The 54,538-nt window shown below is 47.2% G+C and overlaps 3 protein-coding genes across 3 annotated transcripts in view; 1 reads left to right on the forward strand and 2 right to left on the reverse strand.

Moving 5' to 3' along the window:
- Positions 1-4,158: 4,158 nt before the first annotated feature.
- Positions 4,159-29,512, reverse strand: PNPLA2 (patatin like domain 2, triacylglycerol lipase). The gene is made up of 9 exons (XM_082284221.1): positions 29,168-29,512; positions 12,599-12,831; positions 12,347-12,412; positions 8,242-8,451; positions 7,268-7,328; positions 6,364-6,531; positions 5,811-5,943; positions 5,298-5,420; positions 4,159-4,440 (listed from the first exon to the last, which is right to left on the reverse strand). The coding sequence occupies exons 1-9, from the start codon at positions 29,352-29,354 to the stop codon at positions 4,176-4,178; spliced, it is 1,446 nt and encodes a 481-aa protein (XP_082140347.1). The 5' UTR covers positions 29,355-29,512; the 3' UTR covers positions 4,159-4,175.
- A 6,070-nt stretch (positions 29,513-35,582) lies between these two features.
- Positions 35,583-40,218, reverse strand: RPLP2 (ribosomal protein lateral stalk subunit P2). The gene is made up of 5 exons (XM_082283431.1): positions 40,116-40,218; positions 39,557-39,680; positions 37,832-37,880; positions 36,115-36,213; positions 35,583-35,704 (listed from the first exon to the last, which is right to left on the reverse strand). Exons 2-5 carry the CDS (start codon positions 39,677-39,679, stop codon positions 35,628-35,630), a joined length of 348 nt encoding a protein of 115 aa, XP_082139557.1. The 5' UTR covers position 39,680; positions 40,116-40,218; the 3' UTR covers positions 35,583-35,627.
- A 4,012-nt stretch (positions 40,219-44,230) lies between these two features.
- The window catches only part of PIDD1 (p53-induced death domain protein 1), a gene marked incomplete at both ends in the record, with an annotated part of 13,217 nt that continues 2,909 nt past the window's right edge, over positions 44,231-54,538 (forward strand). The window contains 11 exons of the mRNA XM_082283626.1: positions 44,231-44,504; positions 46,233-46,646; positions 47,336-47,539; positions 48,398-48,452; positions 48,654-48,855; positions 49,515-49,643; positions 49,953-50,132; positions 50,726-50,870; positions 51,847-51,982; positions 52,214-52,364; positions 53,412-53,535. Coding sequence (XP_082139752.1) covers positions 44,231-44,504; positions 46,233-46,646; positions 47,336-47,539; positions 48,398-48,452; positions 48,654-48,855; positions 49,515-49,643; positions 49,953-50,132; positions 50,726-50,870; positions 51,847-51,982; positions 52,214-52,364; positions 53,412-53,535 — 2,014 coding nt within the window. The remainder of the gene's footprint in view (positions 44,505-46,232; positions 46,647-47,335; positions 47,540-48,397; positions 48,453-48,653; positions 48,856-49,514; positions 49,644-49,952; positions 50,133-50,725; positions 50,871-51,846; positions 51,983-52,213; positions 52,365-53,411; positions 53,536-54,538) is intronic.

Below are 54,538 nucleotides of genomic sequence, written 5' to 3' on the forward strand. Positions count from 1 at the left end.
GTGAATTACTAGATAATTTAAAAAAATTAATAAAACCACTGGGGAATATAAAAGTACTAGGGATACCCCAGCAGATTCTCTTTTATTCTCTGGTCTGAGTGTTGCAGGTACACAGTCTTCCAAGAAGCCATGAGAAAACAATTCCTAGGTCCTATACATAGTGGTCAGTATTTTCTCCCATCCCTTGAAAACCAGCCTGCAACAGTACTAGCAGTGGGGCAGGCAGCAAACCAAACCAATTACACTACACACTAATTGTGGATTACAGAACATGCCATAGGCACAGACTGTTGCACACAAAACAACTCTACAGTGTTGTACAGGTTAGGGGCTGGTTAGATGCACACCACCAAGGTCACCATTAGCCTTGTTAAAAGCAGCAATAATAATACAGGAAGGACAGAAAAAAAAAAGGGGGATTCCTGAATGCACAGACCCTTTATGTGGAACAGTGGAAATGGCAAGGGTTGGGACTCCTGCAGGAATCCAGTGAATGCTATGAGGACCATTGGACATGGATTGCAAGATGAATTTTTGTCCAGGAGCCTGAGCTCTCACTCACCATACACTGGAGAGCAGACAGGCCCTGGCAACTGCCTGCTGAGCTGCCCAGCCACACATTTTGGAGAAGGGACTGACTGCCACAGATGACCTTGTTCCTATGGGCTTGGCAAATGTAGGTTAATCAGCAGTGGCTGCCCAGAAGATAACTTTGCACACCATGAGGTACACACAGAACAAGGGGCCGAACAGTTCCACTGAGCACTTTCACAATAAACCCCTCTATATCCAATCCAGAGCCTATCACAAGGTTTCCAGAGATTTCAAAAAGAGTGGGGTCTCATCTAGACAAGGCAGCACTGCATAACAAAAAGCTGTTCACCAGCTGACACAGCCCTTTTTCTACATCAGTGGGAAAGGTGATCTTTCCTAATTCCTCCATCCTTTGCAATCTGTGATCAATGAGCAGCAAGAATTTCAAGCAAATAGGTGAAACTTTTCAAAAGGAAAATGAGGGTAGTTTGAGGTGCTTTTGGCAGATCTACAGTTCCTTTATCAGAGCTCAAATCTATAAAGCCAACAAGCTATCACTCAATAGCCACTGTAACACTTGAGGAATAAAAGCAGGCAAAGAAAGGGTTAGTACAGAGTGGTACTTTCCCACTATCCATTCACACCCTGCAAATTAGCATAGGAAAAACAGGAATTTCCTCCTTGAAGAGTTAGACCTTTATTTTTAAAGCCCGGCTTTGATTTGTGGTTATAGTTTGAAGTGTACGAAAGTTTCTCTTTGAGAAGTTAATATATTAAGTTAAACTACAGATGAGGTGAAACACAGAACAAAACTCAGGCCTTTTACCAGGCACAGCTGTAGGTCTCTTGAAATGCATGAACATTCCAGAATGCCCAAGCCTTCTGGATCAGAGCACTGGAAGACAGTGGCATCAGCCCAGTCAGCACCAGACCAGCCAGTTCTGATGCAAAAGGCAAGGGATAAGGGTGCCAAGCTGCAACTTCTTAGCACACTCTGTTGCCAAGAGTATTTTGTTTCATAGTTTAGTGGCTTACATAATCATTCAGTGGTTTTACCAGTCCAGGAAGAAGGGATAAAAAAAAAAAAACTTGCATCATTTTCTCCACCCATATATTAACTCAAAAAAAAAAAAAAGGCAGAGTAAAAAGGGCAGCAGCTTCTAAATGCAGTATTTTCCTTATACAGTTTTGCCCCTCTCAGATGTTTTGCTTCTGGATAAAATAAATATCTCTACATTCTTGCCAGTTGCTCTGTGTGCACTAGGAACAAGAGATATGCATTTAGCAATGTAAGTAGCTGTGCATGTGCCATTCCCCACAAGAAGGTAGTCCAAAACAGTGCCAAACCACAAAATGAACACCTTTTCTCAGTTCCAATTTTCATCAAATTCATCCTGCTCCCACTAAGTGGCAGTATCTTGTTTCTGGTTCACTTCCATTAGCATCTAGTATGTTTTTCTGCAGGCTTTAGACAATCATAAGATTGACTTGTTTTGTAATCCAGTGTTTTATTCTGATTTCAGAATCCTCCAATTTTTTTCCTCTTCCTGTAGTGACTTCCTTGTTCCCTAACTGACTTAACTATGCAAAGCTTAAGACTAAAACTGACTGCATAAGTGCAGGCCTGCTTTGTAAGCTACACAGGCCCTTGTGTTACATAAGTAGGTTACATCCAGCAAGGGCAGTGGGGTGATAATCTAACTTACAAGTTCATTCTTGCACTGGCATCTCCTGGGCAGTGGGTTAGCACCACAGCTGCCCACTCCACTGCCTCCCAGCTTGGCACAGCCACTGCAGGAAAGTCCTGATGCTTGTCAAGAGTCTCCACACAAACACCAAACCCGTGCCCAGTGCACAACTGTGCTCATAGGAAACAGCATCCACCCCATTACCCACACTGCTCATGCAGATGTACTACTTTCTCCAGTTATCAGCACAACTTCTGGGCTTATTTTCCCTTTCTAAATCTAAGGTGCAAAACAGAGTCTATTAAAAATCACTATTCCACGTATAGGCTACGTAATCAGCCTCAGATACCCTGTCCTGCTCCCCAGCAAAGACAGCACATGTCTGCTTTGGCCATTGCACACTGTGTGCTAGGAGAGGTAGAAGACGCCTCACGTAGTTAGACAAGCAGCAGAAAAAGATACCAGGAGCTGGGTTTGCCAGAGTGTGAAGACCTAAGCTTAAGTCCATGCAATCCCCACAGGAAGCCATGCCTCACCCTGTGAAGAACAGGGAGTTCATACTTCTCACACAAGCCACGACCAGACCACCACTGAGAAAGCAGTGCCTCACAACGCAGAGTCCTGCTCTGCTACAGACCCACTAGCTCTGGTCTTTTAAGAGGCAAGACAAAGAGGAGCCAGTTCCAAGCGGCTGCATGTGCATCAACAGCCTTAACTTCCCTTCTCATGCTCCTGCTACTGCCAGTTGCAGAGCAGGACCTGTGAGCCACAACATGAGACAGACAAGCTGTGTTGCTGGTGTAGCTACAAGCCTAAATCCTTCTCACTCCAAAGCCTCAACAACCAAACTTTCTGAGCAAAAGAGAGCTAGAAGCCCCAGTTTGGCAGGAGATCCTTCTGTATCACCCACTTGGAATTTGCCTCAGTTGTACAGCCCCTTAAGGAGCAAAGCCCGACTAACCTCTGTCATAGGCAGCCACTTCCCCAGCACTTGCTGTGACACTCCACCACGAGCATCTCAAAAATAACATGCCCTGCACAATTTCTCATCTTTCTACAAGCACTTCATATTGCTTCAGCTGCTAAGCTGATCCTGAGATAGCCAGGCTGAGCTTTTTTCAGGACTACCCCACACCAATTCCATTCACAGAGTCAGGAATACGGCCTCAAATTCAACATGTTTCCCTGGAAAAAAAAAGATCTGTCAAAATTAATTCTTTAAATAAGCTCAATCATTTAACACTCAGAGTTCAAGTCACAGCAGTTTCATGAGGACCCCAATCAAAAAGGGAGAGACCAGGACAACATGCATCAGGGAAAATACATAACTTTTTTACACTTCTGCAGTTCCAGTGCAGTCTGCTGCAGGACCAGCTCTGGCTTCCAGTGTGGATGCAATTAAAGGAGAGAGGAAAGGACATGGTTTCAGCAAAGAAGAAAGTTAAGAGGAGATTTAAAAGCCATGAGAAAAACTGGTTTGGCAAGAGGCTACTTCATCTTTTAGTAGCACAAAGAGCTAAGGGCTGTCAGATGATTAAAGGAAAGGAATCAAGACACATGCTCTGAAAAACCAAGGGAGGTAAAAGCTGTATGAACTTGAGAGCATCATCTACATCCCAGTTATTTGGCGGTAAAAAGCCAGTGGCAATTCAAAGTGCACTATTTGGGAGAGTCCAGCTGGGTCAGCCTCAGCCTGGCCACAGGCAATGGCCAGGCCTCACCACAAGGCCAGAGCAAGGAATCAGCCTGTGTGTGTCTGTGAACACAAAGGTCCCTTGCCTGGCCCAGGGGGCAACAAATGGCTACAGTCAATTCCACCAGTCTCCATCCCGGGGAAATCCCCTTTGCAGCATATCCAGGAGCACTGGGCAGCCTGCTGCTGAGGGATGAGACTGGTCCCACCCTGTACCCATTCCCCTTCCCACCCACCCTCACCCCCTCACAGCAGCAGGCTCAGAAGAGTGGCAGGCACTCTTTTGCACAGTCTAGAGGTGGAAGCTTTAACTGAAACCCTTCCCGAGGGAAGAGGGAGGCTTGCATGTCCACGTTGATGCAGAGCAAGCCCAGCATGAGCTGGCGCTGGTACTCCTCCCACTTCATCATGACATCAGACACAGAGCGGTTGCTTCTCATCCACATGGGCAGTGCTTCACCACAAGGTGGGGTGGGAGAAATTGGCAGGTTCTGGGGCCCTCCAAGCTCGAGGTGATAGTAAAGCCTGAAAGGCAAATACACGCAAAGACTGAGTACATGGCAAGACTTGAGCAGGTCACCAGACCAGAGCTCCAGAACCACAGAACTGTTTTGTACTATATTGACTACACGATTTTAGTGAGAAGTCTGGGTGTGCCCATTTTCCTCCCCTCACATCTCTCAGTTATTCAGACCATGAACTCTTTTGAGTAAGAATCACACCTCTGTACTAGGATCAAATCACAGCTGGGATCCCCTGACTACTACTGTGAGAGTTTGCTATCTTTGCTATCCTCATCTACACAACAGTCTTGCCACAGCCTCTTGCCAAGCCAGGGTCTATTGCAGGAGTTCAGTGCAGAAGCACAGGCACACACCCAGGCCCAAAGAACTCAGTCTCATTTGGAAACTCTCTTGTGTTCCCTGGCCACCATATTCCCTCCCCTCCAACCAGGCTGAGATCTGGAGGTAGAAGAGGTCATTTGAACACAAGAACTTCTTGGAAAGGACCTTCAGGGGATCCCGGGCCAGCAAATGCCACAAAGACAAGCACCTCTGTCTTCTAGAAGGAGCACGCAATAAGCTGGCATACTGCTTTAATCAGACTTACATCTTCTGCCCTACTGCTATACTGACAGCTTCATTACAGGGGCTGCCCTGTAATGGGATAAAGGAAGGGGACCATGGGCTGAGTCTATCCAACAGTTAAGGAAGCCAAGAGACCATGGACCAGATTTGCATTTCAGCTTAAGTGGTAAATTGTTCTGGTCAATTTGTGCCTTATTTGCTCTGCTCCAATGGAGTAGAGTTTCTAGAATTCAAAGGTGTAAAGGAAAATGGAGGGCTCCTCCAGAACAGTGCTGTGAAGAAAAGCAGCCATACCTGGCTGAAAGATGGCTGCCCAGTTTCTTCTTGGCTTTCTTCACAAGATAGTTACAGATTTCTGTCATCTGCTCCCTCATCCATCTTATATCCTCAGGGATATCTGGGAGCCATTCCAACAACCTGTAAAGAGACAGGAGACAACCATTAGCTGGGCCACGCAAGGGAATATGATGAAAAGAACACCAATTCCAAAAGCTTAAAAATTTATTGCCATTTTCTGGGGCAAGTTCTAGCACACAGCAGTCTTCCTTCAAGCTGGAAGTATTGGCTGCAACTAAATGACAGAGGAAGATAGGAAAAGTTTAGGGTTCTTGGTTTTTCTGCTCTAGTGGGGGTTTTTTGTTTAGGTTTGGGGGTTTTTTTATTTGTGTCTGGTAATTGTCAGGAGCTCCTTCCCCGGAAACACTGGCAGTGCAGAATTAGAGAGAATCCCTCTCTCTGTCCATTCAAACACTACAGCCACATCAAATACTGCTCTGCACTGGGAAAAGGGACCAGCCCAAGGCTTACCTGACAGTGAAGGAAACTGCAGACTCCAGAGGCAGCATGTAGGGGACCATCATTGCTGTGGCCACACGGACAGGCAGCATGTTGCTGAGGCCAGTCAAGAAACTTCTTCTTTCAGCACAAGCCTCCAGAAGAGCTGAAGGCAGAAGAAAACTGGTTGAATATTCCCAGTGGGACTATCTCTTTTCTTATCATACTTCAGAAGTTACTCAGTCTGAAGCAGCCACCTCCCACTTCTTAGGAAGTCTTGCTCAGGTTAGTAATTCCCTGAGCACAGCTAAAACCAGCAGCTTTCACCTATATCAGACTCTAAAGGAGTGAGCAGCAAGACCCCCTCCTCTCGTTACCATGCTGTCAAATTAATCAGCCTCTCTCAATCTAGCCCATACAGGGCAAGCCATGACTTTATCTGAGACCCCCAATCCATCTAACCCTCAGCAGGTGTCAGTTCATGACCAACCCAAGCCATAAGCAATAATCACACATTCCAGTAATCTTCTGAGGCAGGCCAGGCAGCACAGGAAGATTACCTGTGATCTCTCCCTATGAATCATACCTTGGTTCAGTCTGGGAGGCAAGTGTTCGAAGATGTGCTCTTCAACAACAGCAAGGGCAGTGTTGTCCTCTAGTTGGTCCTCAGCTTCTGCTTCTTCCTCTTTCTTCTCTCCTGGAGGTGCTTCTATGGCAAGGAGAGGACGGGCAGGACTTGGACGATGAAGGAGACCTGAGAAGAGAAGTTATACTGTAAGGATGACACAAACCAGCTGCCCTGCCTGGCACCTTTAGAGTGTTAGTCCTTGCTTCATCCTAAACTCCCCTCAGGCTGAGGCCATGCCCAGCCTCTTTAGCTTGCATCTGTTGTAATGCTTACCACAAGGAGTTAGAAACCTTGCTGGTTTAAGTTCATTCTCTCTTTCCCCATCAGAAGTCCTCGCATTTCCCCTCTAAGTTCCACAGGGTGCTGTTTTGCAGAGTTTTGCTGCCATAATCTGCCAGTCGCTCATCTTGCAGGCAAGATTTCCCTCCTGCAGCGCAATCCGTTATCCCGGTTCGCATCACTGTCCATGGACACGAGGTGGCAGCAAGCGCGAAGCCAGCGCTGCAGCGGCTGGAGGCAGGAGAGCCGGGCTGGCAGCCGGCCCGCCCAAGGGCCCGGCACCGGGGCTCTGAGGGCAGCACCACACAGACCCAGCTGCACACGGAGAGCAGCATGGTGTCTGCAGGAGATCCAAATGCCACTGCTGCCCAACACTGTGTTGGTAACTGCAAAGGTGACCACCTCTGCTTCCTGAAGTGCTAAAGTAGGCTTATCAAGGAGAATTCCATATCCCAGTATCTGAAGCACAGTTCAGCTCTTCCCTTCCTCCTTTCATATGCACCACTGACTACTCTCAAAGCCATGGCACCAACCATGGCACAAGAGGAAATTCAGCTCACCCTACAAACAGCCAGTGCCTTACCATTCTTCTTCAGGAAGTGCAGTGCATCCCGATAGCCCTGCTTGCACATGTCCCGCAACACCTGTGGGCAGGGGAAGGCAATAGAGAGTCATTTGGAAACTGGCTGAGCAGAGCAAACACCTACCTCAGTGCTGGCTTCAGAGGAATTCTCCTGACTCCTGAGCTATCCTAAGAACAAGTCTCATTCTTGCCAGCCTTTCTCAGGCTTTGAGCAGGAATGGGAGGTATAGCATCAATATGCAATATATCAACTGGATATGGGAATCACAGCACAATTTATATTGGAAGGGACACCTAGAATCCTACCTAAGTGTGGGCTTAGAGTTGCAGCTACCTCATTTCCCCATCTAGAGCTGCTGCAGGCAGCCTTCAAGTACTCACTCTGACAAGCAGCCCAGAATACTTCCCTGCAGATGCCAGGAAGGGCCATTGTGTTTGCAGATAAAACCAGCTAAGACTAAAGAGGGGGTGGGAAAAAAATTGCCCAAGAAATTCAGCACATGAACGCATGCTTATTATGTCCAAATGTCAGGGCTATCTGGCACTTGCATCTTCTCAGAAGCACACAAAATTTGCAGTGCCACTTGTTACACTGACTTAGAGGAAAGGCTTCATACTGGCAGCTCCATCCTTACTTTAAAACACCGAAGTGCACATTGGTTCCGATGGCCAATACATCTTTGTTTACAGTGAGCCTGATTTCCAGGCAAAGACTACTCTAGAGAGCAACATGGGAATACTTTCCAAGCAACTGCTACCACCTAAATTCCAGATGTTCAAGTAGCAAAAGAAGACAAACCCTTGTGCAGGTGCTCAAGGTCTAGCGAGTCACTGGGTTGATAATGTCAAGATCAAAGACAAACATGAGATACAAAACTAACAGAGTCTGGAATCTTCTCCTGCTAAAGCGCATACGGTATAGCCAGTGCCCAAGATCCGTGGTCCCCAAGTTCTGGTGAGGCCAGGAAACTCACCTGTGGCTCCGGAGGAAACAGGGCCTTTGAGAGGCGGTAGAGGTTGCGAAGGTTGAACTGGATGCTTGTGTTGGTGACTCTCAGCTCATGCATGTTTGTGGAACTGTCCCGTGGGCAGATATCGCTCTCTCCTGAGAAAGGAGACACTGTGATTGTGTTCTTCAGCTCATATTGGGGCAAATTGTCAGAAATCCCTCCATCAACGTATCTCTGAAATCAAGACAAATGCAGCAATCTTCATTCTCGCAACTGATCAAACAGCTTTTTTACTCTGTGTCCCTATTCCTCTTTGTGCCAGCAACTTGGGAAGAGAATGGAGTACATCGACCAGCACTGGAGGAGTCCAAACAGGTGATAGTACAGCTGTATTTTTTATAATTTCATTTTGCTGTGTGCTTTTCTTCATTGGCCACGAGTGTTCAATAAGAAAGGCACATTCACTTATGTGACTGCTGACTTACATCTCCTATGCAGTTTGACTGCTGTCCAATGAAATAATAATACACACCAACAACCACCTGCAGTGCAAATTAGCACTGATCTAAGCTGTCACACTGTGACATTGTGCCATTTTTCACTTGAGTGTAAAATGAATAAGCTCAGACACAAGTCCCCACTGGCAGAACCTATGAGTAAAACCAACCAATTTGTTGCTAGCGGGCTTATCAAGCAGCAATCCCAACACATGCATACACATTGGGAATAAACTTGCTGTGGTGTGGTAACAGAGCACAGGGTTCTTGGGTTTGCTCTTAACAGGCACCCTCTTATCAGAGAATGTTCTGTACTTCTGTACCATAAACACATTTGCGTTACCCTTGCAGGAAGGGCAACCCCAGTAGCACATTCTCAAAGCATTTTTTGGATACTATAATTGCACAAGGAGCTGAGCAAGATGATCCCTATCACAGGTTTTGGCAACATGCAAGGATGTCAGTCAAGCCAAAAGAGAAGGAAGCTGGGGGTCTTTGCAGAGCAACTCCAGCTCTTGCGAACCTCAATTACAGAAGAGTCCTGCTGGTTTTGTATCAGGGTTGATCCTGCAATTTGCTGCCTGGATCCATTTCCTTTGGACAGGGTCAAACACAAATCACGATACAGGGGCTGTGCAGCCCTATAAGTAGCAGCTATAAGCATATTTCAGTTCTCTGCTGGGTGAGAAGCTGAGCCAGTAGAAGCTAAACCCAGGCAGAGCACAGAAATGCTGACTGAAGAAGGAGGTGCTCCATTCTGCATCCTGCTTCCCCTTTTTTCACAGGCAGGCTGACTACCAGCATTGGTCTTTTGCTGCACAATGCCTAGGAAAACACCAGATGTGCTGCCTGGAGAGTGCTTTGCACTTTGTTCTCTCTTGCTCTGGATGGCAGACAAGACAAAGACTTCTTCAAGCAGCTTCTCTGAGCCTGGGGAACAGTTCACAGGCTCTTGGGCTGAAATTAAGCTATAGCAAGCCAGCTGCCATTGAAGCAACAGTGTCAGGGTGGACTGCACAGCAGTTTGCCTTCTTGGGAGGCAAACTAAACCTCAGGGCTACCTTTGCATACAGCCTACAGCTTCACAGGAGACGGCTTGTGATTACAGTTGTAGGCTACAGCAGTCCAAACTCAGAGCACAGGACATTTTATCCTCATGGCAGCCCTTGCTCACCAAACACTGTGTCAAGACAGACACTTAGAGACTCCTGCACGACCTGAATTTGGACAGTGAAGGAAGGATAGGATAGATTAAACCCAAGGATAAGTGCATCATCTCAGAAACAGTAACACAGCTTGCTTACAAGATGCTTTCTGATAACAGAGCTGCCAACAATCAACTGAACCCTCTCCCCCTTCTAAAGTGGGCATCACTGTTCCCTAAGCCTAAAGCAACCACAGCAAACTGCCACTGCCATCCTCTCCCCAAAGCTGCTCCACTGGGAGCCAGACTAGGCACAGCTAGAGCTGGAGACATCTGCCTGACTCGCTTTGCAAGGATGAGATCCCAACATGCCGAGTGGGACAAGAACAGAGCAAAGCAGGCAGCATGCACTTTAAAGAAAATGGAGGTAAGTTTTAGTGCTGGACAACACTAGTTTTGCAGTAAGGATGCAGAAGACACTTTTCCCTGAGGGTGGCAGCATGACTCCACAGATGCCATCAGAAAAAAGGCTCAACTACAACAGAGCTGAAAGGCAAAGCCTTCTGACTCCATAAAAATCCCCGAGTAGACGTGCACACCCCACTCTCTGGTCCACTGCTTCCAAGCAATGCTGATTAACATTCCTCAGTAAAGCTCAGCTACTACTCCTTTGGATTTGCCTGAGCCTCCAGTAATGCAAGTGTAACCACTCTCCAGCTTCCTCCAAAGCCCAGGACAGCACAGAGCCATAGGTGGAGCCACCACCTGCCTGCAGGCACAAGCAGCAGCAGCTTTAGGGGATGGTTCACAGACTGGGGTGCCCACTTCCCATTCCCTTATGTTCTCCCATGCACAGGGACCCTCACTCACATGATTTGACAATCAGCTTTGTAACCCTTGTCAGGGGTTCATCTCACCCATGTGCTGCAGACAATTCACAACTATAGTGTGTGTTGACAGGTCAGTTACTGACTTTTCCATTTCTCAATATTTAAGTTTGGGGTTTTTTTTACTCCCCTATCCATCTCCATCATCCACTCCATGGAGCTACCAGATCTCAGAGAAGTGAACATTGGAAAAAATTTAGGAGGAAGGCAAAATACGGATTTTGCATCTTGCACACAGTAACATTGCCTTGAAAACTAGTCCTTTTGCCAGGCCTGTCAGTTTATCCTGCGGCAAATACAGTCACCACAGGCATGCTAGGAACCATGCATTCCTGTTTCAAAACCATTTCCCAAGCTCATGCTCAACCCAGTTTAACCTCTCGCCTCATCAGCAATCTCCTTCAGAGCCATGTTTTTTGGGGGAAGAGGTAGGAATTAAATTTCCTCATCTCATATTTCCTCCCCACCTTTTCCCATGAGAAGTCATTCCTCAGTGTGCCAGGGCAGCTGCACATTCCAGAAACCCTGATGTTGCAGACAGTTTTGGAATTGTGAGATTTTTGCCTGATGCACACTGACCTCAATTAGCCCCAAAGAGGTGTAAGGGAAGAGCCACTGCTATGGTCCCACCAGCTGTAGGGAAAAAGCCCTGCCTGCAGTTGCTGAGCAAATACCAAACCATTACTGATTCTGTCACTTCTCTGAAGTGATAACATTGGACATCTCCTCCAGGTCATTTCCCTGACCAACATGCTTGCACAAGACAAAACCAGCCAAGCTATGTATTATGCAGGAGCAAAACTGACCTCACTTTTAGGACAGAGGTAGCGATCGAAGCAGATTTGGTGCTGTGCTCTGACAGACAGAGGCACTTTGGTCAGACCACTTACAGTGAATCAGGGCACATATTTTATAGCAGTTCTCCCTCTCACTTTTGACTATTTAGTTTGCAAAACCTCTGCCTTTTAACATGTTCATTAACCTATGCAGCACAAGGGAGATCAAGCTCAACCAGGAGGCCCTTAAAGCACGACTGCAATATCCAGACATTCTGCAGCTCTGCACAGCTTTCTCATGTTTTCATTTCTAACATGCCAACACAGAGGAATGAATTGCTCTTGGACAGCCTTGGACACAATTTAAGAAAGCTCTGGCAGGTAGCAGAACATTATTCTCAGATAAAGGACAGAAAGAACTCCATGGAAAAGAGGGCCAGTATCCATAGAAAGTGTCAGGCGCATGGGAGGGGGACTACACTCATGACGTTTATCCTGGGCCCAACTTCTTTCCACATGCGGACAGCTGGAGCCTCAGTGATGGAAAGTGTTGTACCATGCAGCCAGGAGAACCACCGACTAAGCCAGCCAGTCCTTCCCCAGACTGCCATATATCACTACATGTTAAAGCCACTGGTCTTCAGGACATCTGTAGTCAGCTGTGGGCAGCAGTGGAAAGAAGGCATATCCACTGCTGGAAGTTGCTTATTTGGGAATTTCTTGCATCTCTTCGGATAAATGCTGCCAGCAGGCAGGCAATAACATTGTCAAAACTTACTCATTAGTATGCAATTTAATGAAGGACCATCTTAGAATCTTACTTACCACTCCACGCAAGGTTGGAGGTATCAGCCCACAGTAGACAGGGATAAAGGTGCTGCAGACACAGGCCTGAGGGAGAAAGAGATCCAGAATATAAGAATCAGATCAAAGCCTACTGAAACAATTACTCTTCTTGGAATACCATGCTGGCATGTGCTGACGATTATACTCCAGTACTAAGGACATTTGGAGACCAAGGCAAAACAAAACTGCATGCAGTTCCTGCCCAGCCTTCCGCAGTAAGATTCCATTCACCTGGATCAGTTCCTCCTTGGAAGTGAAGTCTGACAGTATCACATTTTCTCCATCAGAGACCCGTGTCAGGGAAATACCCAAACGCCCTGCTGCAACCTCATGCCCATTCTCTGGCACAGTCTTGGACAGGCACATCCGAATGGTCTTCACCAAGTTGAAAGAGGGGTGGAGTGGGCCCAAGAACCTCTTCCGGGCTTCTTTTGACACCCGAATAATGCTGGCACCAGCCTCACCTGCAATAAGAGAAAGACAGATGCACCATGAAATGCTACCAAAACCAGTCCTTTCCTTCACAAAACTAGGCACAAAAAAGCCTCATTCCCAGCTTTCTTCAGAGGTTTCTCCCCACTGGCTGATATACAACTCAGAGCAAGAGGTTGTTACAGAAGTCATGGAAGTTTGCTGTCTTGGCCCTCACACTTCCATCACAAAGAGCTACCCTCCTCTTACTTATGTTTTACAAAGTCAAAGAAGATCACGTGCATTTGACCAAAGGTTCACTCTTTTTTTTAGATCCTGGTCAGTGCAGGGCTGGTGAAAACAGACTAAGAAAGAAAACAAGGCTGATACTTCAACAGCTTTGAGCTTATGGTTAAATCCACTTCAAAACATATTCCACTTAAAGCTTTCTAGCAAGCATCTTTTTTCTGACAGGAAAAAGAATCATCAACCTGTAAGCAAAAGTGCCAGAACAGGAATGCTGGTGCTTTCCAGCTAAGTGATCCCACCTCTGCTGTGAATGTCAGCCACACCTCAAGTGAGCAAGAGGGACTACTGATCCCCAATAGGGAATCAGTGACTTAGTCCCTCCTACAGAGCCTCTGGTGTCCCGTCCCTTACATATCCAATTCCACAGCACTAAACTAGGCCCTGATTGCAAGCAGGACTCCTGAAGGCATGCTTGCTTTACCCTTTCACACAGTGACCCAGCTGGGTTTGAGGGGAGGAGAGGAGAGAGCCCAGCTGCCCAAAGGGAAGGCGTCTGCTAAGCCCATTATCTCAGCCACTAGAAGCTCCATCTGGCAAGCACATCAGAGCTCTCCAGTAGGAAAAAAGGGATGGGAGGAAACAAAAATACAAAACTACAGCATCCAGCATGTTGCCCTTTGCACTCACTGACTGCTGCCTTGACACACATCCAGCCATGGTTCGATACAACAGTTTCTCTAAGTACCAGCTAATCACTGCATTCCAAGGAGTGTCAGGAACATATATGTGAGAAAAACATGAGGGGAAGTATTAAAGAAACCAGAGAAAAGAAACATGCTTTTACAAGTGAAGAGTCCTCTCCAATCAAACTGAAGGTCAGTTCCTGGAAAAAGATGAAAGACTACCAGTTCAAGCCAACTAGAAGTCCCCTCATTTTGCTCTCCCACTCTGTTTTTCAATTGCAAAAACAAGGCAGCAGAATTAAAGAACTCAAGTGAGACCCAGGTTAATAAATACAATGGAGATAAGAGCAACAACCCTCAATGCTATGTTGACACATCCCAATCTTTTGCAATACATGTATGCCAACAACATGTTTTCCATCAGTACAGCCTGGGAACGTGATTCTGGGCTTAAGGACACCCATCAACACCGGTAGCTCAAGCACACAGAGAACTGGACCCTTGAACATCACCAGAGACTCTGAGGTCAGGATTTTAGGCACTGTGAGGTAGCAACTTAGTAGAAAAGCCAAAGTTCCCCATCTGAAGCAATTTTTAGCCCTGTAATCCCGGTCTTCTGTCCTAGAGCAATGTTTAGCAGTCTAATTCTGATCTTACTTACTCAATTAGCAGTAAGCCATTGAGCCCAGCCTGTTCCAGATAGTAGCCACATGGCTCAACATCCTTCCCAACACAAAATAAGTCAGCCCCACAGAAATACACTTTATAATCACTGCGACATTAGCACTCAAAACGCTCCTTAAGATACCTTCATGTCTGTCAAGGGGAGGAAGGACACACAAAGAAACTGCTATTGAGCAAAAAACTGAAGGAATCCCAGCCCAGCACCTTGGCCACGTGACCCCATAAAGGAAACTCCTCTGCACTGAGTGCATTGCAGGGAATTGTTGGCTTGGTTGAAACCCCCAGGGAGGGTGGGTGTTGAGCATGCAGCTGAGGGGAGACCCCTGTGTGCAAAGGCCATGGTGGGTGGAGTGTGGGTTACCCAACAGATGGTGCTTAGAGAACAACGCTTTCAGGCTTGGCATCTCCGTGTGCAGATAGACTTGACAGCAATACTGAAAACAACTGCAACTAAATGGAGCTTATGACTGTTTGAACAAAAATGTGAGCTGGAAGGGGTTTGGGGTTTTTTTTTAAGAAAAACAAGAGAGCAAAGTCCCGACTATGCCAGGAAGCACCATTTGAAGGGAGCCCCAAGCTGTACCTGCCTGCTCTATCACTGTTTCATACCCAAGAGGGCGAAGTAAAATTATTGCTAATTAGCAAGTTCATTCTTTGAATACTTTCTGGGTGTTTTTTGTTTTGGGTTACTTTTATACACATGTATAAAATATACATGCGTGCCCACAGGAGCTTTGAGGCACTTCTGTTTAAAGACATCTGTGATTCCATTGGACTCGCTTGATCACTTGCACCAAAGCTGGATGTGGAATTGCTCTGTGGGAAGACATGGGCACAGGGTGACCTGCAGTACCACCAGCTTTCCAGGAAATAAGGCTAGCTGAGGGTTCAGCCAAAGAAGCCAGGTTTATGCAGCTAGATCCATGACAGATGACAAGTCCTCTTAGAAATATATTTGGGAGGAGAGAAAAGAAGTGACAGTGTTTTAATCCTGTTACTACCAGAAGTGCTATTCCAGGAAAACCGGCTCAAATTCTGTTTGCAGTCTGTCAGAGGGAGCAGCTGAATTAGAGGCAGTCAAGAGAGACAACCTCCTACGGGGGTCAGCCACCAGCTCTCAATTATTTCTAGGACTAGTCCAGTGCCAACTGCAGTCCATAGGAAAGCTTCTCATGGTTTTTGATGGATCTAGTGATTCAGGACTCAGAGTCATGTGAAAAAGCTGAATTAAATTTATATTTCCTTATTGAGGTACATAGGGCAGAGGAAATCCCTAATAGTTGGCAGTGTTTGCTGAGAAAACATTTCATTCTTCTCGTACCAACCAATTTCCCTGTACAGATTTACTAAGCACATATTCCTCAAAAAATTTGTGTTAATATATGTGGAATGTTTTATTTTCATTAGAAAGCCCACATCCCCCTTTACCCCCACCCCCATCACTGCCCCACTGGGTGTTGTTATACATAAACCCAAGTACTGCAGGGCTATTGCCCTTATCTGAATTTCAGCTGTGATGACGCAAAGGAGCATCACACCGTTGTGTCCTGAAACACCCCAATGTGACCCTTGCCACAAAAGGGAGGTCACCTGCTCCCCCTCTGCTGATTTGTCATCTGCAGCGGCTACAAGGGGCAAGATAGTGGCACCCATGGGAAAAGCCTGAAGGCAGCTGCTAGCTCACATTTCATTTTTATGCTATATCAATCCAGCTTCACAGTAGCTTATTGACATAGGGTTAGACTGTTCCCTTTAACAACAAACTTTTATCTCTATCAGTCATGCTCAACTCCAAAATAACTCAGTAACTAAGTCTGTACTGCTTGGCATTCCCTAAACTCTAACCTGAAAAGCATTCAAGCAGCATGTGCTATTTGAAACTGTAAACAAACACCCCAGCAGAGCAGCCTGCTGCTACTCTGCCTCTGGAACAGCGGAGCTGAAGATCCATCACCTAAAACTGATGTTAGCCAGGCAGTTGGGAAGACACTTAACCACTGCTAAGGGCTCTGGGATGAGACAGAAAGGCTCCTCCAAACCTGCGCAGTGCGTAAGGACAAAGACCATCGCAAAGCTTAAACACTGCATGACAGGAGGGGTGACAAGTGGGGAAGAAGGGCCTCTTCAGACCCACATCTGCAGCATCAAGGCTTTGGCACTAAGGACACCAGGATTGTCTCCTGTTAAGTCACATTAGACCATATTGATATCGATTTGCCAGCCAGTAAAATGACAGATGACCCATGAAGTATTTCAAATGGAAAAAAGCGCCTAAGACACAGACAAAAATAGGAGCAGAGCAAGCTAAATAGGGGGGAGGACATTCTGGATATTTGACCCAGCAGCTCACCCGTGACACTGCAGCTCCTTCTGGGAGAGCTCCATGCCAGGGACATTCCCACTCCCTGCCTAGTGCAACAGTAAACAGGATACAAACTTAAAGTTCTCTAACAGGGATGGAGAGCAGAGGATGGCACAGAGGGCAGGCGGATGTAGCAACAGCATTCTCAGTCCCTACTGGCAGGAGGCACAGAGAGGTCACATCCCAGACTGCAGATGCCATAACTTGCCTGGACTAGTGGGGCAGGCAGGAAGCTCTGCAGAGCCTCACTAAACCTGCTTCTCATTCAACACCAACAAATGGACTCCTTCCTACACATCAGCAACACAGAGGCACCACTCCTCCCTCCTCATTCCCATTACCCAGCTAAGGCTCCAGACTGGCCCAACACACCAATAGCTCTGAAAGGAAGCCAACTAGCAGAAGGAAGCACAAGTACTTCTAGTATTTCCCCAGGACCCTGACAGCCCTATATGCCTTGTTAGTTTGGGATCCCACAACCAAACTATTTTGACTGTAAGATTTTCAGGACAGGAGTCTGCCAGCCCTGTGTACTATAACCAGGGACCTCATTCCAGGACTCCTTAAGTTCTGCTCAGCTATCTGTTCCAGAGAGGTTTGTGCGACACTCAGCATGGATGTCCCTTTTAAGAGTCCCCAGCTAAAATTTTTGCACTTTGCTTTCAATGCAGCTGGTTGCTAAGAACTGCTGGAATTGTCATTATCCCATTGGTAGATCCCAGTCTGGATGTGAATTTAGTAATAGGATGAGTCAGAAGGAATTTATTAGCATGATCTTCCCCAACATTAATTTATCTCGGTTGTCCATCTCTTGCTATTTCAGCTGTTCCTGTGTCACATACATGGAAGAGCTAAAAGTCAGTCTCTGACAATGAGCAGAGGGTTTCAGGAAGAGCTGTTCCATGTTCTTCCAGGGCACAAATCCTCAAGCTGCTCCAGTTCAGCATGCACAACTCTTCCTGCACTTGCCTCTTCTCTAAATACTGAGAGTAAGCAGTGCACATACTTTCCCGCCTGGCCTCTCCCAGGAGATGATACAGTCCTAATTATAACACAGTCCTGTCACCAGCACAAAAGAAACCCACAAAGCTGTAAACAAGAGGCACCAAAACAGAAGTTTTCAAACAGACATCTAGAAAATAATTAACAGAGAACTTTATTGGATGTTTCCTCATAGGTAGCTCAGATCATCAGAAAGCACCTGTTTGTTCACCCCAAGGAGCAGTGCACAGCAATGTGCCAGTGATCCAAAGACAACCCCAACTCTTGTGGGCAATGACCTCAGTTTGTAAAAGATCCCACTGCTTGTGTAGACTCCTGTTCTGCTTTCCACACTCATGCTGAAGCAATCTGGTTTCTACTTATTGTCCCAAGAGAGCAAAAACCAGCCAACATTTCAGCCAAGCTGAACAAAGGCCAACTTGCCCTGAATGGGAACCTGACCCAAGATGTTCTCTGATGGCCCATCAGTGAGGCTGAACAGATGTCAAAGGGGGCCCCAAAGACAAATCCATGCCAGCAGGAAATAAAGAACGATGTTTTACAATCTGTCCCTTTTAAGACATACTCAGGTGATAGGTGTACTGCACTGCTGGTGACAAGTCTTTAATTTTGGTCTGAAATCCTGGACAGACACCTAAAAGCACTGGGTGTGGAAAGAATATCCCTCACTTGCCAGAAGTTGTAAGATTCCCACTATTTGACACAAATAAAAACCTCCCATTTTTAAACATTTGAGGCTGGGGGATGGCAGCTAGCAGTGAAGTCTTTAAAAGCACCAACTCTTTTCACATCTGTGCACGTCTTCCTGTAAGCCAGTTACATTGAGAAACACCATGTACCAGAACAAGCTGGTCTTCTGGGACTTCCCTAATTTTTGTTGTTTTGATGCATATTTTTTATTTTATTTAAGGTCTTCACTCAGTCCTTCTCTCCAACTATTTTACCATCAGATAATAAACAGTTCAGCTCACTTGGCTCCAGATAAGAGACACAGGAAGGAAACTTTTATTTTTGGTGATACCTAGGAGGTAAACAGAACTCCCCCCTCACAACCACACCCACTCAGTTTGCAGACAGTCCTACTGCTTGACCAGCTGTTCCCTGTGGCAAGTAACTTTTCTCATCAGGGGCTCTGTGCAGGGATTTGACCTCAGAGTTCAACAAACAATTTTGTAAAGGAGAGTTCTTAGAAAGCCTGGCCACCAGCTGTACATACTGGTGTTTCTCCCCCTTTGCTCAGGAATGAGAGGCACTAACACATAACCTACTGGAGCAACTCCTAGGGATCCCTGTTACACTACAGTGATCAACACCTGTTTCGACCTTACAGGTGGGGCAGGTGCAAACACCAAGAGAAAGAGACAGCTTTTTAAATAGGGCCAGCTCTTGCAGCCAGAGGCAGATGCTAAAAGAAAGCCCTTCTTTCTGGTTCAGATTCTTCACGCTCAGCATTCCTTAGACTAGACACAAACTGTGTTTAGCCCAGGACACACTCTGCAGCAGGAGGGCTGTGTAAATTCAGATCATTTCCAATTGCTTCAGAACCAGAAGCCTCTCTCCTAATGTGTCTGTCCCAAGATGTTTGCTTTTCTATTTCAACTGGGGAAAAAAAAAAAGCTGTCAGTCATGTTACCTTTTTAAATAAAGCTAAACTAAAAGGAAACATTTTTCCCACTTGAGCCAAAAGATACGGTTACTGTGCTCTAGATACCAGTTAATAGATGAATCAGAACTATTGCCACATGCTAGATATGAGGAACATAAGAGGCTTTTAAGTTGCCAGGGTTTCTGTCTCTTGCACAGAGCAGCTTACCAGGGCAGCCCACAGTGACTGCCACATGCCCATCCATCAACTGGTACCTGCAGGGTAGGACCCTCATGCAAGCCCAAGTGCAGATGCACCACTCATAGCTCTCACCTTAAGGCCCATTGTTCTGCTTTGCACAGAAGCAAACAGGCTTTGGGAGAGCAGGCATAAAAGCTCCCAGGCTTGATGATGTCTCTAGCTAAACCTTTGCACCGGTCTTAACGAAGTGTTGGCACGCCAAAGCCTCACCAAAACTGCTGTTCTGCAAGCTGAGACTTGCTTTGTTTCTGTGGTCAAGACGGGAGCGCTTCTTTTCGCAACACAAATCCAAAACCAGCGCAGCTGCTGCTGTGAAACAATCAATAGAAAGGGCAGGAGGCAGTTCAGTGCAGGCAGCCAGCCAGGATTGCTCTGTCACAAGCACAGCAGCAACACTCACTAGTCTAATCTTTCTCTTCTGTAATGCCCTAATATGAGGCTTAATGCTGCATTTCTGCTCATAGCATTAGAGAAATTAAATGACATAATGCATGAAAAGGAAAAACTGCTCAGGACCCCAGGCAAGCTGAACTGAGAGCCATGTTCCATCTTCATTCATCCATCAATCCCTGTCAATGCTATAGTGCAACTCAAACTGCATGGGATGACAAGAAAAGGGGATTCACAGAGTAGACAAGGTGCAGCTCATATCCTTGCTGCTCACTTTGGACCAGGTAATGCTGAGTTTAAAGCAATTTTTTTAAAAACAAGTACTCATCCAGAGAAAGCTAATGGAGGGGAGAAACAGACCAAAACCCATGTCATAATGATGAGAAATTACCTTTCTTCTCTGGTCTGCACAGGCAGAAGTGGAACCACATCCAAATCTCACTTCCTTCATCTGACTGAAAACAACTAACACAAAGCGCTCCAGTTGCTGTCATTCTGAGAGGGAACTAGTGCAGAAAGATCAAGCCTCACCCACACACACAATGTTGCACACACAGTTCACGTTCACCTCTCAGAGTAGCTTGCAAGATAGCATCACACACACCACTAGACAAAACGGAACTGTTTCCACTTCATAGGGGAGGCAGTACTAGAGGAAATATGTTTTAGAAAGAGATCAGGGCAGGCGAGTAGATACCTTTGCCAGGCACCACAGATCCACAAAGACAAAAACTGGAATTAGCAGTCATCATTTCTACTTCCAGTCTGAAGAAACAGCTGCCACTCCAGCAGCCCTTCAGCTTTATCACATACCAGCCACTACCCTCAGCTGGCTCACCAAATCCAAAACAAAGCCCACACACAGCTTTTGGTGGCTGTCAGCCCAAGCCCTGCTGAATGCTTTCCTGTGTGCTTCCAGGTGACAATTGTTCCATATTCAGAGATGAGACCAGAGACATGGCTGGCTCTGTCACACAGTGGCCTGTCTTTCTCCCTGTCCTTTCCACTGTACACTTCTGTGGCCGCTAAAACCCTAACACAGATGAGAGGAACAGCCCTGACACCCTCCACTGGCTCTCAGCCTGCATCATGCCCAGCTCTCAAATTCACAAGGCTGGCCAGCTGCTCCAATCCATGCCAAGCCCCTCCCTGTACACTCGTGAGCAGGATTCCTGCTGAGCCTGATTTGCCCTCCCATCTCACACAGGCAGGTCAAGTGTCACCTTACACCCCAAACTCTTCCCCACTGGCCCTGGCATGAGCAGGGCAGACTCCAGCAAGGAAGTGAGAACCAAAAGCTTAGTTTCCAAAGCAGTCCTCTGGCAAGCGGTGTTAGCACTTTGATCTACAAGGATTCTCCTTTTGTTGAAGCAGCTTCAGGCAGATCACAAGGTAAGCTGCATACCTTGGGAACCATGGCAAGAAAATCTAGAAACTGATGCTACCTTTCTTCCAGAGACATCAGCAGTGGCCCCCCCGCCACAACATGACTGGGATTCTGAAAACAACTATGCGAGCAGAACAAGAACTACTCACAGAGGGTTGCACAGACCCCTGCAGGGGAAAAGCCTCTGCTCAACCCTTCCTGCAGGGCTGAGCACACAAACAAGAACAGCAAGACAGATGTTCAGATAAACATCTGACAGATGAGTTCTTCTGTGTGCAGAAATATGGCTAGTAGTTAAATACCTCCCGTAAAGCATTTTAAAGCGAAGTTAAATGCTTCTCTTAAAGATTATTTTACCAATCCCACTATGTAAGAACACTAGGATAGATAAATCAATGTAACCTTCTGTGCTGACATCCCACTCTGAAACAGGACTCCAAGTTTTTCCACTCATGGCATAACTACAGCAGCCTGAATCTACACTCTGTCTCCATAATACACGGGAATGGTTTTTTTTGCCAGGCCCAGCACTGAATCAGCAGCATTCAATGCAGCCAGCAAGACTGGCCCTTGTAATTAACAGATGTGAAGGGATTCTTGATTCACCCTCAGATGCCACCTCCTCTACTTCAGGATGCTAAACTAGATAATCCACAGGAGTGGCAGCTCAGAGACTGCCAGAACCTCCAATGCTACAATGATATTCAATTCTTTAAATCCTAAGCCTGAAAAAGGCCTCCAAAACCAATATCCATCCAAACAAACTTCAGTGTATGAAGGGGAGGAGAATGGTTCATTCTCAGAAGAAATCCTCCAGGAACAGCACAGCTGAAATCCTGGGAAACAGTGGCAGAAGACACTTCATGAAGCTTGCAGATTCCAAATGTCTTGTCAGGCAGAAGTCATCATTGGGGATTTGGCCTTTATCTGTACCAGAAAGCACAACCAGTCCAGTTCTGGGTGAGTGCCAGAGGGCAGCACAAAGCCCTGGGTTCTAATAAAGCTACCACACCTGATGTAACACACTGTACTGCAGATCAGTACAACCCCATGGACAGGATCAGGCCTGCCACAAGCAGCTGTTGTATCACTAGTGCCAAACTCTCTCCTCCCTCCCTCTGGCCCTTGTAGCTACAACAATCTTCAGCATCTTTTCTACACTTCCAGGCTCACTAATTGCCTCTCTCCTATGTGCTCCTTGGAAGAGATTTTCTACTGCCCCAGACATTATCACTTCAAGGACACATTCTGCCTTTTCTCAAGGACATGGGACTTATTTATGGCCTTCCACATGGAATCATTTCCTCTACCCCTCCTTTTCACTACCTCTTACTCTACTTGCCTGACAAGGCACACAGTCCAAGGCAAATATATATGCATAGGCACTGCTGACTCTTTCACATAACTAAAGACACATCCTGACTTTCACCTCAAGTCCCAAGAACACTTAGCAGAAAGGAAGAGTATGAGCATTAGAGCTGGGCAACAGAAGTGTAGAAGTGCAGAGGATTCAATGGAAAACTGGTGACCACTTTGGAATCCAGCCACAAGTAGGGTTTGTACTGCAAAGAGCAAAGTGAACAGGAGTCACCCACTCACACTGCTCCTTGGAGTAAGATTTCTGAGGTTTTGCAAAGGTCCTGTAATTAGAAGGCCTGCCCATTCCCATCTCCAGAAAGAAGGAATGCTGACTAATTACCATTTCCAGCCTTTGCACGGTCCTCTTCAAGTACAGTAGAAAGCAAGCACAAGAGGTGGAAATCTTCTCCAGCCAAGTCCGGGAGCATTTCATCTGTGCTTCATGGAGGGCACGCAGAGAAACACTGAAAAACCCAGAGTGAGCAGGGGCCCAACATCTGAGTACAATCCCAAGCTCACTGCACTGGAAAGTGCCACAGCCCCCCGACAGACAGGAAACAAGCACCAGCAGCCATTGGACATGCAGGCAGAGCTGCTGTAACCACTGCAGCAGCAGGAGTTTGGAACTGAACGACACAGCAAGAAATTTGAGCAAGGCCTTTTGATTTATCAGGACTAAACTTCCAAACACAATCAGAAAGTGGACATAGGACCCTGAAGAACATAGGACAGCTTCTCCTATTTTATATGGAGGACTTGCAGTTACCTTGAGGAGTTTGGGGAGCTAAGAGGCAGAAAGAAGTGGAACAGCTCAGACATGCTGCAAGGTCAAGAGACTTGCTGAACTTACAGGTCAGAGGAACGACCATGCAAAGACCTCTTGTGATGTTGCCAGTGCCACTGTGCAGCTGCTGCCACGGCTGACAGCAAGGCTGGCACCAAGCTGCCCCAAGCTGCTCAGCACACCTGCTGTCTATGTGGGGTGCCAAAAGAATAAACACGTGCCTTGCTAGGACTGTTTTTTCCTAGAAGTGGCTCCTTGGCCTCCTTTGCACTCATCAACAAGATGCCTGCAAGACCACCTTTCCTTACAGGTGCTTCTTTATTAGAGCCAGGCAGACAGCAGGAACAAGTGCCTTCCCTCCCAGCAAAAGGTATTGCAGGATGCTCTGGCTGCCAGCTTACTCCTCTGGACACCTGATCCCACAGCCCTGTGACTGCTGAGGGCACTGATCCAGGCTCAGCAGCTTCTCCATCAAGCCAGTGAACATTTCCGACTATGCCAGCACAGAACATCTCCCCCCCACTTCTATTTTCCACCACAGAAAAAAGCTTTACCACTTCCAAGGAGCACCAGAAGGTTCCCTATGAACTACATCCATGTATGTACATAAGGATGTCTCCTTCCTGGGCTGGAGCACTGAGCTCAACAACTTTTCTCCCCAGGGAGGGCCTCTGCAGGAGGTACAAGTGCCCATCTCCTGTGCAAGGAGGAACCTGACTACTGAGGCACCACAGATACTACAAAACTTTCCTTTGTGTCCCTGTGGAGATCCACAGTTCTCTTCATGCAGCCACAGAAGACAGCATCACATATACTTCCTCTAGGATAAGCATCCTGATTCATGCTTTGGCCAGCATAAACTGGCATTGCTCTGAGGATCCCATAGACTCTAAGCTGGTTTATTTCCCTCTCTCAGTCTGGGATTCGGTATTAAGATTACACACACACACAGAGAAAATAAATCTCCATGACCCGTTCTTAAGCCTTTGCATGCACATAATCAAACTGCAGAAGCACAACATTTAAGATGCTGATATTGCTAATTATCTCAGTTTCAAAAGGTTTGGTTGGTTGGGCTTTTTTTTTTTTTTCTCCTGCTACCCAATGGATAAAGTCTCTACAGTTCAGCAGCACATTTCCTAGTGGTCACATGGTGACAGCTGACAAGCAAACCTGAATGTCAAGCAACTTATTTCATCTCAGGTCAAGCCTGAGACAGAGTCCTGGTTAAGACAGTAGTTTAAAATAATTAAATAAATAAATGCTACAAACAACCCAGGAAGAGCTCTCCAAAGAGCATCCCAAACAACACTACTCAACCTAGCAGATACGTGGCCTCCTTTCTGTATTTTTAGTACTAAAAGCATCCCCTCAGCTTGCTTTCTCATTTTCTGTCGACCTTGTCATGCCTTAGGAGAACAGCTAACTTCCACAGATGGGGGTTTGATAGCCAGCTTTGCATTTGACAGCAGAACCCACCTCCTCCCCTCAAAATAGAAGCAATTGAGCAGCTCCAATCCACCCTCAGGGCTGTCTAGGACAACATTCACATGCCATGCAGACAATTGAGATGCTGTTGGTTAACTATGAGTCAGAGGGACCTCAGTACCAGCTCAAAGACAGCTTTTCATGGATTACAGCTTCACATCCTATCATTTATTCAGGCTGCTACGCTCCCAAAGCAGGCACAACAAACCCTGTACAGTTCATCAAAGTGAGACGATTCAAGACCTTACCAAAATTATATTCCCTACTCAGTATTAGAGATTATAGAATCCAACAGTAGCTGCATTTTAGCATTCCTCGTGTCTGAAAAAGGACAGTCTCGCCATGTCACATAAGCCAGTTTTTCTCATCCAGGCCAGTGACTTACAGATTCAAACAGACAGGTGACCATCCTCAAAGCTCCACGCCTAGAATTTGTGAAAAGCTGCAGGATTTGAGGTATGCACAAGGAGGAGACTGCAAAGCCATCATAAAAACTTTTCACTTGCTTGGCATATAAAGGTGCATTTCCTGGCATGCTGGACTCCAACATCCCCCAAGAGACAGTATAGACATGACACAGGCTATTTCCCAGAAAACCCTTGGGGCTAGAAGCTGTGCCACAACACTGCACTATGCACAATGAAGTAACTTGTAAACATATGAGACTGCCCAATGCACCTTGATAGCCCCACAGATTATTCTAGTGGGAAAATTGCAATGCTTTTTCCCATCAGCAAACAGAAGAACCTCAAAGCTGGAGAGAGAGCACTTCAGATGCAGGATGACATCACTGTTGTAACCTTGAACAATAAATCCAAGATCCCTACAACTTAATGGTAAAGTGCTTAACCAGAGCTAGGCAAGGTCGTATCAGACCGTAAATACTTCCTGATCTCTTATATAAATATAAGGTGCCCTGCCTAAGTAATATACATGCCCAGTGTTGTTTTCTTTGGTATTCTCAAACATGCCTGTGAAGCTCACAGTGTGCTCTAAAGGGTGCAGATCACTTAGTTAGGGCTTTCAGTTCAGTGTGAGCCCACAGCAAAGCCTTCCTGTCCTACACAAATGATGACAGTTGTGGTCTTAACTCATGGAGAAGGCAGAATGAGTTCACAGGCAAGCTGAACAGATGCAAAGGCCAGAGGGAAAAAGCTGGAAAAGAAACCATTAAGTAGGATCTTATTCCCTGAAGTCAAGGAAGATTTCTGCTCTCTCTGATCAAGGTCTCAAAAGATTGGAATCAAGGAAGAGGTTTTTTCACTCCTCCCCAGCAAGTATTTGTCTCTGCACAGTAGAGTCTTCTTGAGTTCACAGGCATGAGGACACTATCTACATACAGTCAAATAAGCAAAGCTTCTGCAAAATTCCCCTCTGCCTGTCATTCATCAAGAGACACTATTTAGCATTTCAATTTCATGGACAGGGCAACAGACAGTGCAGAGTAGCAGTTGCCATAAGATCCAAAGCCCATGGGCTACACGCCCTGCTCTCAGCAAATACAGGTACTCGGGACCCTACAAGAGCCTTGTTTTGGGGTGACTTTACGATGTGTATCCCCTATCGCCACTCTATGCCCAGACACGATTCCTGTGCCTTTCTTTGTCTTTAAAACTGGGTGTGAGAGAAAGAAAAAAAGCCAGACGAACTTTTCAGAGCAGTTTGTGCTCCAAAGTCACTATCTTCTCTGCATGCTTCTGCAGCAGCAAGAGTGGAGGCAAGCACCTTCCTGCTTTTCAGCCAGCTCTCAGCTCCTTTTCTAAGGAGAGGGATCGAGAATTAAACTCCTTTGCTTTTCAGCTAGTCTGCAAGATGAGGCAAAAAAGTTTTTTTTTTCCCCTGAGACTTCGGCTTCTTCTTCTCTTCTGGAACTGTTCAGAACTTTCCACCGAGGCCCAGAGGGGGCCCAGGCCGACCTAGCTGCAAAGAGGAGAGATATTTTAGAGTCCAAAGAAAGGACTCTAAAATCTTACCAGGCTCTCTCCACAGCGAGAGATCTTATCATCTAGCATTATTCTTTTCCCCATGTGCATGGTGTCTTTTAAATAAATAGGTGTTTTTCCTTTCACTTTCCTCCTAGAAAAATTTTTCTTGAACCTGATGGGGGGAGGGATGGCTGTAAGCTGCCTTCTATCAGAGGATGTTCAAATTTGGACATTCCTCTGAATTTGTCTCAAACCAGGACACGTCTGTACAAGAAAGAACTGCTCTCCTAGTTGAGGCTCAGCTGTACCTCCTACCCTGTCCCCTTTTGCCCCCATGATTTCATTCTAACCTCTGGACCTCTGCCTGGAAGGTGCACTGTCTGAAGGGTTTATGATATGGACAAAGTACGGCAATACCATGGCCCAGCCATGCACCCCATGTGCTTTTACTTTCAGAAGTCAACTCCGTTGGCTTAGAGCTGCCAAGACACATGTCAGTCACACAGGTGAGTCAGAAGAAAGCTATTCCAGAGAAGTCAAACAGAAGACAGAACTGGAACACCCAAGACCCAAGCCTTGATTAGCTTTAAAGAGCACGGTTTGCCCTCCATCAGGAGGTAGGCAAATGTTTCCTAGAAGGTGGTCCCTAACTCAGTCCTCTTAATAATGCCTCCCACTCTACCTCAGAGGGGGTGGGAAAACCTATTCTGATTCACAGAAAGCTCTCTACCAGGCTAGATGTCTCCATTAGGCCTGACACATCATGGATGGTCTAGACATATAAATAGCAAGAACAAAGCAGACATGATAACAAGATTGCTCAGCACTCAGAATGGCATCTGAGCAAGGCAAAGGCCTTGGGCACTACCATCAGCCTGTCTCACACTTGTGCCAGCCTTCAAGTGGCACAGGGATCACCCAGTTAGGGAACTAACTGGGGAGTCACCTCTTCAACAGAAGCAACAGCAATTAAAGAACTAAATCCCTGGCAGCTACCGGCAAGTGGATCCCTACACAAGAAGGGATTAAGGATTATTATTCCTTGTCCACAGTAAAAGTTGGCACCAGGGCATCACTGCAGCCTTTGAGATCTCAGATTGGGGTGTGAACAGCTGTTAAGAGCTCCCCATCGAGCTCCAGAAGTTACAGTAGTACTTCACTGGGCTTTTCTGTAGACAAAATGCTCAGGAAGGGAAGCTTCAAACCTAACTACACAGAAAATGCTAACTTTTGTTGCACGAAGGCTACACCTCAAAACTACCTGTCTCCAAAAAAAAAAGAAAAAAAAGAAAAAAAAAGTGCTGTGGAAAAACACCTATGATCAAAGTGAGAGAACTTAAAGCAGTAAACAGCTCTGGTTGCCTTGGCTCTCGGAGAAGCTCATAATTCTCTGAAATTAAATATATATACCTGATTCTCTCACACCACATTCCCCTTTCAAGCTTAAGAAACTTTTCGCCATGTGTTATTCTCAACATAAAAGCTTCCAAGTACAGACTCTAACACGTGTTTGTTGACTTTCTCCCATATGCAAAACGACAAAAAGCCAGGAGGCATCGCAGCCCATCTCCTTCAGCTGTTGCCCAGGCATAGGGACACACTACACTATGTGCTTGCTTCAGAGGTAGCTTTTAAAGGTTATTCTATAACTTGAAAACAGAGATAAAATCTAACTGGAGATCTAGCTCTTGCAGAGGGCCAGAGAATTCCTCAGTGCCCAAGACCCCAAGAAATAACCCTTTTCCAGAAATAAATATGGAGATTGAAGGATGCGCTACTCAGAGATGCTGCCCAACTCCCATCCGCACACGCAAACTCGATGTCTCCATCTCCAGCCGCTTCACCTCCCGTTCGCAGCCACCAAGGGCCAGTGCCCACACGGCGAGAGGCTCCTCTCCTCACCCAGAGCCCCACCAAACCTACTCCAAGCAAGGTGAACCCACAAACCCAGCCCAGCAAGTCCACATTATATATGTCTGTGTGGGTGGGTGTCAGAACCAGGAGCCCTGTGCTGACTTCCTACCGTCAGGGGCCTCCTTGACCTCAACCACCCGTCAGGGACCGGGGCGAGGGGAAAGGCCTTAAAAACAAAGAGCCGCTCGCATTTCGGGAGGAGGAGGGCGCAGCGCTATTTACACACATATACGTATATACACCCACACGCCCTCGCTGTTGCTCTAATTAACAAATTAGCAGTAACGAAGGAGCGCCGGGCTCGGCCCGCGCTTACCGAGGCAGGCGCCGCTGACGAGGGCGGTGGCGGTGAGCGCCCCAGCCGAGGCGCCGTACACCTTCTTGGCGTTGGCGACCAGGAACGGGGCATGTTCCTGCAGGCAGCTGGCCACGCCGATGTGGTAGACCCCCAGGAAGCCGCAGCCGGCGAAGGAGATATTCCAGCTGGAGCCCAGCGGGAACATGGCCTCCGCGCCCCGCTGGAGACGGGGGGTGCACGGGGAAAGCAGCAGCAGCCGCGGCGGAGAGGTGAAGCCGCGGGTCTCTTCTCACACCGCCTCGGGACGGGCGGGACAGCCGGGAAGTGTTGTTGCCGAAGACGAAACTGGAAAACACAGCAATGTTTGCCGCTGGAAGAGCTGTGCCGGCTGCCAAGCTTATATGCGGCGGCCCGGCCCTCGGGCCCGCCCCCGGCATGGCCGCCGCCCCTCGGCAGCCCCGGCGCGGGCGGGATCGCCCGGCCCCTCCTGGCAACCCTTCCTCCGGTGAACCCTTCTCCTGGCCCCGGGCCATTGCGGGCGCTCGGCGTCTGCCGAGCCAGGGCAGCCGTGCCAGCGCCGCCCTGAAGTGGCAGGGGCCGAGCCAGCTTCTCGGAGGATAGGGTTGCGGCTGCTCGCAGCACCCCAAACCTCGCCCTGTCCCGGGGCAGCAGGCTGTCCTTCCCTCACGGAACATCCTGATTCTTGGCATCTGCTCCAAGTCCTAGGGGTTTCCTTTGTTTTTCAGGGAATGGGCACGAAACGTGAGAGAAAAGGAAAAGCTTTCCCCTTTCACAAAAAGCTGAGGAGTCAGAAGGAGGCAAGTCTTGTCACAGTAATAGGGCAAGAACTGGGAAAAGAGCAATCCCCCTGTCCCCCCCTCAACAGCTTTCTCTGCCTCTAAACTCATAGAATCATTGGAAGGGACCCACAAGGATCATCGAGTCCAGCTCTTGGACCTGCACAGCATCATCCCCAAGAGTCACACCATTTGCCCAAGAGTATTGTCCGAATGCTTCTTGAACCCTATTAAGGCTTGTGTTGTGACCACTTCCCTGGGGAACCTGTTCCAGTGCCCAACCACCCTCTGGGTGAAGAACCTTTTTCTAATATCCAACCTAAACCTGCCTTGACACAATTTTGGGCCATTCTTTTGGGTGCTGTCACTGGGCACCGCAGAGAAGAGATCAATGTCTGCCCCTCCTCTTCCCCTCACAAGGAAGTTGTAGACTGTTGTATACTAATCACCAAAACACACAGTTGCTTACTTTTGCTAACCTGTTCTCAACATTTTTTTCTCCACATGCCTCTAAGCTCACCAAAATGCTTAGATTTAGTCAGGGCAGCTGTGATTCTCAGTAGTACTTCTGCACAAGCTTGCCACAGAGCCACTGGGTAAGAGGCCAGTACTAGCAGATCATCAAAATAGATTTCAGAAGCTATAAAGATCCCTTTGCCATAAACAATACAGACTACAGTCATCCAAATCATTAAGGTAAGTATGAAAGTTTAGAGAGACATCAAAAAGATCAGCATAGCAAGAGAAAGAGCTGCTCTACTCAAAGCTAGGAAGCAAGATCACCAGGAGGGAGGTTTGGGGGATACAAAACAAAAAGCATAAATAGGTTTTTAGTGGAAGCAACATAGGGCAAAAAGCACTTTCTAGCAAAGTTTAAAAAAAACCCTACTTAATTAATCTTGGCATAAAGCTACTGGGATTAGTTTTCTTATAACTGGTCAGAAGTTTCTCACTTGGGATAGTGTTATACCTATCCTTAACAGCTCCCAGACTAAGCAAAGCAAGGCCTTCCTCCCCACAGGAATTTCACCAATTATGCTAGTAGCCCCTCTTCCTGTTCCTTCCACTCCAAACATCCTTTCCAATGATATGAGGGAGGCTTATACCCTCCCCACAGATGGGTCACCCAGGTTGCAAGAACAGCTGTTTAATGCCTCAGTCTGCTGCCTCACAGTCAGGTGACTGAAGCAACTAAATTCAGCAGGTAATCCTTGCATAAATCCAATATTTGAGTTCAAGTTAGACATCATACTCCAGCCTCTACAGACAGAGCACTTTTTCATTAAGTGTTCATGCTTTGCTTTCATCAGGCAGGCAGGAGTACAGCTTTATCTTTCTTTCAGGTCCTGACCCCGAGCCTACCACCTCACCTAGCTACCAGGAACTACCCTTTATATGTATTCACTGATCCTGGAGCACATAAAGAATTAACCCTGCTTAAGTCCTCTATACCCACCCTTCTCTCCCTTCCTCTCATACCTCTAGCTGCTTTTGTAATTTTCTTCTTCCCTTGTGTTTGATGTGGTTACTTAACCCTTGTCAGCCCTCATCTCCTCCAGCTGGAGAGGTGAGGCCTGGCACACCTGAGCCTTCTCTCACAGGCCCTTAACACCACGGTGATCATAGAGCTTCCACCCCATGCTTCTGATGCCACAGAAAGGTATTTTCATGTAGTCAAACCCAAAGGAAACACTATGTCTCACCTTTTCCAGAACTGCAATTGTTCTGCAGAAGAACTGGTCACTGGGCTGTGATTTTAGTGGAAGTCTGTTGCAAAACTGACCACTGAACCTTGTCTGCAGATACCTCCCAAACACTTGTAACCACAAGAACATCTTCATTCTTGAGCCAACGCTGCTCCCTCTTTTTGCAGCATTTCACAAGCCTTAATGTTCCTAGTGTGTCTGGAAAACAGGAACAACAATGCTGCGACAATGCTGAAGTTAGTTTCACTTGATTTCCCAACAGCAATCTCATCCTGAGTTGTTTACATCACTCTGCCTTGGCCCTCAAGGTTATTTATTTGAGGAGGTTAATGCTGCCCTGTTGAAACAGGTTGATGAAACGAACCATGTGAACACTAATCTCCTGTAGAGTGCTGCCTGGGTACTGGCACGAGCAGGCTGACAAACAACTGTGCTTTCTTCAAAAATGAACTAACCCCCAAAACTAATCTCTTTTCCCCCCAGTAAGAAAGTAGTTCTGCTATTGTTCACAATGCAGCAGGAAGCCAGATCAGCAAGATTTACAAGGCAGCTTTTCCTGTGTGTCTAACTCCAACTGGAGCTGTTCAAATCCACTCGTGCCCTTACACGTTGAGATGCCACTGAGACAGCTTTGCATGCAATCTCTCATTGTCATGTTTATTTTCACGACATGAAGAGTGAGCTGTTAGTACCTGCAAGATAATAACATACAGTCTCTGCTTTTTCAGGCAAGACCTTGGTTTTTTGGCATTGGGAATTCAGGGGAAGACAAAAGGCAGCCTTTTACAATGTTGATTCCAGGATGTTACTTTAGTATTGTTGTCCATAGTCAGCAAGAAAGGCACATCAGTCATGAAGCTCAACCCAAATGCTCTTAACATCACTGGAAAGCCAGAGTTAAATGTCTTTTTCGTACCTGAGATGTTTGTGTATGTCAGATCATTCCATGGCAGACTCTTGGGACTCGCTTCACAGGAGCATTTCCTGGGGCACAGGAGCAGTCCTGCTCTCTTGGAACTGAATTTTTCTTCTAGGAAATGTATTACAGACATCTCTGCCCCTACGTAAATCAAACCTACCAAGTTCAGCAGGCCTGCCTGCGTGTAGCAGCTTGCAAAATTAGGCCTTGGTAGTATGAGTGAAACCAGTTAATTTGAGGGTGGCCCCAGGGAGCCATTCCTTATTGCTTTACAGTAGTGTCCAGGACATTGTCCCTGCTTTCCAAGTAGTGAGCATGTCATGTCCCTCTCCCCGCCCCACAGTGTTTGTAATGAATGATTTTCAGTGAGAGCTGATTTGATGGCACAGCATTTGTGTCCCAGTGAGGAAAGCCCACACATTTCAATGTCAAGCCTATGACTAAATCACTCTCTCCTGTTGTCAATTTGGTGATGATCAGTTACCAGAGTAGGATTGGTCTAGGCACAAGACTATCCCTTCCTTTCTCTTCAATGCCCTTGAGCCTATCTTTTACGAAGAATTTAGGAAAAATCTTCTCTAGCTAAAATTGATTCGGTAAGGGGACGGACTAGGCCACAAGTCCAAGTATTTGCAGGCACTGGTCTTCTCTGGGAGCATCATGGAGTACAATGCATCCATCCCACCAGTACCCGTGCCTTTGGAAATCATTCAAAAGACTGAAAGAGCATCACTGAGACTTGAAAATTCAAAACAGTGACTCCAGAGCAGAAGCAGAGATCCCATCTCCTTCACAGCTGAAGCTCATGGAAATCAGAAGAACAGAGTGGTGAACTCCATGAAGGGCACCAAGGAAGTGTGCAACAGACTTCCAGGCACATCATTACTCACGTACAAAAGCCATCAGGTGGCAAGTTTCATAAATAGGTAAGGAAGGGGGAAGTAAGCTTAATAGGTTTTGATTTTGTATTCAGAAGAAATGTTCACTATGCAGAGGTTTTAGCAAATTCTGCAAAATGCCTGTGAAATCTTGGAGCAGAGCTATGCCCTGGGCCTTCTCAAAGAACATCTAGGAGGTGGTTATGCTGCATTGACTCCTTGTGGCACTGTAATGAGAGCTCTATTTTCAGTGCTTTCCCTGAGAGCTGCCCCCAGAAGTTTCTTCTCTGAAGAGTTTACCAAATGAGCTGTCCTTTTTCTCAGAGCAGGTTGACTGACAGTTTTCATGAAAATTATGCACTTTCACAAAAGAATTTAAAAGTTGTAAGAGGACACTGAGCACAGGATCAGGTCCATAATTCAAGGTTAACAGGTCCTCTGAAGAAGACAGAGAAAAACAGGGTGAAAAAAGTAGTTAGTCTAGATGTAGTTGTACTCCTCCCCTCATCACAGTAGCCAGCAGCTGGCACCACAGGTTTCAGTCTCATCCCACAGGCCTGGGCACAGCAAACTTATCAAATACCTCGGTGCCATTCAAACAAATTCCTTTGTGCATGGAAAAACCCTACTGAGTGGTGTGCCAGGGCAGTCCCTTCCTGTGTAAACACCGATGGTGCTCTTGAAGCAGCAAAGCAAGGCACTACTGGGGAGGGTCAGAGGCACCTCTCTCTCAGTAAAACCACATCCAAGAACCACTCTTTTTCAGTGACCTGAAATGGAGAAATCACTAAGAAAAGCAACACAGGCACCCCGCCAGGGTTGAACCACTGCCATTACCAGTCTGACACAGAACTACAGTGAACATAAGCGGTTTTCATTACTACCAGCTCACCAGGCTGGCACTTAAGAGACAAAGTAGATGAAAGGTATTGGCACTATTACCACCATAACTTTTTCTTGCAGCAGGGGCCGAAGGACAGCAAGGGTTAGTTGCTTAAATCATGGCCATTTTGAGGGTCTAACTTCCAACTGCTCTCTTGCTTGGCTGTGAAGTGCTGGGTGTTTTCTCTCAGTACATCAGAGATAAAAGTTTTACCTACTTGGATTTCACCCATCTCTCCTCTCAGAAGTACTTGCCATGCTTAGTCCAATAACTCATAATGAACACAGCTATCAGCTATTGCTTTTTTTCCTCCAAAAACTACCTTAGAAAAGGTCTACAGTATACACTACTCTTCCAGGGGTATCTTTTTGACACCATCAGTGTAGACTTAGCACATCAAGATCACCACACAATCAGTTTATTCTACTTACAGATGAACACTTCCACAAGAAGCCAGGGTAAGTTGCCTGCCAAAACCATCTTCTAGCAGTAAACACTTTATAAATAAAGCAAAATTCACTGTTCTCTCCAGCTGATCCATTCCTGCCATGGTAGAGATGTTGCAGTTCTCTAAAAACACCATTCTTACGTTTCTTTGTTCAGATCAAGGTACAATTTATGTTCTGATAGTCCAGGACAGCGATTCAGCATGAAGGGCACCTCTGCATTGACCTATGTCCCATGACAGCAGGATGCAGTTTGGGTTTTTTTTTTGTTACATACTGTTAAGCATATGGATGCAACAGGAAATTCAAGTATAGTCAAACATTTTATTGGTGTTGTCCCTAGATCTTGGAAATCTGACAATGATTAAAGTGGTGCTTTTAAATATTTAAAAAAAAAATTCCTATTAATTACCTCTGAAATTGTTTCTGGACTAATTCAGGCCTGCTGTTCATTCAGTTTCACATTCTGGAATTGAACAAACAGATCCTGGAAAACAAAGTCCTTTTACTGCTGGTGGGCCGCTCCACTGAGTAACAGAGCAAAACAGTATGGAGAAGGTCAACATTGGGGAGATTCAGTTTCCACATACTGTTTAAGAAAACAGCAGTGTCAGTACAAGCATCCAGGTTCACACGAGCTTTGCCATTTCCTCAGTACTCTCAGAGTTGAGCCCTACAGTCTGTCAGAAAATTTACACACCTATTGCAGGCAGAGATAAAAATCAAAGCTGTGTCAGAGCTATTCTAAGAACAGCTTCCTGAATCCAAGAGCACTTGTATGGTAATAATAATAATAAACTCAAAAACATTTAAAACAAAGAATTTTAATAACTTCTCTATAACAAATAATTAATCAAAGAGGCCAAATCCCATGTCATCATCAGATTCTTCAGATTCCTCCTTCTTCTCTTCTTTCTTCTCCTCAGCTGAAGGAAAAAAAAAGACCAAGTGAATGGTCAGTATTAACACTGCACCACAGATTTTCAAGATACAAGTTTTGGTGTTCTCAGCTCCCCTGCTACTGGCATTGGAGCCTCCATGGTTCATCTCATTCCCTTTCAGCAACCAAATACAAACACTGAAGAGATATAGACACTAATATTGCAGGGATGCGGTTAACACCACCAAGTCTCTTTGATTCTTTGATTTGGACTAAGCGAGACCAATCCTAAGGCAAATGCTTCTGACTGTCCAAAGGAAAAGTAACTGTTCAGCTTACATTTCCATCACATACTGAACTGCAGAAGTGGAGAAGCCTTGAAATGTGGACTCAGTTAAGCTGTTACCAGAGACAAAAGGAGTTGCCCTGTAGCCACGCCTCTCTGCTCATACTCACCCGCAGCAGGGGCAGCAGCTGCAGCAGGAGCAGCAGAGCCCCCTCCAGCAGAGACTGCCACCGCTCCCCCAGCCGGCATGCTGGCAAGCTTTCCATTACCTGAGTGGGACACAAGAGAAAGTATTTTTTTATATGCTCATCCCAAGCACAGAAGTTAGGAGAAATGGAAGAGTGCAGAAAAAACAGATCCTGTCTCATGGACTGAACCTGTCACCATCTGCTGAAAGGAACAAGAAGCTGAATCCATGACAAATATAAACAGTTCTGTGAAAAATACTCAGGAGTTTTAAGATTCACAAAGGTTTATCCCAAGAACACTGGCAGCATATTATTACTAAGTTTTCTTCTGTACACAAAGTCCCTGTCTTTTTTCCAAAAGCTGTCATAAAAATAGCAGCAAACACATCCAATTTCGCACACCCAGATTGTTCTCTGAATGCAGCACAGTAGCCCAGAAGGTGATGATGTACCTCAAAAGTAACACATCAGCAGCACTGGCTTCCCCTGCTCCTATATTTTTTTTTTCCCTTTAAGGGTAGAGAGAACTCTGAGGGCATAGATCACACTTACAGGAGAGAAAGGGAAAGATTGATTTATTTATGGCAAAGAGTACAGTATTTTAAACAAATTCCTCAGCACCCTAGGAACCCTATTGCATCTCCTTTGAGACTTCTGATTTCTGCTCGTATTTGGAAAGCCAGCTGGTTCTCTGGCCTCTGTCTTTCACATACCAAGGCTCCCTTGGCATTCAAAGGTCACGTACGCACTATGTTTGTCTGTATTCCAGTTTCTGGGAATCAGTTTCTAAATAATTCCCTGTTACTTCAAGCTCTAATAAACTAGCAAAGTAAACAAACATGTTTCATATGCATGTCAGTATGTTCTAAGAAACAATTCATTTGAGGTATTACAGAAAGAGACAGCATAAGTGTGTTGTAACCACATGCATAATAGCTCTCTTAGGTCTTTTAAACCACATGGATAGAAATGTCCAGTGCCAGTGCCTGCTCCTGACAGGAAGGCCAGGCAAAGTCCTGGCAACCTTTGAGCAAAAATAGCCTGCAAATTCCCTTGTGCCTACATACTTGCAAAAAAAAAAAAAAAAAAACACAAAAACAAAAACAAAAAAAATCCCACCTCATTAATCAGAAACCTTTGCACTACCTCAGCTCTGCTTTACTTCAGCCCTATGACCCAGTCAATTCATGTGAAAAGTTCCAACTTCAGTAAGAGCACAAATTTCTCTGGAAATCAGCCCTCAGGGAAAAGGAGATGCAGGACTCAGGGAACTCTAGAAGAGGTGTGCACTGGAGGGGCTTGTGCTCATCGCAGAGGGCAGAGCTGCACCCCAATGCCAACTGTCTGTTTTTCATGCTTTACATCACTGGTGCACGCAAGTGGGTGAAACACAAAACATCCCCTAGAGAATCCGAAGGACAGCTCAGTCTCTTATCAAGATGTCCAGAAAACTACATTGTGAGCAGACTACCAGTAAGCTCATACATGTTTTAAGTTCTCCAGTTTAATGTGGTCCACAAGCGAAACCCAGCAGGTACTGGCACTGACCTGCAGGGAATTAGAATGGACCTGATTTCACGCACTTCAGCTGTGATGCTGAACGGACAGTCAGGGACTTGGCAGCAATTCTACACTCTCAGGTCTAGGCTATCAAAGTAACAGAGGCAATTACCTGGGTCACTCAGAGACTCTTACTTACCCTGAGCAATTACATCTTCAATGTTTTTTCCATTCAGCTCACTAATAACCTGCAAGTAAAATTTTAAATGTTAAGAGTTTCCAAACAGCATGAGAATAAGCTACATTTAAACAAGTACTGATGAATCATCATACACAGCACCTCCATCCTGCTGCTTATACAGCCCCAAAATTCCTTACTTCTCAGTGCCAGGAACAGAACATTGATATGACAACTTCAGCTAAGTCTTTTATACTTTAATTGTTTTCATGAAATCTGTTACTAAATTCATAACGAATCCAAGGACCTTGCAGAAAGGAGGATACAGAGATGATGTGGGACCAATTAGGAAGCCCCACCAACAGTGTGTTAGTCACTGAGGGACTGTTACCATTTCTTGCTTAATGCCCTCTGGGAGGCTCTGAAGCACTGGGATCTCGACCCAAAACCAGAGGGTCCCATTCCTAGCCCTACCAAATGTTAACAGCCAAGCTGTTGGATCCTTGCCCTGGAACACAGAGTTCCAACTTTAATTTTACTACCATTGTTTTATAACCACAGATGACAAAGGCAAAACACAAACCCAAAAATTGCTAAAGCAAGCAAGCACTGAACAATGATGTTCCAGAACCTACTGGTGAGTCCCAGCTACCAGGAGTCAGTGGCCAAAGCCAAAGGACTTTTTACAAGCTTACACAGAGCATGGGATGTGTGAAACTATGTGCCTGCATGACTGCTCCATCCTGGAGAAAGGTGCTTTTAAGAATTCACTACATTTACACTGGCTGAAGATACAGCCTATGCAAAAATTAACTATGAACAAAACAGATTCCAGAAAAGCTTTCCGAACATTGGAGGATGAGAGAAAGCAATTCATTTATGAAATTATTAAACCAAAAGGAGCCAGAGATAGAAGACCTGGCACTTAAACAGGAGCACCATGAGTTCAAACCAACATCCCAAACCAGAGTAAGCATGCTATCAGCTCAGCCAACACAGTCTGCTTGGGCCTATGGTAAAACATTGGGAAACTAGTTTCTTTTTACCTTTACCTCTCTGGAAACACTTCACATATGAATATGGGACAAACGATAAGATGATTTTATTGGTTCTTGCTTTTTTTTCCCCATGGCAAATTATTTTTAGGTCCGCAATTCTGAAGATCTATTATATCACAAGAAATATTCTAATTAAGATACTCTCTTTAAAAGTCTGTCTTTGGCATTAATTTCCAAAATATTCCTACACATTTTCCTCAAATACCTTTGATGCCCATGTTAGGATTTACCTATGTTTCCTGGTGAAGAAACAAATGCTCCTTTGCAGCACTCTAAGTAAGAATGTATTACTGAGTATCATGCCTTCTGAAGTGCTAGCTCTGAATTGATACTGACCAAAAATAAAAGCGAACCTTCAGTGCAGACACGATGTCAGAACATTTTCAGTGCATTCCTATATGCAGCCAAAATCTCAATGAAAATTATTAGACTGAACTACCAGAAGTCAGCAACAACTGACAGAGACATTTGCGGAGGACAGGCTTTGAAAAAAGCCAGACTTCTAACAAAAGTTGTAAAAATTAATGATTGGCTCAGCAGTGCTCAGAAATCACACAGGTAAGGATCAGTGAATGTCTGAACAAAGTAAGAGCAGATCAATAGCGATGCAACAGGAACACTGAAGCCAAGGAAACAGCTCCAATGTCCGGTGCTGGCTGGGACACCTGGAATTAAGAGGCAACGCCACCTTGTTCATGCGTTCATCGTCCGTCTCGATGCCGACGCTGTCGAGGATCTTTTTCAGGTCCTTGGACGTGGGGGACTCGTTGCCCCCGAGCACTGCGAGCAGATAAGCTGCGACGTAACGCATCCTGCAAGACAGGAATAGTCTTCACCATTACCAGTTTACGTGCTCGAAGCGAGCTCATCCCTTCTCTCTCCGAGCCACAATCCTTTTGACTCCACTTCTAAATGACAACCCGCGGCCCGCGAGGCCACGCTCCCCTGGCTGTGCCAGCACGGGGCCCGCACGCAGCAGCCCGGCACACACTCCCGCCCTGCGCCGCCACCGCACACGTCTCCCGAAACAAAGCGGCAACACGGCACTGCCGCCCCGGCCTTCGCCCAGCCCGTCCCGTCCCTCCGCCAGTGCCGGCCCAGACGCGGGCCGGGAGAGCACGTGGCCGCCATTCTCCCCTCCTACCCCCCCGCCCCGAGTGATCTCGCCCAAGCCCCGCGGGCGGCGAACTGCCGCGGGTGCACCGGACGCCACCACTCCCGCGGAGGGGGGCGCACCGCGCGCTTACCTGGGCGGCGGCGGCGGCGCGGGACACGGGCCTGGGACGTGCGCTCGCGAGGGCAGAGCGGCGGCGAAAGGAAGAGGCGGAGCCTCGGCAACGCCTTCTTCCCGCCACCCCTCAACAACGAGCGCTGCCATTGGGCCGGGCCGGCGGGCAGCGCGCAAGCCAATGGGGAGCCGCGGGTGTGGCCGCCGCCAGCGCGGCCGGTGGCGCATGCGCAGAGTGCAGGGTGCCCGTTCCGGGCGTGTCGTAGGGTGTCGTTGTCCATGTTAGGATGGGCGTGATTCCCCAAAATCATGGAATCACAGAGTGAATGAGATTGGAAAACACCTCTGAGACCATCGAGTCCAACCTATGGCCGAATACCACTCTGTCAACTAGACCATGGCACTGAGTGCCACGTTCAGTCTTTCCTTAGACACCTCCAGGGACGGTGACTGCACCACCAGCCCAGGCAGCCTGTTCCAATGCCTGACCACTCTTTCTGTGAAGACATTATTCCTCATGTTCAACCTAAACCTCCCTTGGCACAGCTTAATACTCTCCTTCAACTGTGGCATCCTCCCCTGCCCTAGTTGGGTCAGCACAATCCCCTCCACTCGTCCCATGAGTTGGGTTCTGTCACCAGGTGCACATGAGGCTGATCCACACGCAGAGTCCTCATATTTGTTTATTTTGTATCAGCACAGAGACGGGCAGTGGGTGATGAATCCACAAAGCCAGCGCCTGTCTCTGTGTGTTTCTTCATGGAAAGGGTGGTCAGGCATTGGAACAAGCTCCCCAGCGAGGTGGTGGAATCACTGTCCCTGGAGGTGTTCTGGGAACAACTGGACATACCAGTTAGCTGTGGTCTAGTTGTTGCGGTGGTGTTTGGTCAGTGGTGGAACTCGATGATCTTGGAGTGGCCAGCAGGATTGGGGAAGTGATCATCCCTCTGTACTTGGCACAAGTGAGGCCACATCTCAAACCCTGTGTCCAGTTTTGAGCCCCTCACTTCAATATGGATACTGAGGTGCTGGAGCGTGTCCAGAGAAGGGCAGTGGAGCTGGGGAAGGGTCTGGAGCACAAGTCTTGTGAGGAGCAGCTGAGGGAGCTGGGGTTGTTTAGCCTGGAGAAAAGGAGGCTCAGGGGAGACCGTATCCCCAACTGTCTGAAAGGAGGCTGTAACCAGGTGGGGGTTGGCCTCTTCTCCTGGGCAATTAGCAACAGGACAAGAGGACATAGTGTCAAGCTGTGTCAGGGAAGGTTCAACTTGTACCTTTGGAAGAATTTCTTCACAGAAGGTGATTAGACATTGGAATGGGCTGCCTAGGGCAGTGGTGGAGTCGATGTCACTGGAGGTGTTTAAGGAAAGACTGGACGTGGTACTTAATGCCATGGTCTAGTTGACATGGTGGTGTTTGGTCATGGGTGGGGCTCAATGACCTTGGAGGTGCTTTCCAAGCTGAATGACTGTGGTTCTATAAAATACCTCAGCTCCATGTGTGGATCAGCTTCTTGCACACTGGGTGACAGAACCCACTTCTGGGACAGCACACTGAGGCAAGGCTCTCCGCAGGAGGGAGAGGGCTGCTGTCCTGTGCTGGGAGGTGGGGGGTGGTAATCCTGTGGCAAGGTCTCGCCATGGGATTATGGGAGTCACCACCTGTGCTCAGTTCACTTGGTTTCCTGCATTAGGGAGAGAAACAGAAGTAAAAAGTTATTATTGTGATGAAACCCACTGGATCCAAACAAACCAGGAGTGCTGGTTCAGCAGCAGGGCTGTGCATGGGTTGTGGCTATCCTTGTCTTGCTGTCCGAGGGCTGCCCCAGAGATCCTCAGTGGGGCTTCTGTGGTAGCTCAGGTGCTCTCAGAAAACAAGCAGGCTCACCTTGTTATAACTGAGCCAGTGCTTGGAGCAGCACTCGGTGGTTACTGTCTACTTCCTGTAGGAAGAGGAATTTCCCTCAGGGCCATGTGCAGCTTGGATTCAAAATCACAGAATCAATGAGGTTGGGAAAGACCTCTGAGATCATCAAATCCAACCTATGACCAAACACCACCATGTCAACTAGATCACGGCACTAAGTGCTATGTCCAGTCTTTCCTCAAACACCTCCAGAGACGGTGACTCCACCACTTCCCTGGACATCTCATTCCAATGCCTGACCACCCTTTCTTTGAGGAAATTCTTCCTGATGTCCAGCCTGAACCTGGACATCAGCTGGAGAGCATGTCCTCTTGTCCCGTCAGTTGTTGCCTGGGAGAAGAGGCTGATCCTCGCCGGGCTACACCTCCTTTCAGGGCAGCCCCAGCCCCGCGCCCTCCTGGGCTCGCAGCCCCTGCTCCATTTCTCCCCCTGGATTTGTATGGAACGAGCACAACACCCGCAGCTGCCCGTGCCTCCCGTTTCCTCGGAGCCCAGGGGGATGTGGCCGTGTCGGGAGGATCTCCGTCCGTGCCCTTGCTGTGGTAGCAGGACTCCTGGATATGGCTCCCCATAGCACCCGGCCCCATATCCAGCTGCCTCTGGCACCTCCTCCGTCCCGTCCCGCCCCGGATCGCGGCGCAGCTCCCGAGAACTTTTCAGGAAGTGGCGGGCAGAGCCCAGCCCAGCCCAGCCCCGGCTGCTGAGTGCCCGGGGCCGGTGCGGAGGGGTGAGACAAGCGGGGCCGTGCTGAGCCGGGCACGGGGCGCGGCTGCGGCTGCTGCCGGGGCCTGGACAGTGGGCGGGGGGGACGGGGCCAGGGGCAGAGCGTGCTGCGGACAGCCCGGGCCCGGCTGCGGGTGGCCATGTGCGGGCTGTGTGCGTCCGTGTGCGGGGCTCTGTGTGTCCGTGTGAAACGCTGTGTGTATGTCCATGTGCGGGGCTGTGTGTCTGTGTGCAGGTGTGTGTTTTGGAGTGCCTCTGCCACCACAGGTCTGTCCATGTCTGTTGGTCCCGAGGCTGCGTCTGTGGCCTCCAGAGCTGCCCTCTGGTTCCTTCACCATTGACAGCTTCACAAAGCTGTAGCAGATTTTTCTTAAACGTGTCTGTAAGGGGCTGTGTACATGTTGTGCACGATGTTTTTGTAAGAAATGCTCCCCTTTATACTAAAGCAGTAGTTTCACTTTTATCCCACTGGCACTCAGTTTCACAAACCAGGTTCAGCGAGGACCCAGCACAGTTAGTGAGCTGGCTCTGGGTTCTGCTTCCTGTTCTTCTTGTCCTTACATTTCTGTTCTTTTAGGGTGAGGCATTCCTGCTCTTTCCGGGGGTGATGCCTCCCCCAGACAGTGCCTTGGAAACATCAGTGCTGCCATGTCCCACAGGCGAACACTAAAAGCACTGCTCCTCAGGGTGTTGCTGGGGCGTTTGCTTGTGTCTGCTGGCCTTGGATGTTAGAGCTGAGTTTGTTCTAATTCTGCATCACTCAAAAGAAACTTCTGTTCGCTAATTCAGTCCATGGCAGGGTTTACAAAGAGTTCCTGATGTTCACACCATGAGGTAGTTTAATTGCCAAGCTCAGGAGGTGTTGCTCCTGCACCACAGACGTGCCTTTTCTAACCCCGTCCCTGGCCCTGACACGTTTTCTCTGCTGCCCTTTGTCCACTTGCTTTTATCCCATTGACACTTGGTTTCACAAACAGGTTCGAAGAGGGCCTGTCACAGTCTGTGAGCCACCTCTGGGCTCTGCTTCTGGCTCAGCTCTCCCTGCCCCAGTTTTCTTCTCAACTTGTAAAGCTTCCCACTAAGGCATCTTGAAATCTGCATTAGGCATAGGCATTTACATTTACATCTTTTAAAGTTAATATTGGTCTTTATTCTGGTGGTGCATAATTGCTCCATTCCCTGCTGAGATGTTGGCTGGAAAAATTCAGAGGTTTTCTCTAGTAGGAGAAGCCTCTGTGACATCTGTCACGCTGCATTTCTGTGCTCTCTGCCTCCAAAGCTTTCAGTAACATGCGTGTAATCTTTCCTACCATCTTGCTGTGATTATAAACTTTCCAGCCACTCTGGACTGGGGCAGGAGGCCTTCATAGTGTACCTGTGTTCTCTTTCAGAGCCATCTTTCCTCCTCTCCTTGTCCCAGCTGCCTTGTGGTGCCGCCAGTGCCTGCCTGCCTGGCAAGTCAGAGCATGTCTGGACCCTGTGGATGAGATGCAGAAGATGGCAGAGCTGCTGGGGCTCAGGGATGAGTGTGGGGAGGGGACTTCGGGGGCTCCTGCCCTTGCTGGCTCCTGCCTTGCGGACAACAGACTGAACCTGGATGTTTATCCTGACGGCTGTCGCCGTTTCCTCCAGCTGTTCGAGGAGCAACAGAGAGAAGTGGTCCAGGTCGAGTTCCTCCGGCTCAGCAGCAACGATTGCCTCCTTGACACCACACTGGGCAGCCTTCCTCATCTGAAGCACCTGAAATCCCTGGTGCTTAAAGGTAAATTCTGGGGCCCATCACCATCCAACTTTTCTAGGCTCAGATTTTTTGTTAATCCTTCTCTCCACATCTGCAGGACAAACTGCCCTTGGAAGTGTTTTGTTCCAGTGCCCCTTACCTCAGCTTTGGCTCAGCCTTGCTCAGAGCTGAATGCAGATTGCAACAAGATACAGCTTCTAGACTCTTACTTCCTCCCTTTGTTTCTACAGCTGCCTGGGGACCGGGTTTTTTTGGACTCTGGTTGGATTGATGTTGCAGAATTTTCTATAGCCATTCTCTACAAGAAGAGCATTTTTTTGCAGTTATGCAAGAAGAGGGGGATTGAAAGGTGTTGAATCTTTTGGTAAATGTTCAGCCCCTCTTTCATTTTTGGGAGTGTAATAAGCTGTCTTTGCTGTGTTTCCATCTGAATCCTTGCTTAATCGTTGCTTAGTGTCAGTGATTGTAGGTTTAGCAGAGTTCAAGACAGAGCAGAAGAGGCTGTCAACATTTTATCTAAAGTAGGACACAGGGTGTGCATGTAATTCAAAGTATAATAACTGTTAGCATTATAAATATTAGATCATTCTTTGACTGTCTCATCTATTTATTGTGGGAGGATCTCAATACAGTTAGTGTAATTTTTGTATCAGACTGAATCATTTGCTCTTTGGGAGGTAGAATTTTAAAAATAAATGAGAAGAAAAGGGGGAGTCTGGGGGAAGAATTCAGGATTCTAGCTGAAAACTGAAAAGTCTGAGGTTTGTTTCTATATCTGTCACCAATTTGTCATGTGAGTAACTTGATTTGTCCTTTCCCCCATTAGTAAGATGGCAATAACAGCAGTACCTTTTATCAGTCTTGTTTTGTGAGATGTACACACACCCTGAGCATCCTGAAGTGCAATAAAGTAGTTCACTAAGATCTTATGTACAAAGTGCAATGTGCCTGTTAGTTTGGTTGTTCTCATTTTGTACTATTATGGAGCATAAAAAAATGTTTGGTGCCCTCTGCTGTATATGGATATAAATAGAAAACAGTGGAGAGGGTCTATGAAACAATGAACAAGTGGAAAAGTTTGGAAGTGTCCTTTTGTTTGCTCAAATTATTTTCCATGGGTGCAGCCCTTCTCCTATTTGAGTGTCACAAGCTGGGGTAGGGAACTTGCATTCTTCCCTCTCTGTGCTATCTGGTCTACAAAATACTGAATTACCTACTTTTCCCCCACATTTTCATTGCTTTCCTCATGTCTGCCCTCCAGTCTTGCAAGGGCAGATCACAGTCCTCAGGGCTGTTTGCTTCTCAACAGCATGGACAAAGTCTTGAGGGCAAGGACTGTTTCCTTGATCCATAAAGTGTTGTGTGTTGGCCACTGGTAGTGGGGAAGAAGTGGGGAAGGAGAGTGGGAGGCTTGGAGGTATATGGGCCACCCTGCAGAAGGGTGGTAAACGTGTGGGGTGGCCTGGCTCATTCTGAGCTTTGACTCCACGTGTGTTTAGCAGAGCTGTACTGGTTGGCTGTGGCATCTCCTGATTTCATAACAGGTCTTCACCATTACACCCCTTTCACTGATCAGGAAACTGAGGCACGGAGCAGAAAACTCACTTCTCAGAGTACTTTGTGATTAGTGCTGCTCATTGTGACCAGTAACTCTCCATCTTGTGGACCTCTGTGCTAAGGAGTCTCACAAGAGGCTGGTGAGCTCTCCTGGTAGCACACTGACCTCTTCCTCCACTTCCCTGCATCCAGGTGGCCATGCTAGAGATGAGTTTGGTTCCTATCAGCAAGGCTCCCTGACAAGCTTGCCACCAGACTTTGGGAACCTGAGGTGTCTCACCCACCTGGATCTCAGCTTCAATAGACTCTCCACCTTGCCAAGCTGCATTCTCCACCTCCCCAGCCTCCGTGTGCTCCTGGTGAGCCACAACAGCCTGGTGACACTTCCTGAGGACTTTGGCTGTCTGAGCAAACTGACTTTCTTCTCTGCAATGAAAAACCAGCTGAAAGACTTACCTCAGAGCATTGGGGAGCTGTCAATGCTGCAGGATCTGGATCTCTCAGAAAATGCTTTGGAATTGCTGCCCGAAGAAGTTGGGAATCTGCACAACTGCACAGAGCTGGATCTCTCTGGGAATCGCTTATCAAGCATCCCAGACTCCCTAGGTATGTATTTTATTTGGGAAGAGAAGGACATGGGCTTGCCAAGCTTTTAGTACAGCCTCGGACCTGTGAGACCCTTGATCTCTGTCCCCAGAGTTGTTAGCATAAACCATGTTACATTGGAGCCAAATGGAAGGGGTAGCCAGAAGGATCATGTCAGGTTCAGTCAGTGCCTTTGAGCATTAACATCTCTCTGGACCACAGTTTCTGTTTCTGTGGACCAACGACACTGCTGAGATTTCAATACAATTTACAATGAATGAGGATCTGGCCTGGCTGGTTTTGGGTAGCACCTGGGATTGGTAACAGAAGAGCTGAGGTTTGATGGGATGCAAATCTCGGCTTGAAATCACACTGTCCAGTGTGGACTAGTCCACAGAACCAGGCTCTGACTTCTGTTGCCCAGCTTCCTGGGTCCTGTATTGCTTTGTGACCGAGGTTGTTTTTGATGGTGTTACAGAAGTGTCCTACTTGTAGCGGGGCGCTGAAAAGCAGAGGACAGAGGAGGCTGTGCTGCCTCTCAGCTAATTCCTTGCACTCCTTTATTTAATGAACTAAAGAGATGTTAGGCTTTTGTGCTTTTCCCTCATTATGTGTGTGTTTACATGGGCTGAGGAGAGAGGGGAGTTAGAGCTGACGTGCAATGCAATTAACAGCATGGATGGGGGGTCACTTCTTGTTCTAACCTGCAGCCAATTTGAAGTCTCTGCGTCGGCTGCATCTCCACAGCAATCTCCTGGTGACAGTCCCTGCCTCGCTTGCCAGCCTGCCTAACTTGTCCAGACTTGATCTGCAGAACAACTGCCTCCGTGCCATCCCTGCTGAGATCCAGGCCTTGCCATTCGTGCACGTCCGAGGCAATCCCTTGGGAGAAGCTGAACCATCCCCGCAGGCTGGTAATTGCAAGGCTTCTGTTGCTGTGTGTTCTGCCCAGCTGTTCCCTCACTCAGCCCAGCATGGTGTAGATGGGTTTGGATTAGAGAAGACAAGCAGGGGGGAATCAGATCAGCATTTATTTGTCTGGAATAATTATTAAGTTGTAAGGATACAGACAGTACTAGTTATGTGTTTATGAGGCCTATCCCAGTCTGAAGGGCTCAGTGGTCCTTGGAATTGGGCTTTCTTGGTAGGGTTTTACAGTGGAAGTGAAAATGGGATTCACAGGAAATAGATCAGAAGAGGTCTCTGAAGGGGTCCAGCCTTTTTAGCAGAGGTGAGCACCAGTTCCTGGACTTGTTGCATGGCCCGAAGGCTGTGGTGGCTCATGCTAGAACCTCAAAAAGCAGCAATGGGTAATTCTGCTGTGCAGTTACCTCCTGCTTTCCTGAGGTTCACAGGCTGCAGAGGAGCAGCTCTTTGTCCAAGCGGAAGGTGATGAATGAACAGGAATCTGAGCAGGGTTTCCCAGTGATGCTCATGTTCACAAGAGCAAGCAGTGATTCCCAGGGGTGGCCCCAGGCAATCAAACATGCCCCTGAGAGCTGCAGGGGTGGTAGACCAAAATATTTTCTAATTCCTTTTGCTTCTGAGTTTCCCTGGGGAAGAGCCAGCATTTTCAGTACGTCTTGGGACCTCGAGGCCTCTCACTATCCTCATGCTGCAATGCGTTCTGGAGCCCACTGTGGTGTCACCAGGATTCCATTAGTGACTTCTGTCAGATTAGGATTAAGCCAAAACTGTTCAGCCTTTCTTGTCTACCTTGGTTTAAGTAACCGCTATCTCCTCCTCCTACCCAAATCTTCTTATTGCCACAGGAAAGTTCAGTACCAGAAGGCTACAAAGACTCTTCCTTGCATCAGGAGAGGGCAGGTAAGCCTCTGTTATTAAGAATTTATGTAACTGTGGTGTAACAAGGTCCCAGACAAGATTGGTGTGTGGTGGGTACTGCAGGAATGTATAGGAGCCTGTAGTCTCAGTAGGCCAGTCAAACACAAGTATGAGATTCTTCTGTTGATTTTTGGAGGGCTGAAGTCATTGCAGTGTCATACATTCATGCATTTCTTCTGGAAGCTTTACTGTCACCTCTGAAGGCTGCAAAGTGGTCCTGGCCTGTGGCATCCATTTCTACTTTCCTCCGGGGGCTGCCTCTGATCCTCTGCGGATCTACTTCCGATCCCTCACGCCAGATCCTCAGTGGGTAAAGCTGAGACACCATGATGTCCTGCTGAGTAGAGTCCTGGAGCTGCAGCCTCATGGGGTCCAATTCCAGCAGGTGAGGATACACCCAGGTCACCTCCTGATGAATCTGCCCTTGCAGTAGCTCAGTACAGTCTTCTGAGAGTGCCTTTTGGGACCTGTGAGACAGTTGCCCCCATCCCTGCTGCCTTTAAGTAGCTGCAGGACCACCTCTCAAAGAAGCCCTGCTGCAGAGAATCAGGAAGGACACGGCCAGCTTCTCTGGTGCTGTGCTAGCCTGGCACCTTTGCCTTCCCCACTGCTTCTAATTGAGCTGAGCTGTAACCTTTATCACTCACACCCCCCCCTACTATACCAGAGGATAAGTCCAGCACCTGGCCTTATCAATGAGAATGGTTTTTGCATCCTTCTCTAAAGTCTGATTGTGTGCTTTGCATTCGCTGGGGAGTGGTTACACCACCAACCCCATCACGGCTGACAGCAGCTCACTGCAAAAGTTGCTTTGTCCTTTCTGCTCAGAAGCTGCTGAACTTTTCCTGCCATCACAGTCCATAGTGGATCTGACATTTCCTGTCACCTCCCTGGAGGCTGCAGTGGAGAGCAGGTTCTTTGATTCCCTGCCTACAGGCCATGCTCTGCCCTCCCTCTTCTTGTCTGCATAGGAAGCCACGAAGCAGAGCTGGGCTTGGTTTTATCCTTTCTATTGGGTATCTCACAGGAATGCTTTTTTGCCAGGAGGTGCAGATCTGGATGCCATATATCTCCCCTCAAACCCCTCACCAGCATGAGGTGGTAGTTCGAACCTTCAGCAGGCAGAGCTGGAGTGATCTGAGAACGAGAGTGAAGCAGAAGAGAAAGTCAAAGGTGAGCAGATTGAAACTGCCAGTGACACACTTAATTCCTTTTCCCCTCTTTGGTTTTGCCCAGCCAAGAGTGAACCCATTTGAAACGTCTCATGAGCTGTGTTTTGACCAGGTGCTATAAAAAGTAGTGGATTTGAGCTCCAGGTTTCCTCTCTCACATGGAGGTGTATCTCCTGAAGTTGATGAGTTGCAGCCTGCCATGCTTCATCCCTGATCTAGTACTTTCTTCTGCTTGGCTGGTAGTCATTTTCCTGTCTTTATTGTATTAAGTTATATGCCTATATATTGCCTTCCCTGTCTTCTGTTACAGAAGTGGGTGGCCCACTGTTGTGTCCTTCACTTCTCTTGGTTCCTTGTTGTGTCTCGACTTGTGCAAAATGAATGCAGAGTGCCAGCAGAGGGGACATTGCTCTTCTCCAGTGTGGATCCAAACATCAAAGTGATCTTTCCTCCTGGAGTCACCAAAGAGCCTCGTAGTGTCAAGCTGCAGGTGTGCAAGCTTTAAAAAACAAGCTTTGGTGAGCTCAGGTGCTGTCTCATGCCCAGTACAGAACTGAACAGAGATGTCTGCCCTAGGATAATTCATGTCTAGACGCGGTTGCTTCATGGGCTGACCCATCTCAGATCACCTTCTCTCTTACCTTCCCTGCCTGCAACATGGGCCAGGCTCCATGCTGCCCTGTGTGGGAAAGAGGACCTCCAGCAGATCAGCAGGTAGCTGCTAGGAAGGGAACACAAGAAGGTTTTGCCTCTTCTTCCCTTGCGAAACTGACCCTAGCAAACCAGCTCAGTGAGAACTGGGGGTGGTGGGGGAATCTAATGTAGATCCAATTCTAAAATCATCCCACTGAAATTAATTGTTCTGTAGAGTTGCTAGATAACTCTAAATGCTCTTGTAATACCTTAGTCCATCTCAGCTTGACAGGTTGCCAGACTTCAGCCAAAGTTCACTGTGCTTTATTTCTCAACGGGCCCTGCAGCAAGAGCAGCATTTGCCTGCTGGGTGCTTCAGGAACTGAGTGGCAGTGTGGGAATTTGGTGCCTGACTTCTCTGCTGCTCACTGTGCTGTCTGCCACATCCAGGTGCTGCCAGTCTCTGCAGAAGAGATACAGGAAATCACAGCCGCAGGGTGCAGAGCCAGTCCCCTGCTCTACCTCTCCCAGGACTCCACGGTGGATTTTCTCAAACCAGTGAGAATTCAGCTGCCCCTTCCACCCGGGGTCACAGGTCAGCTTATTCCCAAAATTGACGAAGAGAAATGCCATATTTGGAAAACTACAAATGGCAAGAGAGAATTTTGTTTGCCTCTCCTCTTGTTACTAAAGCTTGCTGCTTTTCCTGCAGGAACAGCAAGGTGTGTCTGCTGAGTGCATGATGGTGCAGAGCAGTGGGAGCTGAAGGTAGTTCAGGTCCATCAGATCAGTGCTGGGGTTCACAGACCAGACAAGCTGGGAGATACACAAGCCAAATTTGTATTTAAACTGCTGGTTTTAGTGTGGCATATGGGAAAGGCACTCCTGCCCACTGAGGACATGCTTTGTAAAGGGGTTTTGATTCAAGATTGGGAATAGCTTGAAGCAGGAAATAAACATGCTGCCTCTAGGGCCCTGCCTTCTCTTTTCTTTGCTCACGAGTCTGGTGCTGAGCCACTGCAGTTAAAAATGTATGATTGTATGCTAAGCCATACCTCGCTTTGGAAACTGCTAAAAACAGCCTCAGTCATGCCAGGGATTCCTGTTTGGAAGTACCCTGAGTCTCCTAACTCCTATTTTCTCTGACCTCTCCTGGCTTTCTTGTTAAGAAATACATGGCCTTCATTATAACACTACCTGGTATTTGTATGTCTGGAGTACATCAGAATTGAAAAGTCTGTGAGATGTACATTAGAAAGAGATAGAACTTAATTAATTAACCCTAGATTTTAGTGATGAGAATTGTCTAATGAATCTGTTGGTGGGAATCAGGACACTATGATTTTAAGTCTGCATATTTTGCTAGAATATCCCAAAAGCAATGGGATAGCCTGGTCCTTTTATTGCTGCTTTTCCTTGACCAAAGTTCAGTCCTGGATGCTGAAGAGAAAGCCATGAACCCTTATTGGTGGCTTTAAAAAGTAAATCACGCAAACCTGTGGCTGGGTTTGTAAAGCCATGAATAAAGCCTTCTGCTGCATATAGCATCTCTTGATCATTGGTGTCTTTAGGGCTAAATTTGGATCTGTCAAGGCTGCATATTCTCCATGGTGACCTGGAGGGCCAAACCTGGAATGACATTACCAGTGAGGTGGTGCTGGAATTCACCCATCTTTATGCAGTGTTTGAAGTCACTCACTTCTCCTGGTAAGTGCAGGATTAGTCCTGAGGAAAATATGGGATGTTCCTCTGCCTTGCTTTTCACACACTCTGACCAGAGGCCCTGACATTAACTCTGTCTGTTCCCTTTTCCCTTTGCAAGTCAGGCCCAGCTTAGCACTTTGTCTCTACCCATCATTCCTTACAGCTGTGTGGGTGTGATACTGGCATCTTTCTCTGGGCAGGGTCCCTCCTTTTATTTTAATTCCTTGTCTCCAGGTACTGGCTGTGGTACACCACCAAGACCTACATTGGAGGCATTGCCAAGAAGGTCTATGAGCGGCTGCGTCTGTACCAGGTGAACTTCATTGCGCTGCAGCGGAAGAAGGATCCCGAGCAAGTCCTGCTACAGTGTGTCCCCAAGCACAAGGTCTGGTCTGGTCTGCATTGCCTTGCTCCTGAGCGTCCCAAGCTTCTCTTTGTAGGATGTAAAGGCAGCAGTGCACTGAATGGTCCTGTTCACTGCCCCAGAGTCATGGCTGGGGTATGCTGTCACCTTACTCTTGGTGGTGTGATTCTGACTCACAGGGCGCTGGGGGGAGAAAAAACCTCATTCCATGCAGTGGTAAATGCATTGATTTCCTCCCCTCCAAACCCTAAGGACTGGGCTGCTAAGATCAGCTGAGCCACAGTTACTGGCCATGTATGTGCTGTTATCATCCAGCAAACATGAGGCAAAACATGTTGGCTTAAATTTAAGTCAAAGTTTGCACGTCATGTGTCTGACATGGGCTAGTGGTGTGGGCAGCAGCACTGCTTTGTTTTCAGCTTGAGTGGTTAGAAATGGTACTTTTCCTGATGTTCTGTTCACAGTTCAAGCACTGGAACAGAACATACGAGCACTCCTTAATCTACTTCAGTGCAACATCAGGTTCGTTTACGCTATGAGTGTGAGCTAATCTGGCTGACTTTGTCAAGAAGGAGATGGGAAGTGCTCACACATTCTTTTCTGCTGCCTCTTCCTAGGGGTATCAGCCCTCAGCAGTCCCGCTTCAGATTAGTGTGAGTGTGCAGCTGTGGAGAATGTGTCCCTTAGCAGGCAGTGCAGCTTGGTGAGGTGAGGGTTATTTTATCAGACTGCCACTACTGGGCTGCATATCCAGCTCTGCGTAATCCTCTGCTCTGGTTGCTCCTTCTTGTGTCCTTTTGTAGAGAAAATGTATTTGAATAGTGAGTGGGTTATGGTAGCAAGTAAATCCCTCCTTGTCTTTGATGTTAAAAAGACCTGTTAAAAAGATAGAGGCATTACTGAAAATGCTTTTTTAATGGGTGTTTGTTCATTTGTTTACATCCTTTTCATGTAAAAGGATGTAAACCCTGTTGAAGGTGAGAGGAACATCATGGATATAGAAACATGGGTCGGGGGACTGATGCACTTCAGACCAGACACAGGGTGCTGTGCTGTCTTCCTTGCCAGGTTGACCCAGTGCTGAAGAAGCTGCAGGACCGCTATCGAGGACCTGAGCCATCCGACATGGTGGAGATGTTTGAGGGAGAGCAGTTTTTTGCAGCTTTTGAGCGAGGCATCAGCATTGATATGGGTATGGCAGTATTGGGCTCGTTCTTCTCCTACCTACCTCTTGTCCTCCTCTGGCTCTAGACGTGTTTCTGCTGTGGGTTGTACTCCTCCGTGGCGTTCCTCTCTGTCTCCAGCTCGCCCACTACTCACAGCAGCCAGCCCCTGGGCATTGAACTTTCCACATTCTCTGGTCACACAAGTTTTCTGTTGACTTTTCCTTATGAAAGTGCTATTTGCAGACTTTCATTTCTTCTCATGCTCTTGTAAACCTGCAGAGGGCAATAGCTAGGGTTTATTTTATGACTGATCTGCTTCTGTAGCCAGCTATGCTCTTTTCCTGGCATCTTAGATACCACACTGAAATTCCAGTGATAATCTAGTTAGTGTTGCCCATTTCTGAGAGAACACATATAAAGCTTTTTATTTTTTGAGAAAGTATTTCTGAAATAATTCAGAGCAAAGAATTCCTCCTATTAGAAGAGAAGGAAAGAGGGAACAGGACGAAAATGCAAGATAATGTTTTATGTCCCAATATGTCCGGACATCTGTCAAATGAGCCATTTTCTGCAAAACCTGAACACACAGCTCAGTTTCATTGGTGTAAATTAAATGAAATTTAAAGTGCACTGGTCTTTCAGTGGAGTTCGTGAGGCCAGAGTCTGTCTCTCTGTCCTGATTTAGGCTGGACTCTAACCTAATTTCCAGAGACATACATACATGAATGTTGTACCTGATTATATTTTTTCTCTTTAGCTCTATTCTGCACCCCTGCAGAAATGGTGAAGAGATAGGTGACCTGTTTTTGTGCTTTACAGGGTACTATTGCAGTTGATTCTGCCCTCCAAGGGATAGAACTGAGATGGAAAGGAGGTGCCAAGGAGGGACTTGACTCCATGTGTCATCCTGCCTTGCCTTCCATTCTTGAACATGATCTCTACCTTGTGGTCATTCTCTTTTTTCACCTATGGGACCTGCTTTCTCCACAGTCAGTGTTTTCTGCTTTTCTCACTGGGGAAGGGAGGGTT

Source organism: Coloeus monedula (assembly GCF_965178545.1).
Source record: "Coloeus monedula genome assembly, chromosome: 6".
NCBI lineage: Eukaryota > Metazoa > Chordata > Aves > Passeriformes > Corvidae > Coloeus > Coloeus monedula.

Excerpts from the sequence above, each read along its gene's own strand:
- PNPLA2 (XM_082284221.1), bottom strand. The coding sequence starts at position 29,354 with ATGTTCCCGCTGGGCTCCAGCTGGAATATCTCCTTCGCCGGCTGCGGC. Across the intron at positions 12,413-12,598 it reads CCAAGGAGGAACTGATCCAG|GCCTGTGTCTGCAGCACCTT; the intron begins GTGAATGGAATC and ends TTTCTCCCTCAG. Across the intron at positions 5,421-5,810 it reads GCAGTTTCCTTCACTGTCAG|GTTGTTGGAATGGCTCCCAG; the intron begins GTAAGCCTTGGG and ends GTCTCTTTACAG.
- RPLP2 (XM_082283431.1), bottom strand. The coding sequence starts at position 39,679 with ATGCGTTACGTCGCAGCTTATCTGCTCGCAGTGCTCGGGGGCAACGAG. Across the intron at positions 37,881-39,556 it reads ACGATGAACGCATGAACAAG|GTTATTAGTGAGCTGAATGG; the intron begins GTGGCGTTGCCT and ends TTTTACTTGCAG. Across the intron at positions 35,705-36,114 it reads AGCTGCTGCCCCTGCTGCGG|CTGAGGAGAAGAAAGAAGAG; the intron begins GTGAGTATGAGC and ends TTTTTCCTTCAG.